The following is a 72,089-nucleotide window of genomic DNA, read 5'->3' on the forward strand; positions in this document are numbered from 1 at the left end:
CTTCAAACGGTGAGGTGTTTGTGCAAGAGTGCTTGGCACGATTGTAAGCATGCTCTATGTAGTGCAAATGTTCATCCCAAAGCTTGGGATGCTTGCTGCAATAACCTCTCAAGAGGTGCACAATGGTTCTATTCACAACTTTGGTTTGTCCATCTGTTTGCGGATGGAAAGCAGTACTTTTCTTCAACTTTGTGTCCATCATCTCCCATAGGTTGGACCAAAAATTCCCCACAAATCTGGAATCCCTGTCACTAATAATGGAAGTAGGCAAACCAAAGTGAATCCATACATGATGAAAAAATAATTCAGCAGTTTGTTCAACAGTTATAGTTTTCTTACAATGCATAAGTATACACATTTTGGTGAAACGATCAACTACTACATATAAATAATCATGCTGCTTTCAAGATTTTGGCAAACCTCCTACAAAATCCATAGAGATGCTCTCCCATGGTCTAGAAGGTACCGGCAAAGGAGTATACAAACCAAGCTTCCTGTTGCTAGGCTTGCTTGTAGCACATAATGAACAACCTCTTATGAACCTTGAAACATAATCTACCATGCGAGGCCAATAGCAATACCTCTGTAGATGTGCAACTGTTTTGCTCACACCAAAATGGCCAGCAATAAGAGAAGAATGAGCTTCTCTTATGACATTTATTCTCTCCCCCTGTGGTATACACAACTTGCCCAAATGAAACAACAAATTGTTATTCATGTGATAGTCATTTTCCTCTACATGATTTCCTTTACTCAAGTTAGCATACACATCTTTAAAGTCATCATCAGATGCATATTGTTCTATGTAACTATCATGTACAATGGAATCATTCTTAAGTAAAGTAACAGCACCAATAATAGGCCTTGAAAGCATATCAGCAACCTTATTCAAAGTACCTTTCTTATACCTTATTACCAAATGGAACTGTTGCAAGAAGCCCATCCATCTGAAGTGTCGTGACTGTTGTAGCTTGCTTTGTGATTGAAAGTACTATAAGGGTTGATGGTCAGTATGTATAACAATTTCTTTGCCCATCAAGTAGTGTTTCCACTTTTTGACGCTTTGTACCAACGCATACAACTCCTGATCATATTTAGGATAATTTACAACAGCACCATTAAAAGTTTCAAAATGAAAAGAAATAGGCTTACCATGCTGTAGAAGAACTGCACCCATAGCATAATCACTAGCAGCAGTTTGTATCTCAAATGGCTGTCTCAAATCCGGTAATGCAAGGACTGGAGCTAAACTAATCTTCTCTTTCAAAGATTCGAAAGATTTTTGCTGCTTGCCTCCCCATTGGAAAGCATGCTTCACACTTGTCACTGCATGCATAGGAGCTGCTATAGAAGAGAAGTTAGAGATAAACTTCCTCCAATATTGAGCTGCACCCAAAAAACTTCTTACCTCTGTTATGGATTTGGGAGTAGGCCACTTCACAATAGCCTCAATCTTAGCAAGATCAATTCTCAAAGCACCTCCTCCTACTATGTGCCCCAAATAAACCAAAGAAGTCTTTCCAAATTCACACTTTGACATTTTAAGAAATAACTGATTCTTCTTCAAAACATCAAGTACTTTCCTGACATGCATGACGTGATCTTCTCTAGACTTGCTGAAAATTAAGATGTCATCTAAGTAGACAATAACGAAATCATCAAGAAAAGGATGCAAGACATCATCCATTACCCGCATGAAAGTTGCAGGTGCATTGCACAAACCAAACGGCATCACAAGCCACTTAAAGAGTCCTTGTTTGGTTTTAAAGGTTGTCTTCCAAATGTCACTTTCTTCAATTCTTACTTGATGATATCCACTGCGCAAGTCTAGCTTAGTGAAATATCGAGCATCTTTCATCTGGTCTAGCAAATCATCTATCCTTGGGAGTTGGTAACGATTCTTTACCATTATCTTGTTCAAGGCCCTGAAATCAACACACATATGCCAAGTGCCATCTTTCTTTGGAATTAATACAATCGGTGACCCACATGGCGAAGTACTTGGCCTTGTGAAACCCTTGTCCAACAAGTCCTTAATTTGATTCTTTATTTCAGCATTCTCCATAATAGACATGCGGTACATGCCTATGTTTGGAAGAGGACAATCTGGATGCAAATGGATTTCATGCTAAATCTCCCTCTTAGGAGGCAAACCTGTTGGCTCCTGAAACATCTCATGATATGCATCAACTACATCATACATATCTGATTTAAGTTTTGGATCACAATTGTCAAATGACTCATGATTCACATCAACCTTGCGCTTAATCATAAGAAGAACAAAATTCTTACTTGAATTGACCAGCCTTTTTACCTGTCCTGCATTCACCATCACTATATTTGTCTTCTTGTGATGAGCTCTAACAATGAACTCCTTGCCATCTTTGAACAGATGATATTTGTTTTCATGGCGATGAAAGATAGCTTTCCTGTCAAACAAGTAAGGACTTACCAAAACAATTCCTGCTATATCAAAAGGTACCACATCAAGTTCAACCGTGTCAATAAAATGTGCAGTAATTGCAAAGTGCAATGTGCACTTTCTTGAAACTTGTAAATTTGCATCCTTGCAAATCCATCCAAGTGGATATGGCTTCGGATGTGGAATGGTCTCAAGTTTAAGCTGCTTGACCAAGTCCTCTAATATAAGGTTTTCTTGTGACCCACTATCAAAAAGTGTGTCAATTTTAGTATGTTTTGAAATCACCCTCACATGAAACAATTCAATTGTTTCTTCCTCATTAGGAGCTTGTACAAGGCAGTTTGAGGTACTAGTGCTGGCTTGAGTTTCAATTTCTTTTTCCTTCAATTTTTTCAAACCCATGGCTGTAATTTTGGTTTCATCACCTGAATCTTCCCTTAAATCTTGTGGTGTAGATGTAGTAGCAGCAGTTTTCTGTTTCCCTTTGGATTTGTTAAATTGAGGTCTTTTTTTCAGGATATAATTTCCAACAGTTTTTCTCCTCATGACCTGGTTTAGAACAGTGTTTACAGATCACTTTCTCACTCTCCTGTTTGACAGATGCATTCTTTTTCCTCTTTCCCTTGTAGGTTTTCTCTTTATTTTTCCCCTTGTGGGGCTTGTTTCTACCCTCTTCAAATGTGTTTTTTCCCCTTGCCTCTAAATGGGTAGGTTGGACACAAACCTCGTCCAGCTAGTAGGGTTAAACATCAAGATGGTGTGTCTAAGGTAGCTATGCAAGCCACCAATGTATTTCAGCAAGGTTTCTTGGGTCTGTAAATCTACTCCTAACAAGAGAGCTCTTCTCCTGAATTCTTGGGTGTAGTCTTGGACACTCTGACCCTTAAGTTGTCTGAAATTTTGACAATTCATAATGGCTTTCTGCATGTGAGCAAGAGGATAAAACTATTTTCTAATGGCTAACAGAAATTCAGGCCATGTTAAGGTAACCTTACCAAATTTCTTGATCTCCTCTTTAGTATTGGCCTCCCACCAGACCAATGCTGCTCCATCCATTCTCAAAGAAGCCAACTGAATCTTTGTGGCATCATCATGCATATTTTGGATCCTCAAGTAAACTTCCAACTGCCAAATCCAGTTGTCAAGCTTTTCTGCATTCACTTCACCATTAAACATAGGTAATTCAAATTTTACATCAAGCTTCAAAAAAGGACTTTTTCCAGAGGATCTATGCTTATGAACAAAAGAAGACGAGGATGAAGAGGAAGAAGGTGAAGATGGGGGTGGTGGATCACCATTTCCTCCATGTCCTTTCTTGGAATGATAATCATCCTTCTTACCTCCTGAAGAGCCCTCTCCTTCATGTGGATGTTTGGACCCTTCTCCAGCCAATTTCTCATTTCTTTCTTGGTACAATATCCTCACCATTTCCATGAGGTCCAAGAAAGCCTTTCTGAAGACTCTTTCTTCTTCTCTTGAATCTTTCTCTATAGGAATTTCTCCTTCATGTTCTGACATCCTTGAAGCTTCTGCTGAGCCTCTTGAGGGTGAATTTGTAGGTGGAGGTGATGGCTCTCTGGCCTTCCTTGACTGAGGATTCTCTCGTTCTCTAGTCAACTGTCCTTCCCCTCTTTTGAGTTTCAACCTGGTAAGCATCAATACTTTGCAAGACACCTAGAAGATCTTTGCACAAAAACCCTGAGCTCTGATACCAACTTGATCTGAATTTGAAACTACTTGAGATATATTTGCAAGGTATTCAATTCAGAATTAAACATGTTTAAAAGATTTCCATGTCTTGCAGAAAGAAAACACATGAAATTTTCAGCTGTTCATGACCCATTTAAGCATAGAAGAGTTATTTCCTTTTACTGTTTAACACATTAAAACAAATTTGATCTGCAAAATAAATCAACCACAAATGCAAAAGAAGTTGATAAAGCAGTTCACTCCCTCTAGGGCTACGTCTGCTGGGTCCAAAGCTCCCAACCGGGCTTGTCCTTGTTTTTATTAAATTCTCAAATTGAAAATATAGCTGAATAGAAGCATCTACAGGAGAAATAGATGGTAAAAATGGATTCAGAACACTTGAATCCTTCAGGATTGACTATTGGATCACCTCCAATGGATACCTGCAACCCTATACAGTCTTCACAAAACTGGGCCCTAGTGGCTCCTAGAACTTTCACGGCTCCAAAAGCTCTGCAAATGACCTTAACTAATAAAAAAAAATTCCGTCCAAAACCGACTTTCCTAGCCAAATTTATGGCCATTTAAAGTTTCTCCAGTTTGCCCCTAGAAAAACTCCAGCTAACTTTAGTTAACTCCAGATAGCTCCGCCAGTTATGGCAGGTCCGCCAAATTTGGCGCTCCTGCCAAAATTACGCCAAATTAACTGCAGTTACATTTAATGTTTGGTGGTTGCCTCAGATTTTGTGCCCAGCGGAATATTCCTTTTTAATTTTTTTTTTGAAAAATTAAAATTTCTAATGTTATGGACAAATTCTTCTTTTTGCCATAACTTCCTCATACGGCGACCGTTTTTCGAACCGTTTGTGGCATCGGAATTGGGAACACGAGCAATTTCCATTCATTCAACTTTGAACTAGTTCTAAGCACTTTAAATTTTGAGCATTTTACAACACTTAGGACATGAGCACCTGATTACCCGGACTACATGGAACAGGCCACAACTGATCAAATCTTGGAAACGTAGATCAAGAATGCTCGGAAACAGAGGATAAATCTATACCGATTTGTCAAAGTAGTTAAACTCCTTCACCAAGACAAGTGGTTCACTAGGGACTAGGTTTAACAGAAATTTCCTCACCTCATGGAGGCTCTACAGACAATGGGGACCATTTCTTCCTAAGGGGGAGGGAATGATCCAAGTGGATATTTGTGGTCACCCACCTATTCCACCTAGACACCCCAGTCAGTTTCTGTTGTTTCCTTAATTGTAGCAAAAATTACTTTTTTTGGCAGTTTTTTGGGTCCTAAACTTCCAAAGCCATTTTGAGGCCCTAAACAACATTTTTTTCACGACATTTCTGAGGGATTGCTAGTGAAATCACATCTATAGTCATAGTCCTCAGAGATATCTTTCCAACAAGGTATCATAAGCATCAAACAAAGATAATATGACCAAGTTACGACCCCGGGCAGTTGGTTGCCCAACTAACCCAACGAGTCCCATAAACTCTTGGTGTTACATCTATGCGGGTTAGGGTTTTTGTTGTTTAGGGTTTTCTCTTATTTTTCAATAATAAAAAGGCCCTTGAGCCTCATCGTAACTCAGTTCAGAGGCATATAGCTGCCACTTCTCTTCTTAGAGATAAGCTACCATCGCCTAAGCTATCTTATTTCCATTCTTTTTGTAGGCATAGTTCAATATTTTTCTATTAATGAAATGAAGTGTTTTTCTGTTGCATATCTTTGTTTATGATTATATCTGTAAGTGGTTGCATTCATTTTTAAATTTAGATCAATGGTACTACTGGAAACTTCAATCTCTTCATGACATCAACTAATTTTAGTTTCTTTTGGATCCTACTATCAATAATGAAAAATAAATTTAAATAATAAAATCATAAAAAATTACTATTGTGCTTAACCAACACGTGCTTTCATGCATATGATGTTCTACATGCATATTACCTACACTTTAAGCGATCGTATTATATTAGTAGTTACTATTTATAATATTTCCATTTTTTTTAGAGGCTACCATGAAGGATGACAAGTGGTAGTGACCACACATTGATTAGGCAACAACATCTCTATTCCTTATCCATTAATGCACACTTCCCTATCCCTAGCCATTTTATCCACAAGTTCACTATTCATTCCCATTTCTAGAGATAAACCTTATCTAGAACCCAAACCACTTATCCCTTTATTGTACGGAACCTTATCCTCTACCTTTTAGTTCTATTATTGGATTTGTTCCTTATATATGGAGTTAGGAGAGAAGTGTGTGCATTATTTCTTCAATTCACACTATTTATGACTCATTATATCCTTATTTAATTCTATTATTGGTTGTAACTCTATTTAATACCATAAAAGTCCGTTTTGGGCCAAGTTAAATGGAACTATGTGAGAGTTGATTTTCCGCTAGTTGTGCATGCACAACGAAAAACACTTACTCTGTATTAATCCTCTATATGAGAGTGTTATTTAATTGTACTAAAGTCAAGTAATGTAATACAAGTGAATATGATTGAATTCAAATTGGTCTTGTAGCTACGTAGTTTATTTGAGTGCTATTTTATTCTCCCTTCTCTATTTTGTGTTTGAAATTGCTAGTGTAGCATTTTGTCACAATTACATCTTCTGTTGGTGCTTCAAATCCTACATGGTATGAGAGCATTTGGGGATTTTGTGAAGAAGATACTCATTATATTATAGGTCATATAGGATTGAAAAAACCAAAGAGGATGGATTATATCAATATGAATTTGATTGTTATATCCAACTGCTTTGAGAGGAAGTGTAAGTTCTTACATCTGTTATGTAGTAAGGAACTTTATAGAATCACTATGGGGACTAAGGTAGAGTAGAAATTATTCATCAAGATGTGAAAATTAACTAATAGGATGGATGATATCTATGGGATTTTATGCTTGTCCATTTCTCTAGACTTTCTCTACCATGTTTAACCTTGCTTAACTCCCAAAGAACTATGGACTAAGTTATAAGGACTATTTAACAAGCTAGATGAACTCATATGACATCAATTGTAGAATGAGATTGTGTATTTGAGCCTAAGAAAATTTGAAACCATACAAGATTTCTTGTCCATGTTTAATATTTTTTTTCAATAGGCTAAATCTTGTGGCATTAATAGAGAGGAGGAGAAATTCATCCTCTCAGTTGTTTCAAAACTAGGAATTAAATATTTAGTTGTGTTTATTCTTTCCACACTATTATAATTTCTATCAAAAAATAATGGAAGATTACCTCTATGGATGAACTGATAGATTCACTCATTTGTTTGAAATATAAGCTCACTTAGATGGGGTATTAAGATATCCATGGCCCATACACTTGCAGTGCATGATAATATCAAGAAGAATAAGCAAAAATCAAGGGATATTAATCACATATTTTGAGAAAGTATTGGATCCACTAAGTCTTGGGTATGCATTATATTCTTTACGCATCTATCACTGCCCAATGTACGTTGCACCAGGCATAGTGAGGGGGGAACGATAAATCCCCCCTCTCTTGTGGCATTCTAGGGTAGTTCCCCCCATGTTTTTTTGCATCCATTTTGGTGGTTTTTGACATACATATTTTTGTAAAAATAGTTTTGTGGCACATGGTGGTTTTGTAGTTTTGGACAAGGAACTACAATTGTGTTCTAATCCAAGGTAAATGGATTGGTGTTTTAGGGATGTTATAGGATATATATTATGTTGTAATACTATATAGAAATATATATTGAACAATCTTTCTAGTTTTCCTTCTTTGGGTTTCCAAGATAAACTCTATGCGTTAATGTGTGTGTTTTCCATTGCAACTTTTCAATTTTATTTAAGAATTTGTTTGTAGTATTTTTTTGTACACAGTTAAAACTTATGCTAAGGGATCTTTGAACCCCAACGGAGGAAAGTATAAGAAGGAGAGAAAAAAGTGAAATTATTGTGATAATTTTTTTCAATTGGAGAGTTCTCATATAATGAAGATAATTATTCTTATGGCATAAGTACATGAACAATATAACCTTGCAGATTGCATATTGGAAAATGTCAAGAAGAACCCTGAAGACAAGCCACCAAAGGATTAAGGTAATGGTCATGTTTTGACTATTGTTTCTTCGTTACCTAATACTTGGATCTTAAACTTAGGTTCCTTTAATCACATTCCTACATCAAAGCATTATTTTTCTTCCATTGTACCTTACACTAACCTCATATGATGTTGGGAGGCAAAACACCTATCACTATGTATAGAGAAGGGACTATAGACCTTGATTATGGAATATTTTAGAGTGTGTTAGATATTTTGATGATTTCCATGAATATCCTCTCTATCTACGAGACTACACAGTTAAACATAGGTAACTGAGTTGAGTTCACACTGGATTTAGTGATAATCTCATAAATGGTAGATGGTTCCATAGTTGTAGTTGGTGAGATGGATCACCATTATAGGTTGTATACATTCTCTTGTTTCATTCCTCAACAAGATTTTGTTTCTCTTATAATCCATGCACATGGAGGAAATAAAGAAAAATTAGATGAGAAGTTTGAGGACAATGCATTGCATGCACAACAAGAGGAATCAATTGCATTATTTTTTCCCTTGAGGTTAGTATTTGAGGTGTTTACACACACTCTTCATAAAATATTCGTGATAAAATTTTAATTTCTAATTTAGAAGTTGATGATCATCCCTTTGTAGATCCAAATCGGAAGCCACATAGGGCACATCATAATTTATACGAAACTCGTAAGCTTGTGGTTGATAATTCTAAGACACATAAATTTAGATTTTAGTATTTTGGTAATCCATAAGCACCTCACTATTATTGTCAGAGAGTACAAAGATAAATTATAAATCGAGGAATTCTCACATGATGGAATAGGACAAATTCAAAGATAGATCCATGATGGGGTTTCTAACCAACCATAGCATCCTTCTTCATAACAACTGCACAATAGACATAGTATGCATTTTGAGAGGGTAGTCAGGGGAAGGAGAGGGGGCTTCTACATTTATTTTTGTACATGAGTACCTAGCATGTCCACAAATTATGAAAAGTCTTTTGGTAGAAATAACATAACAAAATTTTTTGGCCGATGTGTGTCAGCCAAAAAGCATAATTGTTATGTGATTTCTACCAAAAGAATTTTCGTAATCTATTATGGATCACAGAAGGCTGAATTTATAAAATGTACTCAAATTGTCAAGATTTATACAATTGTTTTATATTTGAGTACCTAATGAGGATTTAAATTATCAAGAATCATTTATTAATTACAAACTAACTGTGTCTTAGGAGTGGTGTTGGTTTACATCCACATTAATTTCCATTTAGGTATGCTACCATTTTAGTATTTATTTTATTTATATTTTACTAGAGGCTAGCATGTATGATGACATGTGGAAGTGACTAGGCATTGACCAAGTAGTGACATGGATATGTCTTCTCTGTAAGTCACGCTTCCTTATCCCTAGCCACATTATCCCCAAGTGTGCACTTCCTTCCTAGTTTTCAAGAAGAACATTATCCAAATCCTTATACATTATCCATTTATTCTATGAAACTTTATCCTTTGATTTTTAGTCCTATTCACAAACTTTTTCCTTATATATGTAGTTATAGTGAAGTGTGTAAGTTTTTATTCAATTCTCACTAATTTATGGCTTATCATATCCTTATTCAATTTTATTGTTGACTCTATCTCTATTTTATACCCTACAACTCCATTTTTGGCCTAGTTAACACGAACTAAGGAGAGTTTCTTTTTTATGGGTGAACCACAATTAGTGTGCATTAGTCCTATTTATTAGAGTGTTATTTAGTTTAATGAAGTCAATCAATGTAACACAACTAAATACAAGTGAATTCAAATTTATTTTTCATCTATTTAGTTCATTTGTGTGTTATTTCATTCCCTCTTCTCTCTTTTGGATTGAAAATTTCTCATGTAGTATTCTTCACAACTAGATCTTATCCTTGGGCTTAATATCCTATAGCATATAGAATATTAATGCACCACAAACATTAATGTTCACTTGAAAAACATCATGTTTTTTATATTGTTAAAGAAATTAGCTTGTTTGTGCAACCCCTTACCATTAAACACACCAATGAGTCTCTATGCTAGGGTGAATTTTTAATTTGAGTGTTTGAGTAAAAGGAACACCTTGGTGTGTCTTACTAGGTGCACCTTGATAGGGTCAAATTAAAAAAAAAAAAAATTACCGAACTAAATTTCATTATGATGATTCATTCCTTCTAAGCTTCTAGTCTCTCCCAGAAGCAACATACTATTCTTAGACAGTTACCTCGTATGCATAGCTCTATATTGTGACTTCATTATTCAGATAGCTTCATTGGCCAATTCAATTCATATATTTTCTTTTTTAATGCCATGGGGAAATCACGCCTTCTCGCATGGGAGGAGACCAAGTAAATTGTTTGTTAACTCTGTATTTTCAATTTCACCAAATAAAAAATTAAAAATGTCCTCACATTTATTTTTTTTATTTAATTCCTACATGGTACGCTTCATTAATTCAACTCTCATTGAATCCATTCTTGAAGTGTCTTGTAAATATAAAAGAAGCACCATTGCATTGCATTGAAAGGAATGCCCCAACTATGGTGTTTAAAAAAACACAAACAAACTTAGGTTAGGTTCTCAATTACCAATCATGCCTCAGGAGCAATGAAAATGTTCAATGCATTATAGAGAATATATCACATTGGTTCACAAATTGAATATTTATGTATGTCATTTCAATATATTACCAAAAAAACATCGAACATTGTAGAAATAATTATACTTATTCCTTGATAGGCACCTTGTCAATGGTACACATCACCTCTTTAAGGAATCACACACCAAAAGTTTTAGACTATATTTTATTTCTATTTTTTTCAAATTCATATTTTAAAATTCACATTTGCAGTGAATTATGTGACTAAAGTAGAATTGAGGTTTCAAATCGCAGGAATACTTATTCCTTGATAGGCACCATGATAATGGTACACATCACCTCTTTAAGGAAGGAATCACGCACCAAAGGTTTTAGACTATATTTTATTTTTATTTTTTTCAAATTTATATTTAAAAATTCACGTTTGCAATGAATTATGTGACTAAAGGAGAATTGATGCTTCAAATCGCAGGAAGCACCATTTGTAGGGTACACTAATTAGTACACCATTTTTGTGGTGCATTATAGTTTGAAAAAATCGTACACTGAATTTTTTTATTTGATGCATAATCTTTGAATTTTACGCTAAATTTTTTATCACAATAATGCATTCAATTAACAAAGTAGCACTATTATTCCACGTGTGACGGAGCACGGTAACGACGCTAGTGTGACACGTATGATAGTGCACCCTAACTAAAATAATGTATTAATTAAAATAAATCATGGTGATTCTTGTTTTTAAAATATAATGCATCTTATTCAGTCCATCTGAAGTATTAAAGTCACATCGATTACTCTATCACACTATTTTTGCAAAACATAAATTATTTTCAATTTTTGATAAATACAACATGGTTATATATGTGTGTTTTATAATTTTAATTTCCTTTTTCCCATAAATACGTGCCGAAAAGGAATTGTATGTGAACTAGAGATGTTGACTTATCATGTATCACCAATTACAATAAGTATAAGTATGGTTCCTTCTGCATGCACACCTAGAAGAAGAGCAACTCTCCCTTAACTCCAGTTAACTAGGTTAACAATGGAGTTGTAGGTTCATAAATAAGTGAGAGTCGAAGAAACAACACACCGAACCTAACATTGACATTGAAAATGCAATGAACTTAACATCCTTTGTAGTTGGTGACACATGATAAGTTAGTGTCCTTGATTCATATACGATTCTTTTTAGGAACATATGTATGGATAAAAGAAATGTGTATGTCTATGAGTTGCCAATAAGGGTAACAATTATATATGATATAATTTGATTATTACGGATCTTTATGTTGTCTATTTTTTTATGGTGATAAGTCTCTCATATGTAATAAAATGGTTTCTTATTTTATTGAATTGTCCAATCTAGTAAAACATGTCAATGTTGATTAATTGATATATGAATGATTTAATTTGTTACAAATAATATAGGTGTAATCTATTGAATAATATATTAATGAAAACATTATACTAAAGCAAGATAGTTAAAATATAAAAATCAGTATTGTTATATAAAATATTTGATTTTGAGATGATTAATTGAATTTTGTCAAAATATATTAATTAAAAAATATACATATCGTTGCATTGTATTCTTTTAAACTTAGTAGATAGTGAGTGCCATAAAAATAGAGGATAATGAATTTTTATGAATTATAGGCACTAGTGTTAAAATTATTAAAAACATTATTGATTTAAATGACATAACATAAATTTTTATTGTTTCAAAATATTATGTTGTATATGATTATACTACACATCGATGCTTTAAATATTCCTATGCACAAGTGCTTTAAATATAATATAGAAATTGTTGCTTAACAACAATGGTTGACATATCACTGTAAATATTTGGATTTCACATCTCTCTAATGTACATGGTAATATAGGCATCAATGCATAAAAGTTATACGAGCATATATGCGCCATAAAAAATAAGAATGACCTGGTGAATAATAATTATACAAGCACGAATGCATCATTAAACAAAAAATAAAATATTTGTGTGTAATGAATATATAGGCATTAGGGATCGTAGTTTTATGCATGCCATTATGTGTGTTTATTACTAGCACAATAATCCATGTTAGAAGAACAAGTACAAAAAAAACATGGCAACAACCTATACTTGTCAGTTATAGAAAACATATATTATAATCTCCAAAAACAAATGGTGGAGATTGTATTTGATTAAAAAACAGTAGAATTGACTATTTGCACAATTTCACCAAATATTAGCTAAGGTTGTCTTTTAAGTGAAATAATCAGGGAAATAGATTTTTAAGTGCCTTCAACATAAACTTGAAATCTAAAATTAAGTATGAACAACAAAGAATAAGAAGAAAACACAAAATATTTGATGACGGAGTTCATCCCTCCTAGACTACATCTCCAGGTCCGCTTGCAATGGGTGTCTGTTGTATTGAAAATGCTCAAAATGTCTCTTTACATCAAAATTCACCATTTTGGATTTTGCACGTAGGCATGAATGGCTACTGATAGAAGATAGGCCTCAACCTCAACTCTCCAATGCAACTTACATATTTAAAAAAGGCTCAATATTAGCTAGGTTATGCCTCAAAAGGCATTTATAGGCACATGATAAAACAAAATTTGACATACCCACTTTACAACTTCGTACACTTTGGTGCATTGGAAATACATTTTATAAGGTTGATGGGAGGTCCTGGGGTCAAACCCGTGGGCCTACCAGAATTGGGTTTGAAAACCTAGCACATTTGTTAAATATGTTACAACCATAACTCTAACATTAGGGTTCAACACAATTATATTGCAACACATAGCATATCAAATAGTCTGCCCAAACCATATTTAACATATGGTTTTAACAACTTTTATACCATTCAACCGACACATATATATTTAACCAAAGTTTTAAAAAGTGAATATGGTCGACAGACGGTGTTAACAATCTTCGACCCGTGACATGTGATTGGATATTTATCGGGAAATGTTACCAACCCTGTGGCAATGTGGTCGTATCTCATGCAGTCATATGCTGATGTTTGAAATGTCATTGTATAATGGTTAAACAACATCTGCGACAATAGTTAGAGACCCGTTTAACATAACCGCGGGCCTACCACAATTGGGTTTGAAAACCTAGCACATTTCTTAAATATGTTACAACCATAACTCTAACATTAGGGTTCAACACAATTATATTACAACACATAGCATATCAAACAGTGTGCCCAAACCATATTTAACATATGGTTTTAACAAATTTTATACCATTCGACCGACATATATATATATATTTAACCAAAGTTTTAAAAATTGAATATGGTCGACAGACGGTGTTAACAATCTTCGACCTGTGACATGTGATTGGATAATTATCGGGCAATGTTACCAACCTTGTGGCAATGTGGTTGTATCTCATGCGGTCATATGCTGATGTTTGGAATGTCATTATATAATGGTTAAACAACATCTGCGACAATAGTTGGAGACCCATTTAACATAACCGAGGGCCTACCGGAATTGGGTTTGAAAACCTTGAACATTTGTTAAATATGTTACAACCATAACTCTAACATTAGGGTTCAACACAATTATATTACAACAGATAGCATATTAAACAGTCCACCCAAACCATATTTAACATATGGTTTTAACAACTTTTATACCATTCGACCAACACATATATATTTAACCAAAGTTTTAAAAATTGAATATGGTCGACGAACGGTGTTAACAATCTTCGACCTGTGACATGTGATTGGATATTTATCGACCAATGTTACCAACCTTGTGGCAATGTGGTCGTATCTCATGTGGTCATATGCCAATGTTTGGAATGTCGTTGTATAATGGTTAAACAACAACTGCAACAATAGTTGGAGACCTGTTTGCTATGTTAATTTGAATTGTTTGGAGCCTCGATACATTGTCCACGGGTTTGGTAGGCTCCACCAACCCTTACACCCAAATACCATTTAACAAAATATTAAACATATCCATGAAACAGTATTGAATAAAACATTATCGTGGGCTAACAGTAGGGTTTTGTAATGCGATGTTGGAGGTCACGGGTTTAACCCACACTTGGAAGTTTTACCTACGTAGTTGACTTGACTCCTGCCACATGCCCTACTCTAAGATTGCCACTTGGCCTGCTCTGCCCATTTTTCTTTGTCTATTTGGGAAAAACTTCAGAACGTGTCTTATCCATCATACGAAGGCCGTTTTGCACATTGAATATACCCTCAGAATTTTTTTTGTCTGTTTGGGAAAAACTTCAAAACGTGTCTTATCCATCAAAGGCCATTTTGCACACTGAATATACCCTCGGAATTAGCGTAATGATCTCTTCAACTTGGAGCTGGTTTCATGAGCATCTTAAATTGTAAAATTTTGAGTATTTCAAGGATCCTCCTGGATCAGTAGTGGAGGTTTTTTCTAATCTTTTTTCTCAATATTGTAACATGGAAAACCTCCACTACAAGGAGTTTTCCTTGTAGTGAATTGAAGAGGAAATTTTCAAGAATGTTAAAGAAGTCCTAAATAAAAATGAGATAAAATAAAAAAAACGCAATCTAGAATTGAAGAAGGAAGAAATAAATTGATGGAAAAATTCACTATGTAGGCTTCGAAAGAGCAGGAAGACAAGATTAGAATATCATTAGAAAATAATTAAAGAAGTGGAGTTTTGGATTAAATATTTCATGTCAAAGGCACTAGTAGTCAAAACCAAGCAAAGAGGATCGAGGATGTCATTGACTCTGAAAAGGAGAAGAATTATACACGTGTGAAAGTTCAAGAGAAATCATTATAAGTGAAACCATATCAATTTCTTCATTATAAAGAATGTTTTCAAGAAATAACTAAGGATGAATGCAATGATTAACAATATTCATGTGATTGACATATAATCGTCCTTAATATCATCAACATTGACAACATAATTTCCATTGAAACATAAGCATCAACCACGTCTTATTGTTGATGGAGATGAGATATTGTTTATATCAACAACAAAAACTTATCAATAAATAATTTACATAAAAAACTTATTTTGTTATAATTTGTTTAAACAATTATATTTCCACTTTAATGTTGAAGTCTACTCTCTATAAAATAGTCGTTGATCCTAAGAAAAATTACAAAGAGATTTCTTATATAAATTAGTTTCATGCATTCCATTTATAATAATAGCACACTGAGCATCTTAAACATCCCTTTTTGAAAACTTTAGAAGTGGAAATTCCTATAATTAAATATATACAATCATTTTTAGTTTTATAGTCAAAGATCAGAGTCACTTGCATTCTTTTAGAATCATGTTATCAATGGCTTTCTCTCTTACGTTAATCAATAACATAAAACTTATTATTCAAACATTTTTCATTTACATATTCATTTCTTCAAAATTAATAATATATTTATCATTAATTATCTAATAAATTTTATGAGCTTTTTAATATACAAAATTCCCAACCAAAAAATCATTAACATTTAAAAAAACATATTCAACAATAATCCAATTTATATTAATAGCTTCAATTTCTTCATACTCGAAATTTTTTAAAGAACCACAATCTTAAATACCTTTTATTAACTTTAATCCTACTCAATTTACTTGAAAACCTTGAAACACAAACTTAAAAAGATCTTGTTAACTTCAATCTTCTCATTTCTATGAAAATAAGAAGACAATGTGCCGAGAAGACGTTGGAGTATTTTATATTTTATATATATATAAGAGGTTCAAAACATTATTTTCAAATATTTCATAATAAAAAAAATATTATAAATGATAGAAAATTATATGGAGTTGTTTTTAATGTGATTTTTTAGCAATTTTTTTGGTGGATTTTTACGGTTTAATTTCTCTAAAATCTGGCAAGATTTCATTGAAATCACAAGTTTGATGGGTAAACCCTTCACAATAGAAGTGCCCTAGGGGTTTTTGAGTGTGCTGCATTTATATATAGATTAAAAAAACTAGTTTAAATAACACAAATCATGATTTCACCACAAATTTTTATGGCAGATTCGGGCACCAGAAACTCTAAAAAGTCACACTAAAGACAACTCCGAATCATATTAGGTGATTTTGTCTTCAGTATGAATTATATTAGTTGGTTTGAAACATTGACCTAATCTTAATGATGTGATTAATGTGAAAGACATTCCCATTTACAATATGGACATTCTTAGATCTAAGATCTAATCTAGCAGGAGTTCATTAAACTCACAAGTTTGATGGGTAAACCCTACACAATAGAGGTGCCCTAGGGGTTTTTCAGGGTGCTGAATCTATATATAGAGTCAAAAAACTAGTTAAATAACACAAATCATGATTTCACCACAAATGTTTACGTCGGATTCGGGCACCGGAAACTCTAAAAAGTCACACTAAAGACAACTTCGAATCATATTAGGTGATTTTGTCTTGATTATGAATTATATTGGTTGGTTTGAAACATTGACCTAATCTTAATGATATGATTAATGTGAAAGACAATCTCATTTACAATATGGACATTCTCAATCTCATTTACAATATGGACATTCTCAGATCTAAAATCTAACAAAAGTACAAACGTTAAAATTAAATTGCAAGTGTATGTTTATGAGTACACACTACACAATGATTTTAAGTGGAAAATGTAGATGGATATTTAAATTTAGATTTATATTGTTTTTTATTATTTAATTTTAATATTTAAAGATATTTATAGTTTATATTTAATTATTTTTTAATTTTTTAATAATTTTTTTATAAAATAGAAATATAATTATTTTATAAACTATATGTTTTTAGATATCAGTTTTTCAAATTAATCACATTGTTAGAATGTGGTTCATCCTTAGGACAAGTTGAGAAATCGATCGATTTGATTGAATAAATAGTAGGAATGTATCATGCCTAGAGTTAGTCGTTAGAGAAATAGTTGTTAATTAGTTGAAAAATAGCCATTAATTATTTAATAATTTAGATAGAAACTAGTTGTTATATATTATTTTATTATTTATTAAAATTTTTATTATTAAATAATATCAAGCTCTATATTATCTAGAATAATTAATTGTTTTTTAGGGTAAGACCAATCTAGTTGTATCATTTTTGGATAATACTAGCCCTTATGAAATGTATAATTATGAAATCAATTATTTACTAATAGTAATATTATCTCTAAATAATTAGTTATGATAATATAAATTAATTCTTTCTGCTAATATAAATTAGTTATTTACCCATATTATTAGTAGATAATAATATAGGAGGTTTATGAGGTGTAATAGAAATTGATTTAAGTTAAATTAGGTTAAAGGAATAAAGGTTGGAATAATTTTGGGATAAATTATAACTCAATATTAAAATTATTAGATGAAGACCTAATTATTTTAGATGAGATTAAAGGTTTACTAGAAAAAAGGATTGGTAATTGTATTAATGAAGACTAAAATATTTAGGGGATAACTAACTTTCCTAAGAAAAATCTAAATGATCACGAGGAAAGAATCAGGATAAGTAAAGCTCACCAACAAGAAGTTAAAGAAAAAAGGGGGAAAAAAGGTGGCGTGGCGGGGAAGGGAGGGAGGACGAGCCAAGGAGGAAGAAGGGGAGGGGGCACCTAGGGCGGAAAGGGGGGGGGGGGGGGGGGGGGGGGAATAGATGGAGGAAAAGTCAAGAGGACAGAGTTGGAATCCAGCTTTAACTTAATTTCCAGCGATCATCCCTATTAAGGTTTTTGGCATGCCTTTCAATTTCAATTGCTTCTCTGAGTTTCCTGTGGTGGAAATCATCAAAGCCCTAAAAAATGGAAGAGATTTGTTGATGACACCTGTGTCGTCTAGCCTCATGGTCATGAAAATCTCGATCTATTTCTTAACCACCTTAATTCAGAATCAGATTCCATGAAGTTCACTATAGAAATTGAGGAGAATGGTCGCCTTCCCTTTCTCAATGTTATACTTTTTAGGAAGGATGATGGTTCTGTCTATCACCAAGCTTTTCAGAAAAATACCCACACAGAGCAATATTTCCATGCTCGTTCTCATCACTTCCCTACTCAAAAATTTGGTGTTCTCAGCACTCTTGCCACCCGTGCTATAAGAATCTATGATGAAAGCCACCTTGATTAAGAGAAGTCTCATTTCCTTGAGTTTTTTAAAAATAATGTATATGCTAGACTCGAGAGCCTCAAGGCCTTTCTCAAAGCCAACAAAGTGCCTGAAGTTAAACCCACCTGAGTTGATCCTATCTCTAAGGTTAATCTCCCTTATATCCAAGGGACCACTGACAGGATTTCCCACATTCTTAAAAATATTAATGTCTCCTCTTCTTTCAAACCTCTCCAAACCATAAAAAACTCCCTTAGATCCATTAAGGACCCCATCAGCCCTAAAGACTCGAAAGGAGTTTACCTTATTCCCTACTCCTATGGGGTCCCCTACATTGGAGAAACATGAAGATCCATTAAGCTGAGAATTGGTGAGCATGTTGCCGACATTAGACACAATCGCTCCCGCACATCAGCCCTTACCGAGCATGCAGAGAAATCAAAGCACCATGTCTGCATTGAAGAATCCAAAGTCATTGCTAGGGTGGATCATTTCCACCACAGGAAACTCAGAGAAGCAATTGAAATTGAAAGGCATGCCAAAAACCTTAATAGGGATGATGGCTGGAAATTGAGTAAAAGCTGGATTCCAGCTCTCTCCTCTTGACTCTTCCTTCGTCTATTCCCCCTCGTTTTTCCACCCTCGCGCTGCTCCGCTTCCCCCCCACCTTTTTTTATCCCGTTGTTTCTTTAAATTCTTGTTGTTGAGCTTTACTTATCATGATTCTTTCCTCATTATCCTTTAGATTTTCTTAGGAAGGTTAGTTCTCCTCTAAATATTTTAATCTTAGTTAATCCAATTACCAATCCTTTTTTCTAGTAAACACTTAATTTCATCTAAAATAATTAGGTTTTCATCTAATAATTTTAATATTGAATTATAATTTATCCCAAATTTATTCCAATTTTTATGCTTTTAAACTAATTTAACTTAAACCAATTTATATTACACCTTAGAAACCTCATATATTATTATTTACTAATAATATGGATAAGTAACTAATTTATATTAGCATAAATAATTAATTTATATTAACATAACTAATTATTTACAGATAATATTACTATTAGTAAATAATTAATTTCATAATTATACATTTCATAACGGCTAGTATTCTCCAAAAATGAGACCACTAGATTGGTCTTACCCTAACAAACAATTAATTATTCTAGATAATATAGAACTTGATATTATTTAATAATAAAAAAATTAATAAATTATAAAATAATATATAACAACTAGTTTCTAACTAAATTATTAAATAATTAACAGCTATTTTTCAACTAATTAACAACTATTTCTCTAACGGCTAACTTTGGGCATGATACATCCCTACTATTTATTCACTCAGATCAATCGATTTCTCACCTTGTCTTGAGGATGAACCACATTGGTTGATTCGAAACCTCGACCAAATTCTAACGATGTGATTAATCCGAAAGACTGATATCTACATTATGGATCAAAAAAGTCTCTGATCTAACATAAAGCTATATTTGTTATTTTTTAATAAATTTTAATTTAAAATAATATTTTTTTTGGTTCTATTTGAAGTTTTATATTTTATGCTTTGATTTTCTTATTAGAATTAGAAATTAAGCAATAGAATTTTTTATTATTGGAAATAGATAACACGAATTAATTTGAAATTGTATATTGTTTAGTTATTTAAAATATGTTTTGAAATCATTACATAAATGAATTTAATGTATTTTATTAGTTAAAAATTATTTTTGAATACATAAATAGATTCAATGTATTAAAAAACTTTTAGATCACCTAAATCATATAGATTTCACAACTCAAACATGTGATTCTAACACAAACTTTAATTATTTGAAATACATTTTTGTCTATATAAAAAAATTTAACACTTCAAAAAACTTTGAAACACTTAAATTATACAAATTAAACAATTCAACCTTAAAATTTTAACAAATACTACCCAAATTAAAGATAAAACTAACTTAAAAATTATTACCAAAAATAGAATAGTGGGCATCCAAACACTTAAATTATACAAATTAAACAATTCACCCTTAAAATTTTAACAAATACTACCCAAATTAAAGATAAAACTAACTTAAAAATTATTACCAAAAATAGAATAGTGGACATCCAAACACTTAAATTATACAAATTAAACAATTCAACCTTAAAATTTTAACAAATACTACCCAAATTAAAGGTAAACTAACTTAAAAATTATTGCCCAAAAGCTCCATAGTAACTTAAAAATTATTACAAAAAAGCTCCATAGTAGAATAGTTAGAATACGCATCGATGTCATGGAGTGACTTCTCTCATTTATCCACCGCGATCCTCATGCAGATACACAATACTACGTTTCCTCACCCCAAAAAAAAAATTGTTTTTGCAATGAAATACTCATTCACATTTAGGTGCGTTTCAGGCGGACACCAATTGGATGATGGATGATGAAGGGGTTTCTAGAAAGAAAGAGGAAAGAAGAAAGAAAGATAGCTTATAGGACAGATTGCTTATTCATCTGCTTGATGTATTCGGCCCTTTTTCTATGAAGCTTCACAATAAATGTTTGTAACTTCTCGACAAACCCATTGCTAAATATATTATCCCAAGAGCTAGCTTCCAGCATATCTGCATAACTTTCCCTATTGTTTTTTAAGGCCTCACATTCTAAAGTGAAATGTTTTTATGTTTCCAGTTTTGCGGAAGAACAAAAAATGCATACCCTTTCCTCCCACACTTCCTTTCGCCTTTTCCAGCGCCCTGTTTCACAACGAAGTTGATGAGAATTAGTCTTTAACTGATGAATAAGAATTTTGGCTCTCCAAGATATTGGCCTCTATGTATGCTTCGGGTTGATGATTATGAGTGGGATTAAACACTTCAATATAGTAATTTTTTTTTTCCTAGCTCTTTATCCAAGTACTTTTGTGAAACCTTTCCATAACAAAAGCTTTTATGCCTTCTCTGTTTATGAGACATGGGTTCAACCAAATACCCCATTTACTAAACCATTTGTTATTTTGTTGCATCCAAGTTTTTTTGCTTTTGCACAATTTATCATTAAAGACAACCTTAGGCCATCTACCCTCTTCCATTTATTATCATTTATATTAAATGAAATACACACAGACATTCCTTATACCTCAATCTCCCCCAATATATTAATTTGTTTCTTTTAACGTGATTCCTTATCCTTCCATTTTCTTATAATTGATTAGATTGATTAACACGTTGTTTTCTCTTAAATTTAGATTTGATTAATGCATTGTGCCGTCTTAAATAATGGAAGAATATTATTAAAATAAGGATTTGTTAAAGTATTTTTCCCCTAATATATTAATTTGTTTCTTTTAACGTGATTCCTTATCCTTCCATTTTCTTATAATTGATTAGATTGATTAACACGTTGTTTTCTCTTAAATTTAGATTTGATTAATGCATTGTGCCGTCTTAAATAATGGAAGAATATTATTAAAATAAGGATTTGTTAAAGTATTTTTATTGTAAATTTTAACAATATTTTTGAAGTTTGAATAAGATTATTAAAATACAAATTTGTTAAAATATTTTTATTGTAAATTTGAAGAATATTTTTAAACTTTAAATTTTTTTTCAGTTAATATTAATACATTGTGTTGTTGTGAACCATTTTTTTTATTAAAATAAAAAATTGTTAAAAATGTTTTTATTTTTTAGTACAGATTTCAAGAATATTTTTATACTTTCAATGAAAATTGAATTTAATAATTTATTAAATATTTTTGAAATCTACGACAGACATAATTTCAACAATACTGTTTATCCACCAAAATTCCAAAATGGATGTTTCTAAGACCGCAATATGCCGATCAGCAAAAACGTCGCAAAATGAAACAGAAGATAAAGAAAAAGAAATTGAGAAATTCAAAGTCCCGGGACAACATTGGAGAGTGTGGAGGAATGGCAGAAATGAGAAACATTTGAAAGGAAGGTGCGTGAATTTCAGTGATAGTAATATATTAAGTGCAGGAATAGAGGATGATCAAATGCTGATGGGCATGCAAATCTGCCGACTGATGATCCCCACTATCCATCACTCACCAACTCTGTCACAGCATCATCCATCACTCACCCACTCTGTATAACATATACTATTCAAAAAAATTGTGGAGAATTCCTACGGGAAATTGTCTCTTCAAAATATCTTTTGTCGTGTTGTTTACTACGTACGCCCTTGGATTGGTCTCCGATTCAACCTCGAGTTTTTATTTTATTTTAATAGCCACGCGGATGTAACAATATCCATGAAGGTAAAGGATTTTAAAGTGGAGCGTTTCACCTTTTGTTTGTAGATTTTTAATGAAATTTTTGTAAAGTTTGACTTTATAATCGGAATAACTTATTCGCGGATAAAATGGTAAGGTGGATCCACTCACCAGATTTTATTGTCTGCATCTGAGCACTCTGAACTGTAATTTGAAGTATAGTCATTATTGCTGCCCACTAAACAGTAATTTTAAAGGCTTTTTTTAATATTCGTATATGGATCGTAGGTTTGGTGTTGGATTTTCTATACAAATTCTTTCAGTGGTGATTGGTGAATCCGTAATTTGGGAAAACTATGGCGTATGATACAAAAACTTAATATTCAACATTTACCATTATAACTATAGTTTATTTTCCCAATATTTCTAAGTTATTAATATTTCTTAATTAAACTTTGTATTAAAGTATTAATAAAATTTAAAAAATATATATTTTTTAATTTATTTTTCTTATTTTTGTATATGATAAAAAATAAAAATGGATCGTTTCAAAATAATTATTATATTATTTTTAGATAAATATATTAATACAAATATTATTATATGTGTTTTAGACATGGTATTATATTTTGTAGTTTTTGTATAGTTTAATGATGATATGATGGTTAACGTCTACTAAGACCAAATTTTGGATTTTATTATTTTTGTTAATGTTTAAAATTATTTATCTACAACATGATTGGTTCAAATTTTGGATTTTATTATTTTTGTTAATGTTTAAAATTATTTATCTACAACATGATTGGTTCAAGTTCGATAATAATTGTTATTGCATCATTTCCAAGATACAATGTCATGTGATAACTCTCTCATATTTTCTATCATAATTTTTGGATGTAGTTGCAATATTATACCATGATTTTCATTGTTAATTTTATTAGGAAACCATCATAAATTAAAATCCTTGAAAAGAGCTCATACTCATATAAATAACATGTTTATCATCGATTACTACCCACCATAATTTAAGCAAATATTTTCATAAAAAATCGATAAGAACAAGTTGTAAATAACATTGTTAATTTATATTTTCTTCAACACCTTAATAAGTAGGAGTAAAAATGTAAATTTGTAGGTATAATTGTATAATTTTACTTAATATCAATATGAAATTAATAATAAGCTAAAATGTTTATTATAAATAACCAAGTAAATAAACCAACTATGTTTTTAATATTTATATTTTTTTAAGGAATATATTAGTCTATCTTACACAAATATATGGCAAGAAACTACCTTTTATAATATATATATATATATATATATATATATATATATATATATATATTACATAGAAAATGCAAAAACCTCCTAGAGAACATTTTCAACAAAAACATTATCACTACAATAAGACATTATTATTATGGTTGGGTAGTGGTTGATTCTCCACTAACACAATGCAAAATTACAACTAAAAAAATACTCCAATCTACCAATTAGTAAAACCTAAATTAATTGGATTCTAAACCTTAACGCTAACTTAAATTCAATACTTTTATTTTTATTTACCTATATTTATACTAAACAACTAGCTACTATGCACGTGTTAAATTTAATGATCTCAATAATCCTATTATTTAAATGATTACTCAATATACTATTTTAATATTAAAAATTAGTTTAAAAATATTCTTAAAAAAATTATTGATATTAATATTATTTATTACTTTATCTATATTGTAGATTTTAAAAAACCATTAACAATACTTTAAAATATTTTTATATTAAATTTAAAAATTAAGCAACACCTGATGCAATGAGTGCTAAGTGAACTATTCAAAAATCATGAGAAACTAGTCAGTTACAACTACTTCTCATGGAAATGGTCATAGACGAATGACTTACTTAAAGGAGTTGAATCCCAAAATGATATCTAACTAGAATACATTATATAAAAGTAAGGTATAATGTAAGGTGAGTAATTATATATATATATATATATATATATATATATATATATATATTTGGTATTTTTTAAAAATAAAAGTAGAAAAATGTGTAGAAAAATAAAATTAATATTTCATAATAAAATAATATTAATATGGCATATAATTTATAGTTTATTTAAAATAATTTCGGTTTTTTTTTTTTGTGAACTTTATTAAAGTTAAAAAATAAAAATAAAAAATGTTTTTTATATTTTTAAACTATTTTGAAAAACTTTTCCAAATCCTAGACTATAAAGTTTTAACCTAACAAAGGTATAAAACATTAAAAGTTTATCATATTCTACACTATTAATAACTTATATAACTTTTATCCTACATGAGCGTTAGTTTCCATAATATTAACCAAGACAATATGAAAGTTCCAATAAAACAATCTTGATAAATTAAACACCCGTAATCTTTAAATTTTATAACATTCACTAATAAGATGTAAAAGTTATAAGTCTAAAGGGATGTGAATAAGATGTAAAAGTTATAAGTCTAAAGGGATTAGATGGAGGAGCTTTTTACTATTAAACAAGATTCAATTCTCATGAAGGCTTCGCTCGAGTCAAGGGGCACAAAATTTTCATATAAAGATTTAGGTTATAAAATCTCTTAATTACAAGCAAAATTTTTATATAAAGTGACTTAAAGAGATAAATTACTTTTTATTAACCAAAAAAATGTCATATAAAGAAACTTATGATATAAGATTGTTTAAAGGGGTAGTTAACAATAAAGTAAAAAAAAACTGATATACATCAAATTGGTGTATGAGATCCCTTTGTTTAAGGGACAAGGGACTAGCCTATCTCCACCTATCAATTTAATATGCTAAATTCTATGCAGTTGTCCATACTGTACTAGCTTTAGATTTGAACTTGTGACATGTTGCAAGGAATCACATGCACTAGCATCCACCCAATGGTTTAGTATGATAAAGGCTATGGAGGTGTACATACTCTACCAGATCTAGATTTGAGGTTGTGACCTCTTACAAGAAAGACATGTTATTATCCATTAGGCACACTAAAATTAAAAAAAGAAAGAAAATGGAGAAAGATTGACAAAATTTTGATAAAGGTTACATGTTTAATTAAAATCTAAAAAATTCACTTACTTGAAACTTTCCCCTATTCTTGTCATACTAAAAATCAAGGTATGTTGAAGGATGGAGGAAGACAACATGCGGGAAGAAGATACCTTCCATGGTTCTTGTCATACTAAAAATCAAGGTATGTTGAAGGATGGAGGAAGACAACATGCGGGAAGAAGATACCTTCCATGGTTCTAAGAAAGTGGAGGAAATGAAGTAACAATAAAATAAAGAAAAAGTAATATACATCAAACTGGTGTATCAAATGTTTTTGTTTGTGGGACAAGGGACTAGCTTAGCCTCCAATTTCCAATTTGATATGGTAAAGTCTATGAATGTGTACATACTCAGGTATGTTGAAGGATGGAGGAAGACAACATGCGGGAAGAAGATACCTTCCATGGTTCTAAGAAAGTGGAGGAAATGAAGTAACAATAAAATAAAGAAAAAGTAATATACATCAAACTGGTGTATCAAATGTTTTTGTTTGTGGGACAAGGGACTAGCTTAGCCTCCAATTTCCAATTTGATATGGTAAAGTCTATGAAGGTGTACATACTCTACTAGCTCTAGATGTTAACTTGTAGCCTCTTACAATGAAACACATGGCCTAGCCTCCACCCATCAATTTAATATGCTAAAGTCTAAGCTTTAAATACTCTACTAGCTCTAGATTTGAACTTTTGAGTTAAGGAAACACATGTTCTCGACCATTAGGCCCACTAAAATAAAATAAAAACTAAGAAAATGGAGAAAGATTAAGAAAATTTAGATAAGGGTTATAGTTTGAATTAAAATGTAAAAAAATCACTTGAAACCTTCACCTCTCCTTGTCAAAATGAAAAACCAAGGATGTAGAAGGAAAGAGGAAGGACTCTCCTTGTCAAAATGAAAAACCAAGGATGTAGAAGGAAAGAGGAAGGAAACATGTGGGGGAAGACACCTTCCATTATTCTAAGAAATTGGACTAATTGGTGAATAAAGTTGGTGAGAAGAGAAACAAAGAAGTATTTGGGGTTTAAATGAAAATAAACAGTTAAATAAAGGTTATGAGAAAGGAGGTATTTCCTCTCCATTATTGTGCATTTCTTTATCAACAAGTATTAATATGAAACAAGTATTAATATGAATTTCCTCTTCTAGAGATAACCTTCCTAACCATTTTATCCACTCACCTACATACCTTCTATGTTATAAATCAATCTTATTTTTGGACTTTGAATGGGTAGATATTACATATGAGGGTAATTACAACAATTTTAATCTTCCTAACCACTTTATCCACTCACCTACATACCTTCTATGTTATAAAACAATCTTATTTTTGGACTTTGAATGGGTAGTTATTACATATGAAGGTAATTACAACCATTTTAATGTATTTTGAACTCTACTTACTTTTATCAACAAGTATTAATATGAATTTTGAATTTCCTCTTCTAGAGATAACCTTCCTAACCACTTTATCCACTCACCTACATACCTTCTATGTTATAAATCAATCTTATTTTTGGACTTTAAATGGGTAGTTATTACATATGAGGGTAATTACAACAATTTTAATGTATTTTGAACTCTACTTACTTTTAGTAAACTCTATCATTATATATTTTTATAACTTAATCTCTCTATATACATACTAGCTAGTTTAGGAATGCTAACTAGTTAACTAAGTGCAACCACAAAAAGACCGAAAACCTAGTTCAAGTTATTTTCTCTCGTGAAGAGTATATTTATTGTATTCATTTTTATTTAATGATATTAAATAAAAATTTCATGATTCATTGGTTTATATTATTCATTTTTTGTAATGATATTAAATCAAAGTTACATGATTCATTAGAATATCTTTATGGCTACTTAGTCAATTTTCATAATAATTTTATTTTCTCTTCTCTCATATTATAGTAGCTTGTCTAATATTTTTTTAGACTTAGATTCTACTTAAAATCAAATAGGTATCTATGTTTCCTTCTTTATATAGTAGGGGGTGGAAACTAGGGTCTCTTTTTAGCAATGAAACCCACACCCTTCTCTACCAGTAATTTACTCAACAATGTGGGTATTGTGTTGAAAACTATTTCAAGTACAACTTAGTGTAATACTCGTCTTCCGCTTCATCCAAGAAAACCCCTATTTCCTTTAGTACATTTTTACAATAATCTTCCTAGATTTTTATGAAGCACTTAAGATTGGTTATTTTAAAATCATTTTCCAAAAACACACAAATATTTTTCTTTAGGGTTTTATTTATACTTTGGAAAACACACAAACACTTTTCTTTAGGGTTTTATTTATACTTTGAATTCAACAAATACTTTTCTTTAGGGTTTTATTTATACTTTGAATTCAACAACTTCTTGATGGATTTTGGGATTTATTTAACAAATTTCTTATGTATGTAAATAATCCTACCCTTGTTTATGTTAGAGTTGGATTATTTTGTTTTGTTTGCATGATTCATAATGTAATTCTTAATTTTTTTTTGTTTCACCACTTTTTGGTATATATGTCTGTGCATGTGTTTTATTTTCATTCCAATATGAATTCACTTGGAATATCCAATAATCAAATCAATGTTGTATTTTAGGAAAATATAAAATATTTTTGGAAAATTCTTAAATGTAAACATGTAATAAAAAATTGCTTAAAAAGCTATGCAATTAATACACTTTGAAACAAGCAAAATCCAACACATATTATATAATGTCTAGTCACATAGATGGTAGAAGAGAAATGTTCTAAATCAAAATAGTATATTAATGCAGTGATAGTCTATCATAAGGTTAAATATAGAACCAATACAAACACTATGAGTAGATATTACAATCACAAAATGATTAAAAATTTAATAATTAACAAATTAACTAGATTTTTTTGTGGTTGACATATAATCTTCCTTAGTGTCATCAATATCCACAACATAATTTCCATTGAAACAAAAACATCAACCTCATCTTATTGTTGATGGAGATAACATGGTGTTTACATCAACAACAAAGCCTTATCAATAAATAATTTACATGATTAATGTTGACAACTACTTATTTTTTTAATCCAATTTAATGTTGAAGTCTACTCTCTCTATGAAATAGCCATTGATCCCAAGAAATATTACAAGGGGATTGCATATATGAATTAAATATTACAAGGGGATTGCATATATGAATTAGTTTCAGGGAGTTCATTTATAAAAATAAGGTATAAGCATATTAAACATCCCCGTTTTGAAAATTTTTAAAGTAAGAATGCCTATGATTAGATATATAAATTCACATTTAGTTTTGTTATCATGACCATTGGCTTGCCCTAGAATCATGTAATGTCCCCAGAAAGTAAGAAACAAACTAGATATTATTGTTATTATTTGTTTCAAGTGATTAATGTTGTTAATTATTAAAGAAATGAAATGGACAAACTAGATATTATTGTTATTATTTGTTTGAAGTGATTAATGTCGTTAATTATTAAAGAAATAAAATGGTTTGAATATTAACCGACCTTGTAACTTCTCATAACAAGGAAGTTAGGAAAGGCACTTGCCAGAAACCCTAACTACCTCCCCTAGTTGTGAATGCTTCAAAGAAAAGGGAATGCGGGGAAGAAAAAATGGTCTTGAAGGGTCAGATGGTAGATGAGCCAAGTCTGGTGATGACCAGATGGTAGATGAGCTAGTCTGGTGATGACCAGATAGCAACAACACTTAGTGCAAAGACGTCACTAGATAGTGATAACTACCTCCCCTAGTTGTGAATGCTTCAAAGAAAAGGGAATGCGGGGAAGAAAAAATGGTCCTGAAGGGTCAGATGGTAGATGAGCTAAGTCTGGTGATGACCAGATGGTAGATGAGCTAGTCTGGTGATGACTAGATAGCAACAACACTTAGTGCAAAGACGTCACTAGATAGTGACAACACTTAGTGCAAGTCTAAAGATAATGGTAGCAACAGCACTTAGTGCAAAGACGTCACTAGATAGTGATAACTACCTCCCCTAGTTGTGAATGCTTCAAAGAAAAGGGAATGCGGGGAAGAAAAAATGGTCCTGAAGGGTCAGATGGTAGATGAGCTAAGTCTGGTGATGACCAGATGGTAGATGAGCTAGTCTGGTGATGACCAGATAGCAACAGCACTTAGTGCAAAGACGTCACTAGATAGTGATAGCACTTAGTGCAAGTCTAAAGACAATGGTCTTGTAAGTAAGCTTTGGGAGAGACTTGGACCTGACAACAAGTCTCAGTAAGCTTTGGGAGAGATTTGGGAGAGACTTGGACCTGACAACAAGTCTCATGGTTGGGAGGAAGGAATGAAATACTGCAAGTAATACAAGTAACATCTTCAGTTGAATTATAATCTTAACACGGAACATGTAAGTAACCACTCTAGAATAATCTTTATTCTGCTGACACAAACTGTTGATTCTGGTAATGAATAATTGCAAATAGTAATGTAGAGGAGTAAATTTCATCCTACAAGACCCTGCGTATATTATGTGACTGATGATTATAAACTAAAAGTTGTAATGATTCTGTTAATTATAGTTAGTATTGTTCATGTGTAGTTTATACTTACAAAATATTGTGTATGATTTGTGACCTATGAAAGTAAACTGAATTGTAACAATTTTGTATTCACTGTAATTGAACCGAACAAGAACATGTGGAGTATGTAGGAGCATGGCATACCTAGATACAGTCTGATAGGCTAATTGAGACTATAATCCTTAAAAAAAAACAAGGAAAGGAGCGCTCTACAAGATGCCATCATACAATAGATTAAATATATGTAACTTAGAAACTAAATGAAAGAATTGAAATAAAACTTTCTCATATAGCGAAAGAAAACTATATATAATTCCTGTAGGAAATATTTAGAATTAACTATTCTATTACCATATAAACCCTTGCAATTTTCTGTTCATAACCTTGCCCGAGAACAACATTAAAAGTCCATAAGACTACTTGCTAATACAATAACTGGACGAGTATAAAAACGACAATACAACCACCCTACTAGGTGGGACTTCTTAAGATATAGAAATATAGGAAAAATAATCACAGAGACTATAATGAAGTCAAGAAATTTCATCGAACAGCCTGGTTCCAAATCAAGGAGGGTTTCATCCCTTCAATGTTATTTAACAAAAAACCTAGTTCAAAGCAAAGAATCGGAAACCAATTACTAAGCAGATAATAGACTAGCACAGAATCTGCGTATGAATAAGAGATTCATTCCAATACAACAATTATATCCATGCCCACTGACAACCAGGCTCTAGGAAGGCAGCCGAACACGAGGATGAGCAGACGAAAAAGGTTTATAACTCTATAAACAAAAAACTCCTTAAAACTTCTTAAATTAACCCAAAATACAACATAACAGAGTAGTCGCCTTTAAGGCTAGTCATTCTGGTCTTTTAAGGATGGATAAGGCTACAACTGGAGGTGTCACCACAACAAACCTAGACCTCATCTCAGATTTTCCAGAGCAAAGTAACCCTCAAACATTACAGAGTATAGAATGGGTAAAGAAAAAAAAGACAGAAATAACACCTGACGGTAATACCGAGTATTTTCTCATCACATCAGTCCTATTCAGAGCTCAGGCATAATCTCAAGAAATTGTATAAAACCTTCGCCGAAAATTCTAACTAGTGTTTTCAAGAGAAATAGGGACCATGAGAGTATTTCCATCTAACCGAAGCACCAAACAATAAACCAAACGAGAAATGTCCATTGCTACAACAATCCTCAGGCAATAAATAATAGAGACTTTCCTATTAACTGTTCGACGGTGGAGTCGAGAAAGGGATCATGAAGCCTCCGAGGAAATGTTGAGTGAATCATGCATATCTTGGGAAAGCTTGCAACCAAACCAATAGCACAAGTAAGATTGATGCATGGCCATAAAACTTCAAAGGAATAAATCGAGAAGGACTGTAATCCTTAACCTCACCTGGGGTTTGCTGCACTCGCAAGGAGACCCAATCTGTAACGACCATGGCATACTTCAACCCTCTGCAAACCTGTGGAGATGGTAACCTAGAATGCAGAGCTGAACTCGCCCAAACAAAAAATGGCAGCAGTAAGCATGGAGTATCCGGGGCACGAAATGAGGCACTTCACCCATGAGGATACCAAAGAGGGACTCCGGAGCAAGCTCAATTGTTGGATCTCAGGCCTAGCCTCCTCCATAGACGTGGCGGTAGGAACGAGGGGGCGAGACAGTTGGAGGATGGATAAAGCCTACTCATGCCACGTTCCGTGGTCGAGCAAATCCATTAATGCCGAATTAAAGTGCAAGGCCCATATGTTTTACAACTAATCCCGGTGACTTACAACCATAGTATGGTAGAGTTTAACCCCGGAAACAAAATCAAACAAGCCATAGGTGTATACGTACATACTCTTTATAATCTTTGATTTTAAACATTAATCCCATCATTACATTAATGACTATGTTAATCAAGCTATAATCATGTTGCAGCAAGTTAAGTTAATCATAATTTTTTTATTATGTTGTATTCTATTAAGAATTACTAGATTAATATAATGGAAGTGTGACAAGTGGTATCGGAGCCAAGGTTAGATTAATGTAATGGAAGTGTGACAAGTGGTATAGGAGCCAAGGTTACCAAATTGTGGCCTGTGGCATTATACTAGTAAGTACATTCAATATATTCAATATGTGTTAACTCAATAATTTGTTCAGGTTCAGGATCAGAAACATAATGGATGTGAGTTTGTACCTCATGCAATATGGTAGAAGCCCCTTCATCTTCCGTCATCCAATTGGCATCCGCCGCTGAAGGGCGTAAATGTGAATGCCTGTTTCATTAAAAAAACATTTTTTTGTTGTTGTGAAAAAACGTAGTATTGTTTATCTACATGAGGATCGCTGACCATAAATGAGACAAGCCACTCCATGACATCAATGCCGTATTAGGATTCAGGTTAACAAGATTTTTAAATTTGTGGTTCTTTAAAGTTTTTCGAGTATGAAGAAATTGAAGTTTTGAATATGGATTGGATTTGATGATTTTCCATGATTAGTGTGTTTATATTTATTGTTGAGTTGAGAAAAATGTTGTTGAATATGTTTTTTTATTTTGGTGTTATTGGGTTTTTGTTGGGAATTTTGTATAATTAAAAAATATAAAAAATTTATTTGATAAATAATAATAAATATACTATTAATTTTGAAGAAATAGATTTGTAGATGAGAAATATTCCAATAATGAATTTTATGTTATTGATTAATACAAGGGATAGGGAGTTATTGATACATGTGGGATATGATTCTAGAGCAAGGAAGTGACAGTGATTTCTCCTCACTATTAAAATTGAAAATGATTTTATATATCTAATCATACGCAGTCATTAATACAGATGGGACATGATTCTAGGTCAAGGAAGTGAAAGTGACCTCTCATGACTATAAAACTGAAAATGATTTTATATATCTAATCATAGGCATTCCCACTTCTAAAAATTTCAAAACGGAGATGTTTAAGATGCTTATACGCTATTTTTATAAATGGAATGCATGAAACTAATTGATATAGGAAATCCCCTTGTAATTTTTCTTGGGATCAATGGATATTTCATAGAGAGGGTAGGCTTCAACTTTAAAGTGGATATATAATTGATTTAAACAAATTATAACAAAATAATTACTTATCAACATCAATCATGTAAATTATTTAGTGATAAAGGCTTTGTTATTGATGTAAACAATATCCCATCTCCATCAACAATAAGATGGGTTGTTGTTTATGTGTCCATGGAAATTATGTTGTGGATGTTAATGACACTAAACAATATTATATTTCAACCACGACAAAAGCTCGTTAATTTGTTAATTATTAAATTTTCAATCATTTTTTATAATTGTAATATCTACTCAAAGTGTTTGTATTAGTTCTATATCTAGCCTTGATATAGAGTATCACTACATATTAAGGGACTCTTGCACATATATTGGGGATTAATATACTATTTTGATTTCGAACATTTTTCTTCTACCATCTATGTGACTAGACATTATATAATATGTATTCATTTTTACATCTTTTGACACATGTTTCACAATGTATTAATTACATAGGTTTTTAAGCACTTTTATTACATGGAATCTTAAGTGGTTCACATAAATCTAGCAAGATTATTGTAAAGATGAATTGAATGAAATAGGATTTTCTTTGGATGAAGCAAGAAAGTATTACACTAAGTTGTACTTGAAATATTTTTCAACACAATACCTACATTGTTGAATAAATTACTGTTAGAGAAGGGTGTGAGTTACATTGCTAGAAAGAGACCCTAGTTTCAACCCCCCACTATAGAAAAGTTAGAAATAGATATAGATACTTATTGGATTTTAAGTATCGTGTAAGTCTAAAAAAATAGTAGACAAGCTACTATAAGACAAGGGAGAAGAGAGGATAGAATTACTATGAAAATTGACTAAGTAATCAAAGAGACAGTTCCAATGAAACATGAAACTTTGATTTAATATCATTACTAAAAATTAATAGAATAAAAATACTCTATGGGAGAGAAGATAAATTTGAACTAGGTTTGGGTTTATTTTGTGATTACACTCAGTTAGCTAGTTAGCATTCCTAAAATAGCTCGTATGAAAAAAATGGATAGGGAGAGCATAAATTAAAAAATAATATAATGATAGGGTTTACTAAAAGTAATTGGAGTTAAAAATCAATTAGAATTGATGTACTGTCCATCATATGCAATAATTGTGCATTCAAAGTCCAAAAATAAGATTGAAAGTTAACATATAAGGTATGTAGGTGAGTGGATAGAGTGGTTAGGAAGGCTATCTCTATAAATAGAGAGGAAATTCATATTAAAATTTATGTATAAGAAAATGCACATAAATGGAGAGAAAATACCCATGTCATAGCCTAGTAAGTGCCCAATCATCACCACATGTCATTCTAGGTGTCACCCCCTACAAAAAATAAACTTACTAAAAATACAAAATGATACAAATAAACGATGATCACAAATGTTAGGGAATTTATAGTAGTGAATCAAAAGTGCTTATATGTTCCCATAATGATGTATGGAAGAAATTAAAATGATGGCCTAAGTGAGGCCTTGATAAAATTCTTAATGCAATATGCCCCAACACAGCCCTTGAAGCAAAATAATGGAATATACTATTGAATGGGACCCGACAATTTTTAGCCATGTTTTGTACTTGTGTTAAAAATTTATGGAAAACAATAAATAAGTCATAGAAATTTACATCCATGTTAAGTACTCATGAAAAAACATATTCATAACAATATGAGAAAAGGTGAGGTAAAGAGGGAAAACCCAGCGGGTGGAAAAAGCCCCCTAAAATATAACACATACTGGTCAACAATGCAGTTGCTATGAAATGGGATGGTGTTGTTGATCAACCAAATCATAAATCTATAATTTCAGCTATCCCATGACAAAATATGAGAATATTTATTTCTAGTTGAGCCTTATACTTGTTAATAGTAGTAGTGAGAACTCATGGAGTACCAAAAATCTGAAAACTATTTCCTTATGTTTTGGAAATTTCTCCCACTAGCTCACTGCCTACTTGTAACTTCCCTCTATAGCTTGTGATATAGATATACAATAGGCTATTGAAAAGATTCTAAATCAGATACTAAAATATGATAAAAAGTATGATGTGAATAATATAAAAAATCTTCCTTAGAAAGAGGTATTGGAAAAATTATAATAAGACAAGAGCAAGGTACTAAAGAAGAATGATTTTATGTAGCCATATGATTAGAGAAACTCAAGTATAAAATATTTTTATCAAATGATGAAGCAAAAATATTCAAAACATGAACCATTCCTTGATCCTTTGTTGGACTGTGTTTAGTCTTGTTCTTAACATGATTTGGGATGAATTCATTTAGATTAAGTTTTTTAAGTGCTCTGTTCTTAATATCAATTGTACTCATCATACAAAATAATTCTAGATAACATATTATGTTGTATTAGCTACACTTTGTTCTCTCATCCCTATATTTTCCTTTAGGAATCATTGTCTCCTTAAAGGATTCAATGCTTTATCCATCTATCCGATCAATATTACTTGTTATATTTGTCTCTCTTTTCATCATCCTTCAGTATCAGTTCATAGGGTTTGAAAGCCTTAAGAGCCCCACTATGTATGACCTTAGTCTACTTATTTTCAAGGAGTTAACAAAATCATTCAAAAATGGCATCTTCCAATTTTTACCCATGGAGAGTTTAGCATAATGGAAAGAAGAGATGAAGATAGAATATTAACAACCTAGTTTTTAAAGTGTAGAAGGATAAGTTGTTCTTCCTTCCTATACATCCCAAAAGTTTATACCTATGTCTTGAAAGTCTTGAATCTTGCAAAAAATTCATGTAGAATCTCAAAATGGTTGGGATCTATAGAAATCATCTCATTCTCCAACTTATGTCCTCCCAAATCACCTTTCTTTTCAGCCAATCCATCTAATTGATCTAAATATAATGAGAAGTTTTACAACCCTCTACATTAAATAGCAAGTTATATTTGTCAATGTTTGATGTATGATCAATTTCAATCCCATTGTGATCCTAAAAATTTTCTTGTTGCACACCAAAATTTATATCTTTGGCTTCCAATCAAAGTGACTAAAATGAGTGAGTATCACAGTGAGAAGGTACACTCTCTTTAGGATATTCTAACATTTCCAAATCACAATAAAATATTAGAATTATTCAAAAAAATACTTATTCTCTGATACCATATTGGATTTTAAGAACAAATATAGGATATAAGTATGAAAAAATAGTAGAATAGCCACTAAAAGACAAGAGATAAGAGAGGACAAAATTGCTAAGAATATTGATTAACGAAAGAGACAATTCATATTACTCATGGAAAAATGTTCTAATATGATTTTTGAACATGAATACAATAAATATACTTTTATAGAGAGAAAAACAATTCAGACTAAGTTGGGGTTCTCTTGTGCTTACACTCAATTAACTAGTTAGCATTCCTAGAATATTTAGTAAGTAAAAATGGAGAAAGAGACCCTAAATTAGAAAAATATTTAATGATAGTGTCTTGTAAAAGTAAGTGGAGTTAAGAAATTTATATTGATTTAAAAAATATCGCATGCAATAACCACCCATTCACATTCCAAAAATAAGACTAAAAGTCAACAAATAAGGTAGGTTGGTGACGATATTTGTATACTTTTACTCACCCATTTTACCCTGTTATTTTTACCCATTTCATGCCATTGATGGTTAATTGATATCATAAAACACATAAGTATACCTATTTTCATGTACTTATGGATTGTTGGTCAGTAAAGCATAGCCGTAGGGGATTATTACCTAAGTGGCTTGCTAATTCAGTTATTTCTGCATATTTGAAGGAAGAATGAACATGACCGTGATTCACTGAATGAAACCATCAAAGCTGGCATCGTTATCCTTTAACATTTGCTGCAACAGTGAATCAATATCTTGATTGACATGTTGTTATCTTTTACATTCTGTTTCCTTCTGAAAACCACCATGTCATCAAAGGAACACAACGCCGTAATTCTAGGAACTGTATTATTGACAAAATGGATAAAGTAGAGCTGTGAGCTGTGAAATCCATCAATGTTAAGAGTCATTAACGTTACAGGAGAAATACTATAACTATGAGTCTGTAACAACATACTTGTAATATTTCTTTATTTAATGACAATTTGATCTTCTAAGCATATTATGATTCGTTGATCTCACCATAGCCCTGATTAGGGAGTTGGGCCCACTCTCCTGACCAGTTGCTGCTAGATATGATGTGTGCTAGGTTTATTTCCATGAGTTTATTGTTGTTTTGAATGTTTATCAGTGTGTTGATGTGAGTCCTAATTGTTGTTACTCTTATTGGCGTTACAGTTATTACTTGATGTTACTCTTATTTGTTGTTACAATTATTGCTTGTTGTTACACATCGATGAATTTATAATTAATGTTCAATGTTGGGTAGGGAAAATGTGGCCTGCATATACAGTGCACGATAGCCTTGAAATAATTGGTAGAACCCCAGGTTGAAAATTAAATGTGGTTTGGGTGAATTGCATGATTCATACTTGAAAATGAACAAGTGGATGTGGTGGTTAGGTAGGTTATCTCAATAAATAAGAGAAAAAAACTCATATTGTACCTTAGGGATAAAGTAATGTGCAATATTTCAGAGTTAAATAGTGACGTGATAACCCAGTTAGTGCCCTATCATCGCCAAATATAATCTAAGGTGTCACTCCCTAGTAAAATTAGACTTACTAAAATTAGGAAAATGTAAACATGGGTGATGATCGCAAATGGTAGGCTTGGGCATCATATTTAATGAAAGAAGTCATATTTACCCCTAATTATGTATTTAAGAAGGTTAACTAAAGGGCTAAGTGAAGGCCTAATGAACTCCTGAATGCAATGTAATGCAACAACCCCGCTAAAGCACACTCAAGGAGTATTGATCCAGACTGGATCATTATATTATTTTTCATCCATATCGATGCATTCAAAGTAGAAAAACTGGAGGAATCAACTCATGGGGCCATTTTTACAGGCGAGACCCTGTTTGGAAAAATGGGATCTAAAACTTTCTAGGGGCATTTTGAGGCATTAAATGAAACTTTTTGGGGGTAAAACTTCATCGCTTTAGCACATCACCTTTTCATGATGTTCTACACATAAATATCTTTCCAATGGCATAAAAAGAACATCAATCAAAATCCATATGCAAAAATTATGCCACTTAGAAGTTGACCTTCCTATTTTCACACCCATAATTCAGGCTAATGTCATGTCAACATCCATTATTTATGAAAAAAGGCCTAACCACATGATTATGATGTATAATACACTAGAAGAGTCTATATTGTAACTATAGTTAAGAATTTAAGTAGTCAAACTGAATCACTAGTAGGCTATTGGGTTGTGTTATAACGGGCCACTAAGAACGAGAGACATTTCATTCTTTCGAGAGAATTGTGTTCCATGGTTGAGAAAAGATAGCTGATAGAGATAGGAGGTAGAGCACACAGAGAGGATCCATGCACTGTAGCAGCCCACAAGCCACATTTATTACTTCTTTGTACCTGCAATCATATTTCCACATAGAGAAAAAGAGTGAAGCGGCCTCACCTTCCAGTTAACTTTTCTCCCAAAAAGGTTTCCCAAAGCATATCTTATGTCTTATGTGTGTGTGAGATCTTATTTTTTCGTTCGCTACTTTTCTGCATAATTTCCATTCACATGCATGCACTAATTACAATTAAATTTACAGATGTAGATGTTTAATAAAACTGTAATATTGTAAAAATTCCGAATTTTAATATATTATTATTGGATCTATTATGACAATCTATCAAGTGGAATATCCACAAGAGTTTACAGATCATTTGGTATCAGAGCAGATTTCTTTGGGTATTTTATGGAGTTTGTAAGGATTTAGATCTGTGGGCCGAAAATCATAAAACCCTAATCATGGCTCATGAATTTGTAAATTAACCTTGTGATATTGTAGAGGTGATATTTACACGACTGAAACAACAAGACATAGATATCAACCACAATGGAAGCCTCCTCATGTCAGCCTTGAATAGAAAACTAGGGATATTTAGAGAATATGGGGATTTGAATGCAGAAGATAAATTTGAACGGCGATGAGAATATTGGGGAGAAACGAAGGACAAGTCAAAGAAAGAATTTGTTAAAGATCAACCTAGTTTGAGTGTCATGAATTAATTATTGTTTAAAATGGAAGAAAAAGTCAATATCAAGCCATGCCACAGCAAGGCTGACACTTTTAATATGAACCATTGGTTACAACAACTGGAATTTTATTTCAGCGTCCCTTAGATTGAGCAAGGACAAAAAATCTCATTGGTGCGGCTGAAATTGGAGGGTCATGCACTGACCTGGTGGGAGAGCCACACAGAAACCCTGAGGCTGGAGGGAGAACTTCTAGTGACTAAGTGGGAAATTGTAAAACCCTAATTAAGTCATAGTTTTATCCTATTGGGTATGTGGAGGAATAGGTGGTCTGGTGGCATTACTTCAGGAAAAATTTGGGCCAAAGCATGTAGGAGTACACCATGAAATTCAGAAAGATGACTAAAATGTTGGGTTCTCTCCAATGAACCCAGATGTACTACTCAAGTATTTGGGGGGTCTACACCACCATCTATGTGAGCAAGTGATGTTGTTCAAGCCAGAATTAGTGAACAAGGCTTGTGTATAGGCACATTACCTAGAGAACATAGGCCTGAAAAGAGCACAATCAAGTGGATTGAAGCAAAAGGAGCAACATGAATATTCTAAGGAGGGGAAGAAGAAGTGAAAGGGGTGAAAGAAAAAAAGATGACAACCACAACACACTAGTGAAAATATCCTAGCAACCATTGAAACATTGATGGCCATATAGAGGAGAACTGTTTGAACTTGCATCTAAAGCTAAACTTGAAGAATAAGAAGAAATACAACAAGAAGAAGAATCTCATGGTCGTGGATTTGAGCAACCAAGTTAAAAGAAACTCTGCCATAGATGAGAAGATCATCTGTACATCAATACAAAAGGAGGTGAGTTCAAGTAGACTTCAACAATAAGAAGAGAAAGAAATGAACAAACTCTTCATATAGAGATATAGGTCAAGAAGACAAATATTGATGGTCTATCTGACGCAAGATCGCATGCGAATCTCATTGTAGTAGAGTCGATCAAGAAGTTAGGGATGTAAGTTCATGATCATTTAAACCCATATCCACTAGGATGGGTAAACAAGGATGCAGAGCTAAAGGTACCAAAACAATGTAAAATTAGATTTGCTACCAATGTTGATTTTATTGATGAAGTAGATTTAGATGTGGTTCCCCTTGATGTATGTGGAGTTGTGTTTGAGAGTCCATACGTGTACATGTGAGATACAATATTCATGAGTAGAGGTAATCAATACCAACTTGTCAAGGATGGAAAATTGTTTACCATGAATGCGCACAAAGGCAAGTTGAAAATTTCACTGGTAAGTGCCAACCAAGCCAATAAATTCATCAGTTCCAACAAGAAGTATGTTTTATTTTTTTTAAGAGAAAGTTATTCTGAAGAGAAATCAATAAGAGGCAAGGCATTCCTGGAGGGGTGTACTAATAAAAATAAACAACAATTGGAGGAGTTGTTACAAGAATATAGGGATGTGTTCCGAGAGCCTAAATGGTTACCACCTAATAGAGAAGTGGAGCATGAGATCCAGCTATTTCTAAAATCCTCATTGCCAAATTTTGAGTTGTACAGACAATCTGTTTAAGCAAGTGAGGTGAAGAAAAAACTGCAGCAGCTATTGGAACATGACGTTATTGGACTGAGTACATCTCCATGTGGATCACCCATCATCATTGTGCCAAAGAAGGATGTGACTTGGAGGATGTGTATAAATTAGAGGGCGTTGAATAAAATCATGCTCAAGAATAAATATCCCCCACCTAAGATAGACAATCTGCTAGATCAGTTGTAGCAAGTAATTCACCAAATCAGGCACCAATCTAATGATGTATGTAGTAAAAAAAAAAAAAAAAAATCAAGGTTGAATCACGCACCAATCCAATGATGTACGTAGTAAACAACGTGACAACATATATTTTCTACAAACAATTTCCAGTAGGAATTCTCCACAATTTTCTTGAATAATATATTATATAGAGTGGTTGGGTGATGGATGTTGTTGTGATAGAATTGGTGAGGGATGGATGGTGGAGATCATCAATTGGTAGATTTGGATGGCCATCAACACCTCATCCTCATTTACTCCTACACATATATTACTATCACTGAAATTCATGTGCCTTCTTTTCAAATGTTTCTTCATTTCTACCATTTTGTCTGACAAACCCAAAATTCCCCAACTCCCCCTTTCATATATTCCAAAGTTGTCCAGGGACTTTGCATCTCTTAATTTCTTCTTCTTTATCTTCCATTTCATTTTGTGAAGCCAACAACACCCATTTTGGAATCTTGGAATTGAGGTGAATAAATAATACTTGTGAAGCCAACAACATCCATTTTGGAATCTTGGAATTGAGGTGAATAAATAATATTGTTGAAATTATGTCCATGGTAGATTTCAAAAATATTTAGGAAACTATTAACTTACGTTTTCCATTCAATGTTTAAAAATATCCCTGAAATTTAAGCTAAAAATAAAAAGTACTCTTAACAAATATTTTATTTTAATAATCAAAAGAAATATTCTTAACAAATATTTTATTTTAATAATCATTTTTCCATTGATTTAGGACAACAAAACACATTAACAAATCTAAGAAATTAAATAAAAAAAATTATTCAAAGTTCAAAGATATTCATAGAATTTGCAACAAATATACCTTAACAAATCCTTATTTTAACAAGGCCATATAGCTAGTGTTCCCTGCTGTGTAGTTTAATAAAATATTTTAATGTCATGATGTGTTGTATGTACATCAAACAATAATAAACTTGTCAAATGAGTTATATGAATACTTTTTTAACCTTTTTTTATTATTTTTTTAATATAATTAATCATTTTTTTGGTAGATAAACGTTTTATATATATATATATATATATATATATATATATATATATACATTGAAGTCAAAGTTAATAATTATTTTAATTATGGTAGGTTTGGATTTCGACTTTCCGTACAAATTCTTTTAATGGTGATTGATCAATGCATAACTTTGGAAAACTATTGTGGATGATACAACACCTTAATATTACATGATATTCAAAATTTCACTCTATCTCTAGTCTATTTTCTAAAAATTTCAAAATTATTATTATTTCTTAAACTTTACATAATATTAATGTATCAATAAATTTTAAAATAATATTTAAATATTTTAAAATAGATATTTTTAAGTTTTAATTTTAATTGTCTAATTGAAAATAAGCTAATTTTTTTTTTTTTGTTTTCTACCTAAAAAATATATTAAATAAAGTATTATTGAGCCCAAAGGCTTATTTTACAACCCAATATGAATTGTAAGGTATTAATTGTAAAGTTGTTAGTCTGTCATCAAAGTTGAAATTTTTCTCATCTAGGACAAAATATTTGTTTTTGAAAATCTAAAAAAATTGAAATAAATAACTATACGAAATCTTTAAATAATGTCTATTCATAAAAAAAATGCAAGTGAAGAAATTGGATCCCTCTCGCTCATGTTAGATCCATATTTCAAATGGATCTATGTTGGTTATGCTTTGTTTTGACTAAAAAATTTACAACTTCTTCATAGTTTAACATTATGGATTGCATGTTATTTTATTTTTTCTATAACATGATTGGTTCATGTCTTATTTTATATGTATTTTTATTTTAGCCTTTGCACAACACAATGTCATGTGGATAACTGCCCCATAAAAAATGGATAGGAACAAGATGAAAAAAATACTTAGGAGGTGACCACCATAAAAATGTATATGTGCACTCTTAATTTTGCTTAATATGAATAAGAAATTAGCAAAAAAAATAATAATTAAACTAAAATGGTTATCAATTCAAACAACAAATATCTATGTAAATAAAGAATGTCCATTTTTAATATTTATATATATTTTAAGAAATATATTCATCTATTCAAATTTTCTTTTAACTTGACATTTAACTTGGCATTCAACTCGCTATTACGTTTTTTTTTACCCAAAAAAATTGCAACATCTCCATAGTTTAATATTATGAGTTGAATCTTATTAGTATTTAAAATTATTTATCTGCAATATTATTGGTTCAAGTCTTATTCTATAATGATTTTTGTTGGAGCCTTTGCAATATTTCTGACATGATTTAGATACTCCTAGATTTTCATTGTTAAACTTCAAACCACCCAGAAATAAAATCCTTGAAAATAGGTCATGCTCAAGTAAATAACATGTTTATCATTAATTACTACCCATCATAATTTTTATCTGCATAAAAAGGTTAGGAACAAGTTGTAAATAAACATAGTTATGAGGAAATTTGTTTTCTTCAACACTTTAATCAGTAAGAGTAAAAATGTTTATATTTATATTTCTTTTTGTTAAGCTTAGTAGATCCTCCTTTTAAATTAATAGAAAGAAAATTAACACCACATAGATAGCTAGGTGGCCTCAACTTGCCCAGTGGGAAACCAAGTCTGTTGGCCTCCTATCTGTATTATTTGCCATCTAGCGGCAAAAAATATTAAGTCTCTCTATCCAATCAATATAAGTTTATGTTTCCTGTCCACTTCCATGCTCTAGAGTTCTACATACATATGTAAATACATAAACAAATTTAAAAGCTAGCCGCATATACGAATAAAATTATCAGTAAGTAGGCATGCTAATCATGATGTTCAGTTGATGTTGATTCAATCGGAGCTGTATCTTTGGCATTTGATCCTGGAAACACTATCTGAACTAGAATGCATTACAGGTGTTTCTCAATTCGGCCAAGGTGGATGTCATGTTTGTGTAGTTTGAACTACAACTTTTGAAATCCCTTCTTGTAGTTTGGCATTCCCTGGACCGTGATTGCCATTCCTACCGAGATCTGCTCGATCGCCTTTCCCAAAAAAAATTTCATCAACCAATACAAGTAGAGGGTTTGTTTGAATTGGGCGATTCTCCCTCTTGTGCTTCCAAGATCTGGAGTGAGGACAATTCAGTCCTCTAGCTCCGTATCCATCTCACTATCCTACTTCAAGTCTTCCTCCCATTCTTCTAACAATTCTCTAATTTCTTCATTTATTTCCCCCTCGTAAGAGATTGTCACTTCACTAATTAAATGCTCAATAGACTTCTGACCTCATCAACTGCCCGAAGAGCCAGGCTCCATTTCATGCTTGCCGTCCCATGGCCTCTTCTCTCCACCACGAGTCCTTGCTGGTCGTGCCATGATATCACTGACCTATTCCTTGGTAGTGCGTGGTGGATTAACTAGTTTATGAACAGTGACCTTCTCAATCATAGAATTTACTTGTGCCAGGGTGTGTTTACCACATGGTGGACCTGATTTGCATGCGAGAAATTCAATTGACCAATTAGTATTCTGTTACTGCAGAATTCTTGTTTAGGGTGGTAAAATTGTGCTGCTCCATCCCCCCAGCTTCAAACACCGCCTTGATGCTTGCATTTACATGCCCCTCATGGCTGCAGGTAGGATACGTAGAGAGGCCCTGCCCATGCCCCGCACATGGGGGTCCATGCCCGAATTTTATCGCCCCCTTAGCATCACTCATGCATGCATTATCCCTCTTGTCCCAATTACAGTGGCCCAACTGCCCTCCAGCCATTAGCCCAACCTGTTTGAGTTGCCCTTTGCTGCCAGCCCAGAAAACATAGTGGGTGCCGAACATAGGTGGCCAGCCATCCCCGAGCTTTGTAGCATAGTAGTCATCCCCCCTCCTTCCCATTTTATCATAACCAGTCTCAATTCCTTGCCAGGTTTCATGCCCGCAGAGTTTAACCTCCTTCTCCCTAGCTCCCAGATCATTGCAATCGCCCCTCCAACTGTGCATGTTCAAAAGACAAATGTTTCCTCCTAGAATGCGAGTGTACAGGCGGACAATATCTCCATACCCGAATATTTTCTAGCGACGTGACTACATTCTCCTACACTTTGTTTCCTACCCAATACCAACATAATTCCCATACGGGATAGGCAAATATCAAAACAGAGCGAGATGGTTAGGATTTCCATCAGATTACTAAGGGAGATGCAGGTTATTATCACCTACCCATGCTGCCATCCCCTATAATCACCACACCCCTTCCCTAGTTTTCTTTTCATCTCCAAAGATGAAACTAGAAATAGGGCAGCATAATGAGATAAGAGAGGATGCCAATTACATACTCGGTTTCGTTCGCTTGCAATCGTTGGGTTTTCTATTGCTCGTGGAGTCATTGCACCTACCTGTCGCTCTAATCTCCTTGCACTCCTTCATTCCAATGCTCACTATCCTCCCCTCCAAGGTGATTACATACTAAAACTCTTTCCCTCCTCTTACTGCCACCTTTCCTTAATACTTTTTCCATCATCATACAAAATTCCACCACACCCATCACCTCGAGCACATGGGGGGCGATGGTTCTGTACCTCGTGGGACAGTCCATTATGATGGCCTTAATGAGGTGATCTTCCAACTCACACCTAGATGAGTTGTGTTTATATTTATATTTTTAATATAATTACAATTAACAAAATACTTCAATTTATCAATTATTAAAACTTAAATTGGCTTAATTCTAAACCTTAACACTAACTTGAATTCAATATTTTTACTTCAATTTACCTATATTTAAACTCAGTTGTAAGTACTAACTACTATGTAGCATTTGTTAAATTTAACGTTCTCACTATTTTCATCATTTAAATGATTACTTAATATATTATTTTAATATATATATATATATATATATATATATATATATATATAAAAAAAACCATTAACAATAGTTTACATGATTTTTTTTAAGATAAGTTTATATTATATAAAAGTCATGTGAGTAATAATATCATTTATAAATTTGTACTAGAAGTAAGTTCTAACATCGTGTATATATATGTTTCTAAATTTTTGTTTTAAATAAATTTCGAAAAATGTGTAGAAAAATAAAAATAATATTTTATAATATTTATTTAAAATATTTAAAAATTAGATTTAATATATTAATTTTAATATACTATATTATTTATTTAAAATAATTTTTATTTATTTATTTATTTTTGTTTTTTTTAACTTTATTAAAACAAGTCTAGGTCTATTTTAATTTGGGATTTACCAAATATCGTGAGGGATCAAATCCTTTAGGATTTAAACATCTTTTAGAGTGAAAATATATATGATTATTCTCTTTGCTTGGTCTATCCAATGTTAAAATGGATCTAGTTTGGTATAATATATATGTAGTTGAGATTGAAATATTTTATTTATAGTTCATTTTATCCACATTAAAATGTTAAAACATGTTTCCTACGATTTTTTCTTGTATACATATATTTAATTATTTTTATTATTAATATTTTCTAAAATATTACATATCAAATGCATATTAGGAATTGAAAGAATTACAAATCTCTCTCATACATGAATTAGAAATCAACTATTCATGGAATAAGAATCCTCTCAATGAGGGAAAATCTTAAAGATGGAAAATTATCTTGAAGTTAAAAAAAATTGTCTAATATCACTAGTCCCTAATATGCAAAGTATACAATGTTAATTGATGTATTTGTAAAATTATTTAAATTTATAATGAATTTATATATACTCTCTATATAATGTTGATGATTTTTAAAGTAAAATAACTTTATATTTTAAAATTTGGGGGAATTATTGTATGAAAAATGGAAGTTGGCCAATATTTTTTTTCGGAAAACACATCAAAGATTAGATTATTAGACTCAACTCTATATATTAAAATATTTTTTTTATAATGGCCTTTAAAAAAAAATTTGTTATTGATATTTTTAAAATCTTATATATCACTTCCATATTAAAAATGAAATAAATTGTACATCTCCCTAATTATGAAAAGTTAAACTATAATTTTTTTAACTTAAATTATTTTATATAAATTAATATTTTTACTAATCTCCATATCAAGTGGTGAATAAATTACATTTCTTCTTCGTACTAAAAAGTAATTTTGTTTTACATTCAGCTAGTTTTATATAATTTTATGTAAAATAAAGATGCAAATTGAAATATTTTAATTTGGTGGAGAATAATCTCTTTTGTTATTACTATTTTTAATTTGTTAATTTAAAGTATTATTTTATTATTTTTAAATGTAACTTTATGTGACAACATCTCTCCCATACTGGGCTATAGTTCTCGGCCCAAAAAATTTCATATATATATATATATATGTATATTTTATTATTTTATGTAACTATGTACATGTATATCTATATGTATATATCTATATATAAATTTATATATATATATATATGTATGTATATATATATATATGTATATGTATATGTATATGTATATGTGTATGTGTATGTATGTGTATGTGTATGTGTATGTATATGTATATGTATATGTATATATGTATATATATATATATGTATATATATATATATATAGATATGTATAGTATATATATATAATTCTGAAAAACCTTTCCAGATCCTTGACTATAAATCTTTAAACTAAAAATTAGATAAAACATCACTGCTTTATTATAAAAATATATGTTTTAAATCAATTTTATCCTACACCACTAATTATTTACATAAATTTTATTCTACATTAGTTTTAGTTTTCATAATATTAATCAATAAGCTATGAAATTTCTAATAAATTAAACACCTATTTTATTTTTCATAACATTCACTAATAAGATATAAAAGTTATAAGTCCAAAGGGGTTGGGTCCAGTGGTGGAAAGTGAGGAGTTTTTCACCATTAGGAAAGACTCAATTCCCATGTAGGCACAAAAAATTCATATAAAGACATAGGTGACAAAATAACTCTCACTAGCAAGTGAAATATATGTAATGGAGGTATACATACTCTACTAGCTCTTGATTTTAACTTGTGACCTCTTGCAACGAAACACATGCACTAACATCCACCCAATGTTTTAATATGCTAAATTCTAAGATTTTAAATAGTGGCCTCTTAAGGAAACACATGTTCTTAACCATTAGACATGCTATTTCTCTTTTTCTTTTTTAAGTAAGAAAATGGAGAAAGATTAGGAAAATTTATATAAGGGTTATAGGTTGAATTACAATGTAAAAATTTCAATTTCACTTGAAAATTTCAACTATTCTTGTCAAAATAAAAAACTAGGGATGTCCAAGGAAGGAAAAAGGCAATGTGTTGGAAGAAGACAACTTCCATGTTTCTAAGAATGTGGAGAAATTGAAGTGATAACAAAGTAAAGAAAAGTAGTATATATCAAATTGGTGTATGACACCTCTTTGTTTTTTGGATAAGGGATTAGCTTAGCCTCCACTCAATGATTTAATATGCTAAAATAGATGAAGATGTGCATACTCTACTAGCTCTAGATTTTAACTTGTAACCTCTTGGAAGGAAACACATGGCCTAGCCTCTACCCATAAATTTAATATGCTAAAGTATATGGAGTTTTACACAGGTGTGCATACTCTACTAGCTCTAGATTTGAACTTGTTACCTCTTGCAAGGAAACACACGGCCTAGCTTCCACCCATAAATTTAATATGTTAAATTCTAAAGAGTTTTACGTACTTGACTCGCTCTAAATTTGATCTTGTGGCCTCTTACAAGGAAACACATGTTCTCAACCATCAGGCCCACTAAAGTAAGAAAATGGAGAAAGATTGAGAAAAATTAGATAAGGGTTATAGTTTGAATTAAAATGTAAAAGATTCACTCACTTGAAAACTTGACCTATCCTTGTCATAATGAAAAAATAAGGATGTAAAAGGAATACGGAAGGAAACATGTGGGGGAGAAGACACCTTCCATGTTTCTAATAAATTGGACTAATTCACAAAGAAAGTTAATTAGACGTTATGGGAAAGGAGGAGAGAATTTAAAATTCATAGTAATATATATATATATATATATATATATATATATATATATATATATATATATATATATATATATATATATATATATATATATATATATATAAAGTTGGAATTTAAATTATTTTATTATTATTATTGTTATTATTATGAGTATTTATTTAGAAGAAACATAATTCTTCATTTTTGAAATAGGATATAACATTAAGGAGAGAAAGAGTTTATTTTTAGCACAAAATTAATAATTAAAATAAATTAGTTATGGAGTTTATTGAGTAGGTTAGGGTTTGAGTTAACATAATGAATATTGTGTTTTTTGTTTGTGGGTAATATGTTTGTCTCGTATTTTTTATCTTAATTGGCTTAGTTGGTTTTCTACGCCAATGAACTACTATAATAAGGTGAAGTGTGATGGTCTCACCTAACACTTCAAACCAATGAATAGTGATGCAACACATGGCTTCAAGGAAATCCATCCCCAACGTGTATTATGAGGTAATGATCTCCCTTGGAATCTTGAGTATGTAAACATGTGTCATTCATTTTGGGAGCAATCCATTCTTGGGTATTTTGAGATAAGGGTGTCTATCGAAGTGATTATTCAAGATTAGGCTTGTGAGGCTTGGGAGCATTATCTGTGGCACTAAAGAAACAGATGGATCCTTACTAAAAGATTCGTATGGATCTAGTTCAATGATTTATTACAGTAAATGAAATATAGAATCATGATTGATTGCCTTATAAAAACACCATCATGGTCCTTAACTAGTGGAATCATGATTTATCGACATAAAAATTGTACAACTTGGTCACTTGGTGTTGGTATATTCCTAGGCTTGCCTATGTAGTTTTTGCTTGGCTTATAATGGGTTAATTCTCCTTTGGGAGAATTCATTTAAGCAAAAAAAAAATTGTCTTCATCCCTATGCCTTAACGTCATGTTCACATGTGGGCTAACTTGTCTAAAGACCTAAAGAAAGTCATATTCACATTCTAATGCATCACCAACCAACATATTACATAGATTGAATCACTATATTAGGTATCAAATACCTCACCATTACATTCAATATTTTCCTTTCATGGTTGAAGACCAAATAAAAATTGCCTCATCACCATTAAAGCCTCCCACAACTCACACTACTTAGTGTCCCAAGGTGAGTGAATGGGTTTGGAGGGATGTAATGTGTAATGATAAGAATGCCAATGTCATCAAAATCTAATATGTGTAAGTCCCTATAGCGAGGCCTCTAAGGAAAGTTTAGATACCTCTAAGGTATCCCTTAGCTTCATTGTCAAGGGGGGTCGTAATTGATGTGCCCATTCCGCATTGTATTTTGTAAGGATTAAGAAGTTTCTTCAACATCCTCTAATGGTGCCACCAAAAGGGATATGTAGGTTATTCTAGGTTTCTTTTGGCCTAGAACCATGTCCTCTACTAACCCTTTTGACATTCTTTAGGTCCTTTATTCCAATGAGACAAAGTTTCCAAATATGTATGGTTTTCAATGAAAGTGATATTGTGGAACATTCAAGGCCCTAATCACATTAACATAAAAGCACAATATCTTCTAGATGTTGACTTATATAGGTAGGACATGCATTGTTTATTTAATGGAGATCAATGTTATAGTATTTATGCTTCATATTGCTTGAAAATCATTTGGCTTAAGGTGGCCCTTTTTATTTTATTTTTCTAATCATTCAAATGGGAATGTGGGGACCATAATTATTGTATCTTTAATCTTGTTGACATTATTGTGTATTTAGGTATGTATGCCTCATAGATATTTGTATATTCTTCTAGACTTAGATGGGGTTATTTAATATATATGCCTCTAGGAACATTAGAAAACATGTCAAATTTGTATTTGGATGACAAATGACACCCCAATTTCCCCTTGGATTATATGTTGATATTTTAATATGTTGGAATGTTAAGAATAGAAGGATGATGCTCTTCCTTTTCATTTTCCAATTGGATAGAATAAAGTGAGAAACTTGACAAGGATTGTGACCTTTAAATGGGAAATCTAGCTCTAAAAACCCATATTTTTAGGAAAAAATACCAAAATCAACAACAAAAATGAAAAATGGTGCTCCTCGAATCATATTTATTTTTGGACTAAAAATTATAGGCTTTTATAGCCTGGCCTTAAAAACTCATGATGCCATTGAGAAAAACCTTAAAATCGGCCTCCAAATTTAAAAGTGGTGCTACTAATAACAACCTTCTTTTTAGGGTTAAAATTATAATATGATTGAATCATGGCCTTTACAATTTGTAGCATTGTAACCAAATTTTAAATCCTTGAATTGAAAAGTGGCTTTACTATTATCATCCATTTTAAGTGTTAAAAATAGAATTTGTTTGAAAGAATAGTTATAACAATTAATATTGTTGCATCCAAAATATTAAAATAAAGCTCAAGACTTAAATGTGGTGCCAGTAGTGGAACCCCCTTTTTTAAGGTTGTTATTGGAAACTATTTGGAACCAGAAATCTTGATAAAAAGCATTTCTCCAACTAAAATATTAAAATTAACCCTTAAATCAAAAGGAAGTGCTACTATCAACACCCTTTTTTATTGGGCTTATAATCACAATATATTTGAAACCATTGCCTAAAAAATATACACACTATAAAAAAACATAAAAAATGGGAAAAAATGTGAAAAAAAGGTTCACGATACCATCTTCCCCTAACCCCATTTCTCCATCCAATGACCCCCCTCCCATCCCCTCCCTCCATCACCCCTAATTTCCTAACCCATTTGTCTCCCTTACGCACTTCTCTTGCCCCCAATTGTCCTCTTACTCACACTCCTTTAAGAATTAAGTAGGTGGAAAGGTTGGTGAAGAGAGGGATATGTGTGGGACAGATGGGAGAATGGGGGAGCAGGAGTTGGTGGTAATGGAATCATTGGCACAGTAGGGGAATGATAATTTGGGATTAGGTGGTGATTCTAAGAATTCACCTCGGTTCTCTCTTATTTCCCCACTCCATGCCCACTTATTTAAATTGTATATGGTGAGAGAGAACCCTCACACTTGCCTTGCCATAAACCATATTTATCTAGTTAGGAGATACATGCTTTCTATTCAATACTTAGAGATGATAGGATTTATGCTTCATAGTACTAGACAATCATTTGGATTAGGGATAAAGTTTCAATTTTATTTTTTTATCATTATGATGGGAAGTGTGGGGTCATAATCCTTGAGAATGGAGTATGTGCAACTCCAAAATATTTGTGTGATTTTTATTGAAATAGTAGCTTGGGAGGTATTTCCAAAACCCTTGTGGCACTAGGTTGTGTGGATGAAAACTCACAAAAATGAGGATTTGTGGGAAATGTACCCAAGTAGTGCGATTTGGACACAAGTTGGTGGCCTAAAGACCCAAAATATATTATTATTTATCTAATTTATGTAATAGGGAACCTTGGGTGGAGTTAAGGGATACTATGTCAATCAATTAGAGAGATATAAATGTATGTGACCTAAGGATAGGTTAATACAACATTGAAATTCATCTTGTGAAGACATTAACCTATGAAAAAGACTGCAGACCCACAATAAGGCTGAGCTGAAGTAGATCTAAGAAGGATGAGTATTTTATCTTGTAATTTGAGTAGGCCAAGTTGTGGAGGGATAGACATGTTCATAATTGTTATGGTTTTATGCTAAGTTATCTCTATTTTTGGATGAGAATGGAGCAACCATGACCAAGTTTTGTCTGAATTTTTTGGAGAAGGTTGAAGCCCCAATTCTCTATGTAAAGTGCTTGAATTTGAGTGTATTTCAATGTGTTTATGATCATGATCAGATAGAGACATGATCTGAAGTACTAGGAAAAATTAACACGGTATCAAAACTACTTGAAGGGACAACTGAATCAGAGTGTGCTTAGCAAACAACTCAAGAGGGATTTGGTCTCCTTGTTATTGAAGGACTAGCAACATGGACGAGTTTGTTACTAGTCTAAGATATGAGGATGTGTTGGACAGGTTTTCCAACTATAGTCCTTGGAAGGGAAGGATCAGGATGGTCTTGTTGGTGAACAATATTTGGGAGTTTACCGACAACACGATTAAAAAATAAATAGACCTTAAGGATTTGGATGTATATGAAGAATTGAATGTGAAAGCTAAGCTCATCATTCTATATGGTGTCAAGGGTCACTTGATAACCCATCTAACTAAGAAGAAAATTGTACAAGGGATGTGGAAATCTCTTCAGAACTTGTACCAAATTAAGAATGAGAATTGTTCATTAGTATTGAGAGATAAGATGAAGAACACCAAGAAGTTCGATGGAGAAGGTGTGGCTCTATATCTAACAAGGATTTATCAAGCTCATGATGAGTGGATTGTCACTAGCCCATAACATTCCAAATTCTAAGTTACTAAGGACTGCTCTGAAGGGCTATATCGAGGAATGGAAACCATTTATCGACAAGATAGTTGCATGAGATAAGGTACCAGATTGGAACAGGTTATGGGACATATTCATCCAAGAGGAGTTGTGGGATGGGGATATTCATAAGAGGAATTCTAATGAAAAGGACATGGCTCTTACAGGAAAGATGAAGGGAAGAGTGAAGAAGGACTTGAGTAAGGCAAAATGATACACATGGTGAGCATGGTCATTATGCGAGTAAGTTTTTATACCATAAGAAGGGAGATATTGAAAAGGAAAAGGAAATAATAATGTTTGCTACATCTCCACCTGAGCTAGATGAATTCTCAAGAAGGATTGAGAAAGACTGCCTTATTTGAAATTCAATGGTAGCATTGTTGATGGTACATTGATCACTGATAACACAGTGTCAAAGCATATGATAGGATAGTGGGGAAGCTTTTGAGACTCTAACTAAATGGGACTTGAAATTACACGTGAAGGTTGGTGAGAAGAGTCAGAATAATATCAAGGGGTCATGTGTTTTGCCATTCAGGATGGATGCATGTGGGTTGTGGCAAGTTCAATATGTATGATGGGCATTCGAGCTCAAGTGTAGTGTGTTGTATGTCTCAATGATCAAGGTTAAGGGATTTGAAGAGATATTCTAGGATGAGAAAGTGATATCTAGGCCTTAAGGCTTTATCCCTATCAGAGAAATCATTGGAGTTATGGAGAGTGGTCTATAATATCTTATGGGCATGCCTATAGATCAACGAAGGATGCAGGTTCCTCAGATTTAGGAAGAGTCGAGTTTGAGAGGTAATTTGCATGTTTAGAGGGAGAATCTGCAACACTAGAAGAGTGCATGGATCGTGAGGAGTAAGGGGACTTCTATAACTGGTAATAAGAAACCATGCAATATGATAAAGGCCTACCATGAGAAAATGAATCACGAGGCTTCTGGTGACAGGGACACTACCAGGGATAATGTTATTCATTCTATAGGGTATTCTATAGTGGTGGATGCTAGATATTTGGCTAGTGTTGCTGACGAGTTATTTCTAAGTAATGGACATAACTCCCTCAATAGGGGGGAGTGTTGAAATTATATCTTGGGAGGTACTCCCACAACCCTAGGGGTATTATGTTGTTTGATGGAAAACCCATGAAGATGAGGATTTTTGGGCAATGTACCCAAGTTGTGTGTTTGGGCACAAGTTGGTGGGATAAAGACCTAAAAGAAATTATTGTTTATTCTAATTTATTTAAGAGGGAACCTTGAGAGGTTTTAAGGACTCCTACATCAATAAATTAGAGAGATATAAATATATGTGACCTAAGAAAAGGTGAATAGAACATTGCAATTAATCTTGTTAAGACATTAGCCCATAAGATGATAAACCCTTAAGAAGGTGGAGTTGAAGTAGATTTGAGAAGGACAAGAATTTTCCTTCTAACATTAGTAGACAAAGCTATGGAGGGTTGGATGTGTTCATACTTGTTATGGTTATATGTTATGTCATCTATGTTTGTGGATGAGGAAGGAGAGGCCTTAACCGAGTTCTATTTAAATTATTTGGAGAGGGATGAAGCACTAATTATCTGTCTAAATAGATTGAGGTTGTGTTTATTTTAGTGTGTTTATGACCATGATAAGACATTGACCTGATCCAAAGTACTAGTAATAATCAATAGTTTCTTCTAGATTTGGATGACCAACTTCTAAGGTTAGCTTATGTCTACGCTTGCAAATGTAACCAGGGAGTGTGTAGAATGATTTTTACATATTGGTCATGATTACCTATGTTCTCCTTGTCTTTTATGTGGGATCTGTAATATAGAGGAATGCTAGGACAATAAGGATGAGGCTGCTCATATTCATTTTACATTTGGAGGGAAAAATGAATGATGGGATTTGAAGGTTTGAAATGATCTTTATGACCATAAATATAATGGGAGACATGAATCTTTTTAGCCATGGTTTACATTGTCCAACTTCCAAAAATAGGTTGAGTGCATTTACCAATAACATACCTTTCCGTACACTCTAATAAAATTTACTTCTTCTTTGACTGTACTTGTGGTTGACTTGTCCATGTCTACATCAAATCCACTCCTTTTATATATTAGGTCATTGTGTTTGAGTAGGTGCATATGGATAAAATAAGTTGGGATATTTGAGTATTTTTCATCTGTAAATACCTAACTACTTAGATTAGATTTTAGTATTGTGCAAACCCATTCCACATCCAATGAGGGGAATTCTCAATGGGTTACTTGCTGGACTAATAACATATCTTGAACCATGGTCACTTCTACATGGATGTGGTTGCTAGATAGCAAAAATATTATAGGGTTGGAATTATACGATGCATTATGAACTTGATAACTTACTAAAGGACTTACAATGGACCTCATTTTATGAAGACATATAGGCCACGATTGAAAATTTGTGCCTTCTACTAAGGATTTATGATACACAACAAGTGAAAGTTGTTTGAATATAATCTTCAGTTCTTTGGTTAAAACTAGGTGATAGACCCGTGATAAAATGCCTCTTTAAATCCCTCACCACTAATGTGTTGGAAATAATACTTGGGGGGGGGTGAATCAGTATTATCAAATCAATATAAATTTTTCATTTCCATAGTCTGAGTCATATATGCTACTTCAGTTAAGAATACCCACATATATTCAATAAACTTATGATTCAGTTAATTGATCTTCAATGAGTGCATTAGAACATTATCAGCCATATTAACAATAAACAGGTGCGGTAAGATAGAACATATCATCACACATAATCCACACACATGAACACCATGATATAAGGTGGAAACCCAATGTGGGAGAAACCCACCTGCTGCAAGTCATCTCAATCTTCTTCTTCATAAGAAAATCCTTTTACAATATTTCTATACTGGTGTAGTCTTGTACCAGTATGCAGGCTTCTACCTGCAGAGAGCTACAACCCTCTCTCATTTTCCAGTCTCTGCTGGAAGGGAGCTACAACCCCCATAGTTCTTGTACTAGCCGATCCATTTACTAGTATGCATGTTGCTACCTGCTACAATGCTCCAATGTTTTCAACTGCTACTGAAAGGGAGCTGCCACCCCCTTAGCTCTTGTACTAGCTAAGATACTAGTACGCAGGTACCGGCCTACAATATTCTCTCCTCCGGGTACCATGTTTCATACATTTTCAGACTGGACCCATAAATATCATTGAAGCACATAATCAATCAATCTTCTGAATCACCCAATCACCAGATCAATACATATACAAGGATAATATGTGTGTTAGCAATCAGATCTAGTCCATCAGATCATATAAGGGTAAGTCATTATGAACATAATCAATCAATCAATCACTTCTCAAAATGTTATTATCAAAACACAGTACCAGTACCCAGACATCACTTCAGATCCCAAAATACTGCAATAATAAATAGGAGAAGCTAAATAGATTTCATGAAAAATTTGCAACTTCACCAATAGAAAACCTGCGTACATCCGCACCTTCTCCTACTGCTTGCCTGCACCATCCGCACCTGAGTCTACGGCTTGCCTACGCACCTCCCCACTTGCAGCGCTTCTGGGCCTGCAAACCTCCGCACCAGTGGTGCTTCTGGGCCTGCGAACCTCTGCACCAGTGGTGCTTCTGGGCCTGCAAACCTCCGCACATGCTGCTGCAAACCACCTGCGGACCTCCACACCTGATATGTGCCTGGACTGCGGTCCTCCGCACCTGCAGCCATGTCGCACGTGCGGTCCTGCAGGTATAGATCAATTTTTCAGACTTTATTAATACCCCACACTATCAGATCTATAGATCTGATCATGCGCCAAGGAGATCTTGACCCATCAGTAGATCCTCCTTATAAAGCTCAGGTTCCTTCTTTATTCAGATCTAGATCTGCACCATAACCCAATCACCGTATTCTAGATCTAGCACTTTATCAAATATTCAATTAATCAGAAGATGCAGACAATCAGATCTACAGATCTGATCATGCGCCAAGGAGATCTTGACCCATCAGTAGATCCTCCTTATAAAGCTCAGGTTCCTTCTTTATTCAGATCTAGATCTGCACCATAACCCAATCACCATATTCCAGATCTAGCACTTTGTCAGATATTCAATTAATCAGAAGATGCCTTGCCAAATGATCTCCTTCCTCTTTTATAGCCTTAGGCCTTTCATAATACCACGGACCAAAAACCATAACAATTCAATAGCATGGACCCAATAATTGGGATCAACACTTTTGGATGCAATACCACGGACCAAAACCATAGGATCAAAAACCGTCAGGCTAATACCATGAACCAACCGTGAAAGTGCATGAACTTTTCTCTGCATGAAAGTGCGTGAACTTTTCTCTTCATGAAAGGAACTTTTCTCTGCATGAAAGTGCGTGAACTTTTTCTCTACATGAAAGAAACTTTTCTCTGCATGAAAGTGTGTGAAATTTTCTCTAGATGAAATAAACTTTTCTCTGCATGAAAGTGTGTGAACGTTTCTCTACATGAAAGAAACTTTTCTCTGCATGAAAGTTCGTGAACTTGAAAATAACTTTTCTGCACTATAATTTATCATCTGTGTGATTTGCCATCAAGGACAACACTTGTCTCAAAATGCCAATATAATGAGGCCACAAATATATTTCCTCTCTAAATATGACCATTGTCTAATAAAAATAACTAGATGGATATCAAGCATGATTTTTTTGGGTATTATTAGACCAAATTTCAATCTTAAGAATGTCAGTTTATATAAAAAGGAATTGAGAAATAGAAAGGTTGTAAGGACTAGTAATTACAAGATGATTCAACAATTAACGAAGGTTAACCAAGCTATGTAAAATATTGCAACTGTAAAATTTAAATAAGACAAAATGGAAATGAGAAGGAAAAAAGGGTGATTTAAAGATAAAAAATATAAAATAGGAGAGAAGGCCATGGAACTACAAATGAAGGGTTATGTACATTGTCCTTCCCATTAGCCCCCATCTCTCCCTATTTATTCCTTCATTTTCATTCTCAAAGGATATTTTAGCCAAGACAAAGAGAAATGGAAGCATCATAACCATAGATTTCTTGAATGAGTCATTGGGCCCCATTAAAAGTATATTTTCCTAATTGAGTTCTAGGGTAAACATCATGTTTATTGTATCTTAAGTGGTTTGAAATATTTATCTATGTTTGTGAAGAACAATTTATGTGTGAATTCATCATCTTCCACATAATTTTTTTTTCTTGTCATAATTTTTAGATAATGTATGACTTTACATGGGTTTTTACGGCTGGTTTGAGGATTTTTAATAGTTTTGTCTTGATTATTGAGTTGAGAACTCAATTGTCTCTATAGTGTGGAAATTTTGTTCATACCACTGTGTTTAATGATGAATGCATTGCCAACATCCGTCTATTCTCCATGATTGGGTTATTTCAAATATGGTAAGTCAATCGTTCCCACACCATAACTATTGTAATTAAATAAGGAATTTCTAATTTGGAGATATTCTAGCTACTGGGTGAATTTTTTCACTCTTCCATATGATCATTTCATTCCCTGATTAAAATATATTTTGCCTAGGTTTAATTAATAATTTATTGATAAATTTATTAATTATTAGGATGAATTTCTTCCTCATTGGATTGTAATTTCATAGCTTAGTGTGAATGGATCCACCTTGCATCATTTCCTCTCACCCACATGGTCATGTGATGACCATACAAGTCATACACACATTATGGATCTACCCCTTTCTCCTTTGATCAACTTATCATTGGGTTGGTTGAATTAGTTCTTAGCTGACATTCCCTTGCTAACTAGGTTATTATTAATTGATCCACTCCTATATTAGTCAATTTGTTTCACTCATTTGCTACAACAATTTTCTTGTAAATTAATCTTGCGAAACTTGGTGTTTGAATTATTCTTTTAAGCATATCCATTTCAAGTGACAATAGTTGGCATCCACCTACTATTCTTTTCCACTAAAGGATGGTGATGAGTATTTACTATAAAGAATTCTAATAATGATATAAACCAACACTAAGCTCAAAAAATTCATTTTCCTTCATCAAATATGTAGTAGGAATATTATTAATTTATTGCTAGTTACGCTAGTGATAAATTCTTATAAAATCAAGTAATTTAAGTTTCAAATAGAAGTTTAGCTAGACTCTTCTTAGAACCTTTTTCATTGGGTCTATCAAGTTAAACCATGTTTCCATACTACTTTAATAGCTAAGAAGGATAATTACATTACATGGACACTTGGACAACTAGAACAACATGTCACTTATCCACCTCATGTGGTCTAGCTCTACAAAACTGTGGTTGAGTAATGATTTCATCAAAATATGAGGAATAACCATAATACTTGTTCTAGAAGATAAATATAGGATTTATAATGCTTCTCCCTCTCTAGCCATGAATCTCAACAAAATGAGATATATGCACAAAAATTATTGATTGGTAGTAAAACCATTCATGTTAGCTAAGAAACAATCTTATATAAATCCAATTGCAATTTGGTAGACTTTGATGTGATTGTGGTTGGACATTGGTTGCAAGAGAATTGAACTTCTTATAGTCATTCATGCTGAGAGAACTTATTGGTGATACACTTCCCGACTACAAAGGAAACCAAATAACCATGCCTTGGAGCCAATCATTAAAACCTAGTCTCATACAAGTCAATAGAATAGTGAGTAGAGAGGTGTTTACAGTATGTTTCATTTTGAATCATGACAACAATAGAAGCTAGAACCTAAAACACTACAATGGCATACCAGACAACAATGGCTAACATTATTATTACATTCAAAGCTAACTATTGTGTGTAGGTTACATTGGAAAATAGTAATCCATTGTTTGGTATGTTGTATACCTTAGCCATCAAAAGGACATAGAAAAAGGGAGACCCTTACACATGGAACAAGATAGATGCTTAGTAGCCTTTTTGAAGGAAAAATACATTGTAGAAGACTTATATAAGGAAAATATTTTTTAATTTTTCAAAGGATATATGTTGGTGAAGCAAGTGGGATATACATCCTCCATTTATGGAGAATAAGGTATCAAGTAGTTTCATCCTTGATTATGACAAAGATTCTAGGAATTTGAATAGAACATTGTAGACATTAACATGGGCAAAATAAATAGAGAATGGTTAGAAGACCTGAGGGAAAACATTGTTTAACTTAGAGAAGATAAAAACCACTTGAAAGAGAAGGTCTAGATGTATGACTAGAGAATGGTAGAGATGGAAAAGAACCTCAATACCTTTTCCAAAACACTTCCATTGGCAAGGAATTAGTTTGATGAATGCAAATATTCCCTCACTATTGTCATGTTGAATTGAGAGAAGAAAATATTTCAACTTCTACAATTGGGAGAGAAGGTCTTTTGTTGGGTAGATAGAAAAATTATAGTATAATTAAGATGACCAGTTAGTTGAAACAAGAGTTGGAAAAGAAGGAAGAGGCCTTGTCAAAGCTTCAAGTAATATTCCAAGAGAACTATGAAGCATGGAGACATTCCATTTCTACTACTGAAGTCAACATCATGACTAAGAAAAATCCAGTTAGTGCGCCTTCCATAAGCATTCCTCAAAATAAGCTTAGTGAATATGAAAAACATTTCATAGGAACTGGTTCCAATAGTTTAAGATAGATGGGATATGATGGATAAGGAGAATGAAAATAAAGACAAGGAATCTTAAGCCCCATTGTATATATTCCATGGTCAAGCATGTAATATTAATATTTGATGGTAGAGGAGACAATTCTATGACCATGAAGACCACTTTTGTGAAATTTAAAGACATGAGAGAGTTGGTTGTCTCTTCATAAGAAATAATAGAAAAAAAGGTGGATTATGGAAGGGTGATGAAGAGAAGATTGTTACGATAATCCAACACATAGGAAATAGTTAAGTATAACTTGGTCTAGTGTACAGTTAGGTAAAGTGTGTTTCTTTACCATGTACATTTGTAACTTACAATCCAATGGTCACGATATGTTCTAGACATGAAGTGATCCGATGATTCATTCTCTCCTTGGTATTACCGACACTTGATCTATGGCTTAACACTTGATTGGTCCATGATCTCTATTTAAAGAGCATAGAGGTTCATTTGTAGGGTAACCATGCATGAGAGAAGCTTATGTAAATTTTCTTTCTTTTTATTAATTAATTGCCTGAAGTGGCGGCGTTGGCTCAAGCCGTGGATTTTTTCCCTCTTTGAGGGTTTTAACTATGTCAAGAATACTGGTGTATTGATCTTTGATCTGTTTGTGAGTGGTGTCCTTTGGTGTTATATCTGAGAAAATTACCATGTAAATTCCTACATGGTATTAGAGCTACTTGAGGACTGCATCCATTGGTGATCCAAATTCGAAGCCGGTACAACTGCATCGGACTATCGTTTCCTAGATCTACTATTTCTGACTACTTTTGGGCTGAGAGGACTGCGCTATTGTGTTAGGAGCATAGGTTCCAGTGAGGAACCCATTTCGTTTCACATGAAAAGGTTTCCGGTAGCCGTAGCTACGTCATTTTTAAGATTTGGAGGTATACAGTTTTTATTTGCAGTTTTAGTTATTCATCTCTCTGTTTATTTCAATTTATTTAGCTCTCTGTTTTTATTACCAGATCTATACCTTTCATTTCTGTGTATGCTCTTTGCCCCGCGATTCTGTGTGATTTGCGCAAATCAGAAATAGAAAGGAAGAATTTTTCTCATGCATATGCTCTTTTCCACTGCACCTTAGTGTGATCTCGAAAAATCAGAAACATTGAGAAGAATATTTAGTTTCCGGCAAAAGATAACTTCAAACCATAAGGTTTGGTTCTCTTTGCATGTCCATGTTGAGTTGTGTGGTTTTTCATTTGCAGGCAAAAAAAGATTTTTCAAGTAACCACACACCCCAAAGCTTCAATGACCAATGACCAAAAAAAAAAGAACATATTCCTTTTTTCCAAAAATTATTAACCTTTTAAACTAGCTCACTTGGTCCAACGTTACTTTATGAGAATATAGGTCTTGGGTTCATGTCTTTCTTTTTGTTGAGTTACTTTTTAGAAAAGCACATGTAACTTATGTTTTAGGGTTACTTTATGTAAAAATGTTCTCACCCATTATAAAAAGTGAGTCACTTATAATTATAAAGCCTCTTTATCTTTTATTTAAGTTACAATTTACTGAGTAGCTCATAAAGTACCATTGTAAAAGTGACTTTCACTTATATATAAAAGTAGGTCACTTAAAATCTTTTTTAAAGTGAGCTAATTAGATTAAGTTTGGAAAGGGAGAGATTTTTTTTATAAAATTATCATTCACTTCCGCACATTCACGCACTTCGTCGGTATATTCAACAACTTTTCTTCAAAAAGCCATAACTTCTTCATCCGGAAGCCGTTGTCAGAGCAGCGTTTTTTGAATCAGCCTAATTTTTCGAGATCTTTCCATTGGAACACTTAGTTTCAACATCTATAGATTTAGTTTCTGGTAAAATGAAAAGTCCATGCCAAGTTATTCTTGACAAGACCAGCTACTTCCAATGGTGGTCCTACATTGTGGATTTACTTAGAAGTAAAGGTCTTTACAGAATAGCATCAGGCCAAGAAACTAAACCTAAAGATGAATATAAGGCAGCCAAATCGGAAAATAGGCAATATCAAGCACGTGGGTTGATAGGAATGTATATCTCTCCAGACCTTAGATTCCATATCACAGAACTTGATACTCGTAATGAATCAATGAAACAACTCACTAAAGTTTTTGGAATTAAAAATGAAATTAGTGCCCATCAACTTGAAAATGAGTTGCTTATGTTGGACCCCAATAGTTTTTCATCCATTGAAGATTTTTTGTCCAAGTTTAAGACCCTTAGACTTCTCTTGGAAGGTGTTAAGGTTAAGAAAGAAGCTGGTAGCCTTATCTATTCCATTCTTACTAAGTTGGGACCAGCCTACTCTGTGTTTGTTTCCAATTTCAATTCTACTAGATAAGTGTTTATTTCTCAAGGACAAGACTACGAGTCCCCCTCTTTTGATGCCTTCTGTGATTCTTTAATAAGAGAACAAGAAAAAATCTTACATATTGGTCTTCTTAATCTTGGAGACTCTTCTAAGAAAGCCTTAGCCACCCAACAACAACCAAATTAAAAGAATACTATGAAGCATTATCCTAAAAAGAATGGTCCTAAACCAAACAAGGGTCCAAAGCAATTTCAGTCTCAAAATGAAGAATCATTTCAACAAAATGATAAGGAAAATAAAACCAAAGGGAAAAAGACTGATAGAAATTGCCACTTTTGTAATCGATATGGCCACTTAAAATCCAAATGCTTTAAGAAGATGGAAGCCTCGGAAGCAGCAATGAAGAAGCATAACATCCATTTGGAGCACTCTTAATCTTCAACTTCATCTTCAGGAATAACACTTTCTACACATGGTTGTCAAGCATCTTGGTCTGGTTATGCACTAAATGTATCTTCTTCTTCTCATTCTCATGAGTGGCTCATTGATTCTGGAGCTTCTTATTATATGGCCAAAAACAAAGCCATGTTTTCTTTTTTAAATGATTGTAACACCAAAAATATATATGTTGGTGATGATAGATCTCTTAGTGTTGTAGGGATTGGAACTATTCATCTAGACAACGGTCAACTTAATGATGTATTATGTGTTCCAACCTTATCGTGCAACCTTCTATCTGTATATCAGATAACTCATTTAGGTGAAGTAAAACGTTGAATTTTCACCTCACGATGTTGTAATTAAGGACCTAAGAGATCCTAGACAGATTTTAGCTACTGGCATTACTGATGATTCTACAAGGTTGTATAAGTTTAACAACTTTGGGTCATCAAATCTTTCCTCGGTATTTTTTGCTCATATTGATGAAGTGAGCAAACATTGGCATAAGCGATTTGGTCACTTAAACTATCGCTCCCTTCAAAATCTATATAAAGAAAATATGGTGACAGGTCTTCCTATCGTGTCTTGTAGAGATGGTGTTTGTTCTATATGTATACTTGGCAAGCATCATCATGATAGTTTTGAAAAAAATGCCTCTTGGCACACCTCAGCCCCTTTACAACTTGTGCATAGTGATTTATGTTATCCACTTCTAGTTGTTTCATTCTTTGGCTACAAGTATTTCTTAACTTTCATTGACGATTTCTCTAGATGCACTTTGGTATACTTCTTAAAAATCAAGAGTGAAGTATTTAACATGTTCTTGGCCTTTAAGGTCTTTGTTGAAAAACAATTTGGACATCAAATTCTTAAGTTAAGATTTGATAGTGGTGGAGAATATGTTAACAACAAATTCATCAACTTTTGCACTAAGAATGGAATTCAAATGCAACATATTGTTCGATATACTCCACAACAAAATGGTGTAGCTAAAAGGAAGAATCACACCTTAAAGGAAATGGTTAATTGTATGCTTCAATCTAAAGGACGTAGTCTTAATTTTTGGGCAGAAGTAATTAACTGTGCAAATTACATAGTAAATCGCACTCCTACTAAGGTTTTAAAGAATATCACTCCAGAAGAAGCATGTGGCTCAATTAAACCAAATGTATGTCACTTTCATGTTTTTGGAAGTGAAGCATGGACCCATATTCTAGATGAGAAACATAAAGCTTTAGAACCAAAGAGTGAAAAATGTATTTTCATTGGATATTCTGAAGATGTCAAAGGATATAGACTTATTCCACATAAGTCCAAAAATGTTATAAATAGAAGAGATGTAAATTTTGTTAAAAATATATCAGCCTATGAGCCTAGTTCGGTGGATATGCCACCTCTCTCTATCCCTTCTACTTCTAAAAATATTTATTCTTCAGATGATGACAACGAGGATGACAAACCTCCCCCACCTTCTCAGGATCCTCCTTTAGCTCCTCAAGTTCCAAAATGGGTATCTGCTACTTGGGATGTAGTAAGTGCTCTTGTAGGTGATCCTACAGATCAACGACGTACACATTCTCAGTTCGATAGAGCCTCTTCTTTACTCGCTGAAGATTCAACGAATTATGATCCTGACACCTTTGCAAAAGCTTTAGGCCATCCAGATTGTGACATAGCTATGAATGAAGAATATCGTTCATTCCATTTGTCGACGCGTTTCGAACTGACTAGTGTGGTTCATCATCAGGACAAGTTGAAGAAACAGATCCAGCCTAGCAAGCTAAATAGTCTGAGCAGAGCCTCCAACGACTAACTTGACCAAAGGCTAGTTTGACTCTAGGACCGGGGTCAAAATTATTTTATTAATTTAATTAGTAATCTCAGGGATCAATATATAAATATATAAAAATTTTAATGGGTATTAGTTCAAAAAATATTATAAAAATTATAAGCTAATTAGTATTTAAAGGAAATCTAGGACCTTATAATATATGAATAAATTGAATAAATATATAAATTAATTTTATTTTAGAGAATAATTAAAAATTATAAGTTAATTAGTTACATAAAGGGAATTATAATATCATAATAAAATAAAGTAATATCAAAAGGATGTTAGGTTAGTTAGAAAATTATTTAAAAAGTATAAGTTGATTAGAAATTAATTGGAAAATTAGTTATGTAAAGGACCTTATAATAAATTATATGCATAAAATATATAAAAATAATTGAAAAGGGTGAACATTTAGAGGAATTATTAAAATTAAAAATAAAAGAAAATTAGTACCAAAGGACCTAATAAGTTATAAGAAATGATAGAATTAATACTCAAAAATAAATAAATAAAATAAATAAATTAAAAAAATAAAAAATAAAAAAAATAAAAATAAAAATAAAAATAAATAAATTAAAATAAAAAGTATAAATAAACAAATAAATAATAATAATAATAATAATATAAATAAATAAGTAAGATAAAAATAAAAAAAAAATAAAAAACCTAAGGAGGAGGGCGGAAAAATGACTAGGAAGGGAGTGGTGGGACCCAACACCCACTGATTCTCCAGCCATCCTCCCTATTGAGATTGTTTGGCCTCTTTTCAATCTCAAGCGCTTCCCTAAATTTACGATGATGGAAATGTGAAACCCTAGCAATAACACTAGCCTCCTAAATACAAACATGATGATTGTTTTTCTCAGCATGTTCAGCTAAAGCGGAAGACTTACCTCTCCTATGCTTAAGGTCCGCTGCATGCTCGCTAATCCTTTGACTAATGGAGCGACCAGTATCCCCAATATAGGGGGTCCCACAGGAACCAGGGATCATATAAACACCTTTCATATCCTTAGGGTCGATAGGATCCTTCACCTATCTGAGGGACATACGAATGGTGTTTAGGGGCCTAAAAGTCACAGGGATACTATGCTTCCTCCTTCCAATTCTATCAGTGGCCCCCCTAAACATACGGAAGATGGACACCTGGAATTCGTTCCTGCGGTTCCCTTTTAGTCAGAGAATTCCTGGAAGCTTTAAGGAAAGCCCTCTCACCCATGTATCTACTATAACCATTCTCAACAAAGACATCAAGCATATGGGATTCTTCTTTCTCAAAGCTCTTCTTGTCTGAGATCCTTAGGGCCCGAGTAGCAAGGGTATTGAGAACACCCATCTTTTGAGCCGGGAAATGGTGGGAACTGGCATGAAGATACTGCTCCGTATGAGTTTTATTCCAAAAAACTTGATGGGCGAGGGAACCATCACTATTCTTAGAAATAAGAATATCAAGGAATGGAAGACATCCATCAACTTCCTGCTCCTTAGTGAACTTAATGGTAGAGGATTGATTGTTGAGATGATCAAAGAAGAGATCAAACTCAACCTAGCCATGAGACCATATAACATTGGTGTCATCCACAAACCTTTTCCATAGCTTCGGCAAAAGCCAGGAAGATTTCAGAGCCTTGGACTCAAAATCCTCCATAAACAGATTAGCAATGACAGGGGAAAGGGGGGAACCCATCGTAACCCAACAGGTTTGCTCGAAGAACTCTCCCTCAAAACTGAAGAAGGTGGAGGTGAGATAGATCTCAACCAACATGGCCGTATCAGGATATGTTAGGCAGTTAATCACCTCCATGGCCTCATTAATAGGGATGCAAGTGAACAGGGAGACAACACCAAAACTAACAAGAATGTCCCCAAGTTCAAGGTTAATGTCCTTGAGTTCTTCAATAAAGGAAGCCGAGTCCTTAACGAAGGGCTCCGTATAACCGACTAAGGGCTTAAGCTTTAACGCAAGGAACTTCGCCAGAAGGTAGGTAGGACCTCCAATGGTGTTGACGATGGGCCTTAAGGGGGCTCCTTCCTTGTGAATCTTGGGAAGACCATAGATTCTAACAGGAAACATAATAAGAATGAGAGGACCTCTGGTATTAATAATCTTTCCCTTTCTTCTCATTCTAGTAACAGGGTTATAAATCTCTCCAGTTTCAATTTCCCCCTTCTGTTTTTAATGTTCTGGGAAAAGGATTAAATTTTTCCTTGGCCCTTAGAAAAATCCCCGTGGAGGATATTATTTGTGGTATTGAGTTTGGGATCAGAGGTTTTCCTAATAGGATCAAGGATACTATTAGGCAGGATTGTGTTGTTGCCTTGAGAAAGGCTAGGCCACCTAAGAGAAACCTTAGCAAGGAGGAATCTTTAGCTCTCAGATCCTTAAACCTAAACAAGGATATCGTTGTTCTTAAGGCAGACAAGGGTGGTGCTGCCGTCATTCTTAATAAGGTTGATTACCGCAGCAAGATGTTGGATCACCTTCATAATAGTGGTAGCTACAAAAAGCTCGCAAAAAATCCGTTGAAGAAGGTTGCTAGGAATGTGGCTTTAGCCATTAAATCCATTGGCCCAATAAGTTCCTTGCACCATAAGCTCATTGAAAGCAACCCTATTACTCATAGAATCTATGGCCTCCCCAAGATTCACAAGGAAGGAGCCCCGTTAAGGCCCATCGTCAACACCATTGGAGGTCCTACCTACCTTCTGGCGAAGTTCCTTGCGTTAAAGCTTAAGCCCTTAGTCGGTCATACGGAGTCCTTCGTTAAGGACTCTACTTCCTTTATTGAAGAACTCAATGACATTAAGCTTGAACCTGGGGACATTCTTTTTAGTTTTGATGTTGTCTCCCTGTCCACTTGCATCCCTATTAATGAGGCCATGGAGGTGATTAACCACCTAACAGATCCTGATACGACCAGGTTGGTTGAGATCTGTCTCACCTCCACCTTCTTCAGTTTTGAGGGAGAGTTCTTCAAGAAAACCTGTGGGGTTGCAATGGGATCCCCCTTTCTCGTGTCATTGCTAATCTGTTTATGGAGGATTTTGAGTCCAAGGCTCTAAACTCTTCCCGGATTTTGTCGAAGCTATGGAAAGGTTTGTGGATGACACCAATGTCATTTGGTCTCATGGCCAAGTTGAGCTTGATCTCTTCTTTGACCATCTCAACAATCAATCCTCTACCATTAAGTTCACTAAGGAGCAGGAAGTTGATGGATGCCTTCCATTCGTTGATATTCTTATTTCTAAGAATAGTGATGGTTCCCTCGCCCATCAAGTTTTTCGGAAGAAAACTCATACGGAGCAGTACCTTCATGCCAGTTCCCACCATTTCCCGGCTCAAAATATGGGTTTTCTCAATACCCTTGCTACTCAGGCCCTAAGGATCTCAGACAAGAAGAGCTTGAGAAAGAAAAATCCCATCTGCTTGATGTCTTTGTTGAGAATGGTTATAGTAGATACATGGGTGAGAGGGCTTTCCTTAAAGCTTGAAAGAATTCTCTGACTAAAAGGGAACCGAAGGAATGAATTCCAGGTGTCCATCTTCTGTATGTTCAGGGGGCCACTGATAGAATTGGAAGGATTCTCAGGAAGCATAGTATCCCTGTGACTTTTAGGCCCCTGAAAACCATGCGTATGTCCCTCGAATCAGTGAAGGATGCTATCGACCCTAAGGATATGAAAGGTTTTTATATGATCCCTTGTTCTTCTGGGACCCCCTATATTGGGGAGACTGGTCACTCCATTAATCAAAGGATTAGCGAGCATGCAGCGGACCTTAAGCATAGGAGAGCTAAGTCTTTAGATTTAGCTAAACATGCTGAGAAAACCAATCATCATGTTTGTAATGAGGAGGCTAGTGTTATTGCTAGGGTTTCGCATTTCCATCATCGTAAATTTAGGGAAGCGATTGAGATTGAAAAGAGGCCAAGCAATCTCAATAGGGAGGATGGCTGGAAAATCAGTAGGTGTTGTGTCCCAGCACTCCCTTCCTACTCGTTTTTCCGCCCTCCTCCTTAGGTTTTTTTTTTTTTTTTTTTTAACTGACTTATTTATTTATATTATTATTATTTATTTATACTTTTTATTTTTATTTATTTATTTATTTTATTTTATTTTTAAATTTAATTTAATTTATTATTTTTTTATTTTTAGATTATTAATTCTCTCATTTCTTATAACTTATTAGCTCCTTTAGTACTAATTTTCTTTTATTTTTAATTTTAATAATTCCTCTAAATATTCACCATTTTCAATTATTTTTATATATTTTATGCATATAATTTATTATAAGGTCCTTTACATAACTAATTTTCCAATTAATTTCTAATCAACTTATACTTTTTAAATAATTTTCTAACTAACCTAACATCCTTTTGATATTACTTTATTTTATTCTCATATTATAATGCCCTTTATGTAACTAATTAACTTGTAATTTTTAATTATTCTTTGAAATAAAATTAATTTATATATTTATTCAATTTATTCATATATTATAAGGTCCTAGTTTTCTTTTAAATACTAACTTATAATTTTAATAATATTTTTTGAACTAATACCCATTAAAATTTTTATATATTTATATATTGATCCGTGAGATTACTAATTAAATTAATAAAATAAATTTGACCCCGGTCCTAGAGTCAAACTAGCTGTTGGTCAAGTTAGCCGTTGGAGGCTCTGCTCAGACTATTTAGCTTGCTAGGCTGGATCTGTTTCTTCAACTTGTCCTGACGATGAACCACACTAGTTGGTTCGAAACGCGTCGACAAATGGTATTCCATGTGATTTTCGCCGAAAAATCTCTCACAAAATTGATATGGATCACAGAAGCCTGAACTCTATAATTGAATCCCTGCACTGAAAAGCCATTGCAACCAAGGTTCATCATTTTTAACGGGCTCGCTTGCAGGTTTCAAGGTTGAAGACAGATCTAGCTTTTCTTAAGCGATGCAGAGACTCCTATGTCATTCTTATCTTTGCCCGGATTAAGCACCGCCTTCATAATCCCCATAACCATCAGGTTTTCCTTAAGGCGAGTTTGGCGTTAATAAGGGCGGAAATCAGTAAGGCTAGAAAATCCTTGAATCAGCTTTCTCTGGTTCTTTTAGATTTGCATCTGGATCTTGGTAACTTATTTTTGGCCTCCCTTTGGGCCAGAATTGATGCTTGTTCTGCTCTGAACTCTCTTCGGTTAGAGGAGATTTGGAAGCAGAATCAAGCTTCTAAGTTTCTAAGGCTAGCTGGGGATTCAACATTTCTTGATAGAACCTTAGGAGCAGCTCCCCATAGTCGTGTCTCATCTGAGCAAATCTCTGCGTTGAATGATTGGTTATCTGGCTACTCAGGTGGGGTCTCTGGTTTCCCGTCTCTGGATAACTCAGCTCACTCTGATGGAGACGATTCTGTCTCTTCAGACCTGCATTCATCTATAGTGGGTTCTGTTTTGCCTGAAGGGAGTAACCAGGGTCATCTCTATGCTAAGGAAGGCCGAGCACCCCTTGCTTCCTGCAATGTGGAGCCTGCTTCTCAGGGGAACGTTCGTCATGGTTCCTGCGGTGTGGGGAATCACTATAAGGTCAGCGAATGCCCCCATCCGGTCGCCTGT

At 33.0% G+C, this 72,089-nt stretch overlaps 1 long non-coding RNA gene across 1 annotated transcript; it reads right to left on the reverse strand.

Moving 5' to 3' along the window:
• Positions 1 to 31,446: 31,446 nt before the first annotated feature.
• On the reverse strand, positions 31,447 to 32,422 carry LOC149152944 (uncharacterized). Its single transcript, XR_016263037.1, has 2 exons — positions 32,192 to 32,422; positions 31,447 to 32,098 (listed from the first exon to the last, which is right to left on the reverse strand). It is a non-coding gene; the product is annotated as an uncharacterized LOC149152944 (long non-coding RNA).
• Between the last annotated feature and the right edge of the window lie 39,667 nt (positions 32,423 to 72,089).

Source organism: Pinus tabuliformis, chromosome 9 (genome assembly GCF_031772625.1).
Source record: "Pinus tabuliformis cultivar Carrire ecotype Pingquan chromosome 9, CPIR1, whole genome shotgun sequence".
NCBI classification, from domain to species: domain Eukaryota; kingdom Viridiplantae; phylum Streptophyta; class Pinopsida; order Pinales; family Pinaceae; genus Pinus; species Pinus tabuliformis.